The sequence below is a fragment of the Humulus lupulus genome, chromosome 2 (assembly GCF_963169125.1).
Source record: "Humulus lupulus chromosome 2, drHumLupu1.1, whole genome shotgun sequence".
Classification (NCBI taxonomy): domain Eukaryota; kingdom Viridiplantae; phylum Streptophyta; class Magnoliopsida; order Rosales; family Cannabaceae; genus Humulus; species Humulus lupulus.
This window is the reverse complement of record NC_084794.1, coordinates 255,856,314-255,928,090: the sequence shown is the minus strand read 5'-3', so window position 1 is coordinate 255,928,090 and position 71,777 is coordinate 255,856,314. Positions and strand designations below refer to the sequence as shown.

The window sequence follows — 71,777 nt, the reverse complement described above, 5'->3', positions numbered from 1 at the left end:
ATGTGTATCGATGATGAATGGAGTCAAGGGGCCGAGCGTTATCGATTCGAGGATGTAGTCTCCTTTTATGTTTTTTATGGTTTTACATGTATTTTCCGCATTATTATGTAATGTCTTTTATTTTAAATCTTATTTTGTTTTAAAGACAATGGGATCCCAAAATCCTTCTTAGTATTCTGTTTCTTTGTAAATAACTCTTATTTTCAAGTTACTCAATAAATTATGGTATTTTCGTAAAATGTAAGTTTTTTATGTATAGTTTCGATAATGGTCCAATTAGTCTAGATTAGTGGGTCATTACAGAAAACTACACCCGGTTTGTGTTTGTGATGGGACTAAGAGCTCCCTTTATCTGTATGATGTCATAGATGGTGTTATGCCATGGGACATGTGGTAAACGGCCTAAGGGTGTCGTAAATTATACTTGCGCACAGGGCGCGGCTCGGCCACTAGTAGCCGAGGACAGCTTAATATTCACTGAGCTCGGTTTAAGCGGGTCAGAGTCAGTGGGATAAATAGAGGGTGCGGCCTAAGGGAATTAACCCTAGTTATCATATGAGGATTGATTATTGATATGAATTGATATACTTGGTATGATGAACACTTGATTATCATGAATGCTTAAACGGTTGAGTACATGCTTATGCGATATAAGTTATCTGATTGTCTATTGAATGATTGTGCTCTGTTATTGTGTTTTCTTGCTAGGCCTTGGCTCACGAGTGCTTCGTGGTGCAGGTAAAGGCAAAGGCAAGTTGGACCAATCCTGAGATGGAGGGCTGCGGGGCTGAATGTACATAGTCAGCTGTTCGGCCGCCACGGCCGAGGAGTGGAACAGGATGGGATATGCTTAACTGTCTGTTTTGCCCTAGTATGGCTAATTACTATATTTAAATCTTGAATCTTTTGTAAACAGTCTTTAACTTATTACTTTTGGGATCCCATGTAAAAAGAAAATGATTATTTATAAGAAATTCAGCTTTTGAGACCAAAATCTTTTAACCCTAGTTCGACTATAGTTTCAGTAACACGTTTTGAATTAAATGACTTGATTAGTAAGTCTTGCACCTTTATAAACACACAGTGTAACGGTCTTGGATATCTAGGGCGCTACACTAGGACTGTGTTCTACCATGGAAGAGGGTTTAATCTTGAGCTTGAGGTAAGAATTCAACCATGGAAACTCTAGTTTTTACTCTATTTTTCATTGATTTTCAGTTGGGATTTTTGGATTGGATAGTTGAGAATTCATTGAAGTTTTTGGCAAAGTTTACAATGGGTTTTTGGGTTCATTTGTGAGTTTGGTTGAGGTTTGGAATCAATTCTTGAAGATTTGAAATTGGAGAAGTCGAAGGGGAAAACCGGGGCTAAATCACCCTGCTTCTAGCGCTACAGTGCCCAAGGGTGGGCGCTACAACGTTGTCCAGGGCATGTCAGGCCTGCTTGTATGCCATAGCGCCAGGGGGCAGTGCTATAGTGCTACCCTATTTTTCGAGGGTACTATTTTGGGTACTTTTGAGGGTTTTTGGCTCGGGGTTTCAATTCCTAAGGCCTGGGATCGAATCTACTAGCTGTATAAGTGCGATTCGAGGTCCCAAGAGTGAGGTTTAGATTATGAACCTTTTATTATTGATTTTATTGATGGAGTTCCATATTTGGTTATGACTAGGTGACCACTAAGGGACTTAAGGGCTGAGCGTTCTCAAGGGTTGTTTTTTATTATTCCACTCTCGAACCAGAGGTAAGAAAACCGCACCCTGTATGTGACATGCATGGTTATTGATGAGGCATGTTGAGTGCTCTAAATGTGGACATTGATTGCATATTAAATGCTTAGCAATCTTGCTTACTTGTGAGTGGCACTGACTTATTAGTCAGAATCGGCAATATTGTCAGTATTGATTGTGAAGCTGTGACTCATTAATCAAGTTCGGCAGTAGTACTGAGCATTGGTCGTATGGTATTGGCTTATGAGTCAAGAATGGTATTAGTGTGTTTAACGCAAGCCGAAAAGATTAGATCTAATCGACATAATCATTATCGTCATAAGCATGAAATTCTTGACCGACCTTAAGTTCGCTGAAAACAAAAGCGCTTGTCTAGTCCAAAGGCTAGTTACTTAGAGCCAGGGCCAAAAGGCTCAGGTGACTGCATCGTCACATGGCTAAGGGTGCGGAGCCCAAATTCATGACTTACTCATCAATCACTTATCTTATTCAAGTTCGTGACTTACTCATCAGTTACTTATCTGATTAGGGCTACACGCCCCAGCATGATTATTAGAATCTCGATATTATCTGATTAGTGCTACACGCCTCAACATGATTATTAGAATCTCGATATTATCTGATTAGGGCTACAATCCCAGTATGATTATCATAATCATTCATTGATATTATATACATGTAGTAATGAGTTTTCTTGCTATGCCTTGGCTCACGGGTGCTATGTGGTACAGGTAAAGGGAAAGAAAAGCTCACCCAGCCTTGAGTGGAGAGCTTAGGTGGCGATGTGTATATATGCAGCCGCTTGACCAGCACGGCCAAGGTGTTTCTCAGGGGAATTAGGGGTTAACCCTATTTTTGCTGCATAGGTCAGCGGGTTGTAATTTTTACACCATAATGACCATTTTGGATTATAAATAACTTGTAAACATTTTCATGGGCCCATGTACAGTTTTATGTTTTAAATAAAATATATCATTTCCTTTTTATCAAGATTTTTCACCATAGCCTATTAATAACACCTGGATGCACATTTATAACCAAATGACTCGGTTAGTGAGTTAAGCACGGTTTAAAGTTCACAGTAACGGTCTTGGAGTAGCCAGGGCGTTAGACACTGGGCCAAGTCGCGGCCTGTCCCTTCCTTTAGTGCTAGGGAGGGGTTCTTCAAGGGTTTAGGCTCAGAGTTTCATTTCCTAAGGCTCGGAATCGAATCTACTAACTTTTTTAGTACCATTTGAGGCCCTGAGAGCGAGGTTTTAGATTATGAACCTTTTATTATTTATTTTATTGATGGGATTTCATATTGGTTATGACTAGGTGACCTCTAAGGGACTTAAGGACCGATCGTTCTCAAAGGTCGTTCTTTTATTATTTCAAGCTCAAACCAGAGGTAAGAAAACTACACCCGGTATGTGATATGCATGGTTATTGATGAAGCATGTTGAGTGCTCTATATATGGACATTGATTGCATAGTAAATGCACAACAGCTTTTCTTATCTGTGTATGGCATTGACTTATTAGTCAGAGAACGAAAATGGTGTTTAGAATTGATCGTGAAGCTGTGACTTATCAGTCAAGTTCATCGGTGATATGAGCATTGGTCGTATGGTATTGGCTTAAGAGTCAAGAACGACATTAATGTGTTTAACACAGGCCAAAATTATCAGATCTAATCACCATGAGCATGAAATGCTTGACCGATCCTAAGTTCAATGAAAACTAAAAATGCTTGTCTAGTCCAAAGGCTAGTTACGTAGAGTCAGGGCCAAAAGGCTCAGGTGACTGAACGTCACATGGCTTAGGGTGCAGAGCCCTAGAAATAGACTTATTAGTCATCTATTCAGAGTACGACATAATAGTCACTTATCTGATTAGGGTGCAGAGCCCAAAGTGTGACTCACTATCTGATTAGGGCTACAAGCCCCAGAATGATTACCAGAATCATTTATTGATATTACATACATGCAGTAATAAGTTTTCTTGTTGAGCCTTGGCTCACAGGTGCTATGTGGTGCAGGGGAAAGAAAAGCTCACTCATCCTTGAGTGGAGAGCTTAGGTGGCGATGTGTACATATGCGGCTGCTTGACCACCACGGCCAAGGTGTTTCTCAAAGGAACTAGGGGTTAACCCTATTTTTGCCGCTTAGGTTGGCGGGTTGTAATTTTTACACTGTAATGACCATTTTTTATTGTAAATAACTTTGTAAACACTTTTATGGGCCCATGTACAATTTTATGTTTTAAATAAAATATATCCCTTCCTTTTTTCGAGATTGTAGCGTCCCAAATTTGCTAGTAAGGCTTGGGGCCTTGAATAGTGTGCCTGGAGGGTAATAAGTGATTTATTATATGAATATGTGAATTTGATGAGTGTGTGATTAGAATTGCATGTTTAGGTGAATTAAATATGCATGTAGGCCCCGTGTGGTTATTAGGGGAATTTTGTAATTTTAGCCTGCCGAGGGCCATAAATGTAATATTTGTGTATTGTGATTGACACCACATGTTAGTGGTGATATATTTGTGATGCAGGATCCGAGACAGTCCTAGGGAGCAGTTTAGCTGGAAAGTCACAATGGGGTCTAATACCCGGCTCGGGAGGAGCCTAGGGGTATTTTGGGTATATAATATGTGTTTGGAATTTATGGAGTAATGGGTAGTAATTTAGTAATCATTTGGACATGTTGGGGTTAACGGGGATTTATAGAAATACTCGAAGACTTAACGGGATATGGGTAAAATGACGGAAATGCCCTTGAGGTTAGTATAAGAATTTTCTTAGGAGAATGGGCAAAATGGTAATTTGGCCTTAAGAGTAGATAGACCCTGCTGAGGAGAAGTCATTCACATTACTCTCACTTAGGCATATATCTGAATTTTCTTTTTGAAAACTCTAGAGGAAAACAGAAGCTAGGAAAAGAAGGGGAGAAGAGCTGATCTTCTTTGGGATCAAGGGAGGAATTCAAGGCTTGAGTTCGAGAGGCTAGTAGCTTAGAACTCAGGGGATTAATTCAAAGACTTATTCAAGTTCAAGGTAATCTTTTAAACCTGTTGATCAACTGAATTCTGCAGGTTTTGGTTGTTATAACTTAGGCATGCATGGATTGGTTTCCAATATTGGTTTTGAATGTTTGATGGGTGTAAGGATTAGTTTATGAGCTTGTTAGGATGTTTAGGCTGTATGAGTATGAATTCTGGGCTTAATTATGAGGTTGGGTCAAGTTTGGGGTGTGAAATATGGGTTTAAGCTTGGGGAAAAACTTGAGGAAAAGGTTGGCTTTCTAGGTGTGGGGGTCGAGCCGCGGACCGTGTGTGCATGAGGCATGGGGAGGCCTCTGTTCTTGAGGCACACCACGGCATGGGGCATGGAATGCCACGGCCCGTGTCTCCTTCCATGGAGGTATTTTGCCTCTGTTGTGAGGCATGTCGCGACCCTAATTCAATGCTTGGGCTATTTTGTAGGTTTTTGACTTGGGAACCCAATTGTTAGGGCTCGAGATGGATCTTATCACCCAGATTGGTAGAAACCAAGGTTCCAGAGACTAGAATTTCAATCCAAAGTTATTTAATGAATTAGAACTTGATGGATGAATATTGTTGACACATTGTGACTAGGTTTTCAGCAAGGCTCGGACTAGGGGACTGTGCTCAGGACATCGGTGCTCGGAAAGCTCGGGACAGAGGTAAGAAAACGGTTGTACCCACAGAGCAGGGCATGGCCCTATAGTTTGTATTGCAGGGCATGACCCTATGTGATTGTGATGCAGGGCATAACCCCATTAATTATGTTTATGTATGTTTAAGTATTTGTTAAATTATGCTATGTGTGTATATTTGTGAATGCATGGCAAGGGCCGGGAATGGTGAAGACCGACAACGGCGAGGGCCGGGAACAGCAAAGGCCGAGTATGGCAAGGGGCCGGGAGCAGGGTTAAGCACGTGGAGTGCGAGTTGACAGGGTGAGACCCCTATAGGATACCTGGGATATCCTCACGGTGTAGACCGCAAACACAGGGCCTGGTAAAGCGCCTGGGACGGCATGGTCGATATGTGTTTAGCCTGTTGGCGATTTTACTATATGATGAATGATAGATATGCATATGTTGATTGCTTGTGTAGGGTTTTCTTGCTGGGCCTCTGCTCACAGGTGCTCTATGGTGCAGGTAAGGGCAAGGGGAAGGTCGACAAACCATGAGTACGAAGAACGTGAAGCGATGTGTACATGTTTGGCCTGCGTGGCTGCCACGACCAGGGGTATTTTTGGGAGATGTTTTGTATTGGTCCGAATTTTTTCGTTTAGTCGACTTTAATCATATTTTTTAGTTGTAAATATTTCCAAACAGTATTTTGGGATCCCAAATATTTAACGCTTATAATTTTCAGTGAATAACTACATTTTCAAGTTATATGACTTTTATTACAGTTTAGCTACACTTTTAATCTACAACCTCGGTTAGCGAGTTAATTGCACGTTTTAAACTCACTTAGTAACGGCTCTAAGGAAGTAGGGCGTTACAGAGATTTTTCACCTTAGCCTATTAATAACACCTAGATGCACATTTATAACCAAATGACTCGTTTAGCGAATTAAGCACTGTTTAAAGTCCACAATAACGGTATTGGAGTAACCAGGGCGTTACAACTTGGTATCAGAGCATGCCAAGTGTGGACGCCCAAATTCCACCAAGCCAAAATATGAGAGTCACGAGAGGTCCTCGAACCCCGCGCACGGAGCCCCTGTGGCCTCGCTCGGCCCCCGCGCACGGAGCCCCCGTCGCCTCGCTCGGCCCCCGCGCATGGAGCCCCGTCGCCTCGCTCGGCCCCCGCGCATGGCCCCATGGCCACGCTCGGCCCCCGCGCACGGAGCCCCCGTGGCCTCGCTCGGCCCCCGCGCACGGAGCCCCCGTGGCCTCGCTCGACCCTTGCGCACGGAGCCCCCGTGGCCTCGCTCGGCCCTTGCGCACGGAGCCCCCGTGGCCTCGCTCGGCCCTTGCGCACGGAGCCCCCGTGGCCTCGCTCGGCCCTTGCGCACGGAGTCCCCGTGGCCTCGCTCGGCCCCCGCGCATGGAGCCCCATGGCCTCGCTCGGCCCCCGCGCGCGCAACACCCCCTGGCTTCGCTCGGCTGCTAAGCCCGTTCCACCGTCTCGCATTAGCCACCTCGCGTCTAAGGGCCTCGCCATAGGCCGAGGTAACCAAGTGGCCTTGCCCAGGCAAGGCCTTGTTTGGCCTTACGAGGGGATAGGGGCCTCCTGAACAACTAGGGAGCCGCACCGTCAAGGGAGCCACAAACAGGGCGTCTCGTCATGCGTCCTTAGACATCAGACATGGGGCACATACCTATCGCCAAGATTTGTGAGTGACCTTGGGAGACTTCAGGCATCTCGCACCAAGGACCCAAGATCTCCGCCTCACACCGAGGGTCCCATTCCTTGCACCTTAGGACCCCTATGCTTAGAAGGTCCCGTACGGGTCGAATGAAGACATATTTGTACGACCTAGTATTGAGTACGGATATCAGTACTAGTAAGATTGCTGGGGGAAGAGCCATGGTCCGTACGTCTACGGCCATAGGACAGAGCCGACACCACGACCTCCTGCGCCACTACGTCTGCCACCACGCATCAGAAATGGGTACAGACAAGTAGTGGAGATATCGTACTGACACCTGCTCTAGTACGGGATGTACGATCACCACCTCTGGAGCCACTCCCCTAATGCAGTATGTATGTACCTCCTGGTCCCCTGGACCACTATGTACCTAAGTCCATTAGAGCCAACTATAAAAGGGATTCTAAGACCACCAAGAAAGGGGTTGGAAATTTTACTGTAGCTAAGCCTAAAGTGTGAATTAAAGATTGATTTCTCCATTATCGTTACACCATTGTTCTTGAGTTATTGTTCAAGTTTTTACAGCTTTCCAATTAGCGATCTTGATTTGATAATTTTTCCAACTTAACTTCGTTGATGAGTTCTCACCGTCAACACCAAGGTTTAGGGTTCCTATAGACTAGTTGGGCATGTACACTCGCCACTAAAGACAAGCTCAACTCATGGTTTGGTAACTATTTATGTGGTCATGTGTTTAACTACTTAAACAGAATATAACTGCTTTACCTGTCTACATGAGATACATTAATAAGGTTGGGCCTTGACTACTGCATCATAAGCAAGAACGTGCTTATTAGTATTGATATTGCTAGAACATGCTTATTTGCATTGTTAATTGATGATGGTTATTGCTAAATGTTGAATGTTATTGTTGACCACGATTTTGGCCAACGGCGAGTAGACACAAAAACGACAGTAAACTTTGAATAGAATATGAATGACACAAATAATTTTATAGTGGTTCAGCCCCAATTTGTTGGTAATAGCCTAATCCACTTGGAGTTGTGATATATGTAGCCTACACTTAAGAACAGATAAACCTGAGCCAACTGAGTTTCTTAAGTGTAAGTAGAAAAATACAGAGTTTCTCTCTCTATAGAATACAAGCCTTCTCTCTCTAAGCTCTCTCAGAAAATGCCCCAAGAATTCCCCAAGTAACGATCCCAAAGTCTCAAAACTATAGAGTTTTTCCAGTCCAAAAAAGATCAGATCCCCCAAATGATGCCATGAGCTCTTTATTTATAGGCTCATGGATCGTACATGAAAAATATCCCATTTTGACGGGGTCTTTGGTTGTTTCAACCAACTTTAATAAATAAATAATAAACAAATTTAAATTACAACAACATAGCTATTACTTCAGGATATTTGAGAGATTCGCACGGTAGTTGCGAGCGATTCGGGTTGAAGTCATTACTGAGGTTCTGTAAAGAAGTCACTGGACAGTTAACTCCTGTGATTCTGACACATCCGGTCGGCTAATCCTTCAATTTGACATAGCTGGTTGGATGAAACCCATTTCTAAGATGACTAGTCGGATGAACCCATTCCTAAGATGACTGGTCGGATGAACCCATTTATGAGATGACTAATCAGATGAACTACGTGTCCGGTCGGGTGAGTCTCTCTCCGAGATGACCGGTCAGCCAATCTGTGCGTCTGGTCGGGTGAGACTTCTCCCTGACTAGACAAATATATTCTTCGATGTAGCTGGTCGGCCAAAACACATTACTGGTCAGATAACACTATTCTCTAATGTGACTAGTCGGGCACAACATCTTACTGAAGAGACTGGTTGGATAAAACAACTTCCTGGTCGGGTAGAATTCCTCACTGGTCGGTCAAAAGCCTTACCTGGTCAGGCAAATCACTTCCTGACCAGGTAAATTTATTTCCTGACCAGTAATATCACAACCTCGTAGGTCAACTTCCAACCTTTGCCCTTCCCTTGGCCAACACATTTATTGACCATTAATGTGTCACTTGATGATCTGCTTGACGATCATGCACTGCCACTTGTCACTTCTGATTACCACATCATCGAATTGAAATTTTGGGGATAACATTTGCCCCCCAAGTTTATCATACGATTTACTCGTATGATAAACTTTTTCTCTAGCTAAATGTTATTGAGGTCATCCAAAAGCTTCCACCCAGTCAGTAACTTTCACAAATAATAAAAGTCCGAGCAGTTAAATCTCCAAAAATTGAATAGCCAATTAGAAATTCAGAGAATATCCTAGCAGTTGCCTCCACGTGGTGATTCACCAGTAACTTTAATATTCTTTATGTCCCAAAATTCTAGATTTTCTATATTCTATTTCATATTCGAATTCATGGGTTTGTATGACTTGAAGTTTTCTTGAAACTTTTTGAAACTATTGAAATTCCCTTTTTGATCTTGTTGGTGTACTCCATGAATAAGAAAATGTGTTTGTGCCCCACGTTTTTGAGTGAATTTGTGCTTGCCGAGTGATAATATTTTTTCTTAAAACAAAATTATTGTTCGAATTTGTTTGTGTGATCGATCGGATTCTTTGGCTGCTTGAAACACGTGTGAGCTGCTTGGAATTGTGCTTGTGGCAGATTAGGTTCGCCTTGGCTACTCAGAACACGTGCCTAACTGGTCGGGTAGGCCCTAACTCCTAGGACACTTGCTAGCCGACTGGACCAAGCATTACTCGAGTGTCGTGATTCCTCGGACACTTGCTCCTCGGATCGGGTTCGCCTTGGAATGTGTCGTGTGACTATTTTTTTTTCTTTCTGAATTGTATTAAATTATCACTACTGCTCTCATACATTTTTATCTGGGCAGTAAAATGTTTTCACTGCTCAGAAATTTTTTCACTGGGCAGTAAATATTTTTACTTTGCACTCATTTTATGTTTGGTTTACTCACCTCCCCATATTTTTTGTAAATGAATATTTTCGACTAAAGGGGAGGTGACAACCAAACAGACTCTGATTCCTCATCTCCTGCTTCAAGTGATACCCTTCCGAGTAGCGATTCTTATTCCAAATCTCCAAGCAAACAAACTCTAGAAGACCGTCTTTGTCATCTCAAGAAAATCCTTACGCGATCAGCTTTATACTTCTTTCATGAAGATCAGTTCCTTAAGCAGCAACGTCGGCATCAACTGATGAGGGTGAAAAAATCCAATCGACTCCCTCAGGAACAAGATCCCGAAGTAGCTCGTAGAGCAACACAAAATATGGTGGAACGAGTCCCCTTTCTGGGAGAAAATTTATTAGAAGAAGTTGAGACTGAAGCCTCTTCAAAGACTTTTCTCCAAGCTCGAAAAACTAGTAAACCCAAGAGAAAGGTTACCCAGACTTTTGCCACCGAAATCCAACAAACTACTACACTTAAACTGAGGAAATAAGAAGATCGCGTGCCTTCATGGTTTGTATCCAAGGCTTCTAAGCTAAACTCCAAAGTGTTCGATAAACATATTCAAACTTTGGGACTTGAAGGAGTGAATGCGGTGCGCCCGCACCCATACCAGAGAGCCAATAATCCTGGTGGTGCCTATTGTGCGTGGTCTAGGTATCACATTTATGCAAGAGCCACTATCCATTTGCATCCTTTCTTTAGGTCAATAGCGGATTACTTTAATGTTTCTCCATTCCAGATTGCTCCAAATTGGATACAAGCCCTATCTGCCTTATACATTCTCTACCACTTCCAGGGTTGGAACCCACCTACCCCTCATGAGGTAGATTATTTGTTCCATCTTAGGACTAACCCCAGCCACAAGAATATAGGTTTTTTCCACCCATTTCATAGGCAAAAAGGGGTTAAGTATCTTCATGGCATTTCTCATAAATCGAATCCTGGAAAGTATTATACGGAATACTTTCTTACTCCAGACATCAAAGCCAACAACCTGGCTTTTACGCACGCATGCCCTTTTAATCAACCTCTCCCAACCAGGGAAATGCATTCCCGGGCAGAGGATCTCGCTAACATGACCATTGAGGAGAAGGATTTTAAGCATTTGGTCACCTTGGATAATCTTCAATTGGTTGGATTGTTACAGAACAACCAAGATATTTTAGTGGGCAACACAACTAATGAAGCAGATACGACTAATCAGTCTAATGCCGATACCAAAGTAGTGACTGGCCAGTTTTCTCCTGACCCATCTCCTCAACCACGCCGACCAGGTGGTCTCATCATCAGAGAGCCTCTTCTTGAAAATTCTCACCAGCCTACCTTCCCTATTAGGCTTGGGAAAGGAAAAAGCATCGAGCTCCTTAGAAAAGACAGCTCATCGTCGGAAGCAAGGACGACATTTTTGAAGAAATTCTGAATTCAGGTTTTGCTAACAGTAACCATAATTACATTTTGAGAATGATTGTGATGAAAGTTTGTATAGCCATGTGGTCACAGTAAAACTTTTCATTCACTTATATTTATTTCTCGTTTTCACTGACCAGACTTTTTCTTTACTTTTTTGCAAATCCAGACATGTTTAAACAGTTCAACACTACCTCTGCCCAAAAAAGGAAAATTGATGAAGGGAGCCTGAATCCTCCATGTAAGGTCATGAGGACTACACAGCCGAACTAGGGGAGACCATCCGATCAGTTAGTCACTATCCCACACTTGACTCCTCCATCTATTCCTTCTTATGCCAGCCTACAAACTACTCGATTAGTCTGCTTAAGCAAGCCCATTCGCATTGTTGGTGAGTACGACAAAGAGTTACTAGACCATACTCTCCACCATTCAACGACAATTCAGACCTTCGAGACTCTACCTCGGCAAAGCGTTGAAGTTCTCCTTCAGAAAGGCCTTGCTCAAATTATGAGTGTAAGCATCTTATCAGAAACACTCACTTTCTTATTGATTGTTCTTATTCTGAATACTTTTCCGGTTATTTACTCTCGGGACTCATCGCTGTTAGTCATGCTCAACACTGAGCAATCAACTATAAGGAGCTGGTCAAGGTCTTGAATGGTTAATTGGTGGAAGCCCAGGCAAAGATTGAAAGTATGACTAAGTCTTAGAAAGATCTCCAAGAAAAGATTGAGCAGGCTGAGAAAATAATTGTCGACCGGGACAGATCTTTGAGGGAGTTAGCTGATGAAAATAACAAGCAGATCCAGGCCAACAAGACATTGACTAACCAGCTAGAGAAAATGACTCATGAGAATGAAGAGTTGAAACAAGACAAAGAAACTGATTTGTCTCGTTATGAAGAGATCTGCTTCAACTACTTCTATCAGTTATGGAAGCTAAACAAACCTCTTAACCTTGACTTTCTTTCTGAAGAAGCAAAGGCCGAGGAGCTCGCTAGATGTGAAGCCAAGGCTGCCGAGGAGGTAGCTCTCCAAGCTGGCACTGTGCCTGCCTCTCCTACTCTATCCTTCTGACCAGAGGAGGTTCCAGACATTAACGACGGTGTTGACCAACCAGGGACTAGTTTACCCGACCAATAAACACTCTTAGCCGACCAGAGAGCTTCCTATTCAGCCACGGAGTTTCCTACTCGACCAGTGATGCATGCTCAGCTGACCAGGGAAGTTGTATCTACTCTCCCGACTAGGGAAACTTTGCACCTGACCAGCAAAACTTTGTTCCTGGCAGTAGTTTACTCTTTTTTCTTATACTTTTGTGAAGACAATTGCTGCTTAGAAGCTTTGATATTTTTCTCTAACGGCCGAGCTGTTGACATTTATACATTACTTTTCTTTGCTAACTTGAAACATTCTAAGTCTTTTTAGACTTAAAACATTATAAGTTTTTTTTGTGAATAGTAAAGTCACTCTGATGTATGCCTTATATTTTCGCATGAGTACTTAGTTTTCTAACTTAGAAATTCTAGACATTTCTTAAGTCCCTACTAAGTATATTTTCTCACACTCTTATTGCTCTAATATTTTATGAGCATAATGTTTATTTTCACACGAATATCTGCTTCTAACTTGAAATTTTGAAAAATTCCAAGTTACTTAAGCTTTGTCGAACAAGTTAGCTTAATGGCCTTTTTTAACTTCAAAAATTTACAAGTCAGCCTAAAAACAAATATCTTAACTCGTGCTCTTATTTCCTGTGTTAAATTATATACCAATATACCCCATGTGCCCCCCAAGTGATCTAGGGTTGAAAGATCCTTGGTCACTTGCTACTTGATTGAATCTGTTCGAGCAGTTAATTACTCATAAAACACATAGAATATATGGAAAATATTCGAGAAGTTGAACACTGCTTGAATGTACCGACTAGTAGAACACTGTCTGATTTTACCGGCCAGTTGAACACTGTTCGAAAAATTAACACACATGCATATTTGTAGCAAGAATCGACCACGCTGCACATAGTCTCTTTTATTACTCGTAAATTAAAAAAGGACAAAACGTGTCTAATAACGAGTCTTAAACAACAAAAATTGTTCAAAAATAAATGACTGACAGCAAACAACCAGCTCATAAACCAAACTTAAATAACAAGTTAAACAACTTGAAATTAAACTACCACTCTGAAAGCGGTATTTAGTGATAATATATCATCAGACGCTCGTCATTCCAGTGGTTCCTGATCAGGCTCCATTTAGCAAATAAAGTTTGTAAGTGCTGGGAGGCAAAACTTTCTTGATCTGATAAAGTCTTTCCCAATTTAGTCCTAGCACTCTAGCTGTTGGGTCTTTGATGAACACCTTTCTCAGGACCAAATCACTAACCTGGAACTTTCGATCTTTCACCCTGGAATTGTAGCAATATAAATTATATACCAGTATACTTATGTGCTCCAAAGTGATCGATGGTTAACTACTCATGAAACATATAGATTATGTGGAGAAATTCTGAGCATTTAAACATTACCCAATTACTGTCAGTATGTCCAACCAAGTGAGTACTAGCCAGTTGAACAATGCTCAGTTTTTACTAACCAGTTGACAACTTTTCAAATTCATTGACCAGTTGAACACTACCCAGTTTACCGACCAGTTGAACACTGTTTGATCAACCGACCAGTTGAACACTGCTCGATTTGACTGACCAGTTGACTTTTACGAGAATATACTGACCAATGCAACTGATGATGTTTCAGCATTTTGACCTCCTGGTTGGGCATTTCCGTTTAATGCACTGCCGTCAAGTATTTCTACTTGATCGCCAGGGCGGGTAAGATCTTGCCCTTTGACCTGGGCGGTCTTCCTCTTGTTGCTAACGACGTCTCTCAAGTCCTTCCGGCTAGCATGTCCTCCTATCCGGTCGAACACTGTACTCTTCGATTTTTCGGAGGGCTTACTACGCGGGACCTGCTCTCTCCCACTACGCTGCTGGCCGGGATGTAGCGGCGGTTTTTCAGGGCGAACTGGGCGATCTTCTCCTCCTTCTTGTTGGTCGTTGCCCTTTTTTTCCTTTGACCGATCGGTTTGATGACTATCAGCCTCATCTCGACCATATCCATCTTTGTATTGGGGAGTTTCCTTATCCCGAGGAGCTCTGGTCTGGTTATTCCCGAGCGGGATTCTCTTACTACCCAACCGGTGACTTCCTGATTAGGAAGTTTTTGACCAGTTGCTTCTCATAGGAGTTCTAGAATTCTCTCTTTGCGTTGACCCAATTCTATAGCGGGTGCCATCATCTGTCTGACTAATCTGATTACTTCGACTCTGATCAGGTCCTTGAGAGTTCGTCTTCCTAGCAGGGGACTTCCAATGAGCATTGTTGTTTCGTGCTCCCTGGGCAGCAGTTCGTGTTGCGGCTTGGGTATTGGCTTGGGCCAATTGGGTAGCCACTTCTAGAGCAAGTGCTGCCTCGCGATGTCTTCTGTCGGCTTCCTCCTGCCGTCGTCTAATATCTTCGCTTCTGGCATCCATATCTCGCTTTTGCTGCTCGAACGCAGCCATCTGCCTGACCATTTCTTCAGCAAAAAGACTCATGTCGGGCATTGAATTGCATCATATCTTCTTCTTGAAAAAATCCCATGGTTTCCTGGAGTGGTTCTGTAATGACCCAAATTTGCTAATAAGGCTTAGGGCCTTGATTAGCGTGCCTGGAGGGCAATAAGTGAATTATTGTTATAATATGTGAATTTATGTGAATATGTGATTAGAGATGCATGTTTAGTTGAATTAAATATGCATGTGGGACCCATTTGGATATTAGGGCCATGTTTCTAATTTTAGCCCATTGAGGGTATAAATGTGATAAATGAGATAAATGTGATATACTTGTGATATATCTGTGTAGCACGATCCGAGACAGTCCTTGGGAGCTGTTAGCCAGAAAGTCACAACGGGGTTAAGAATCCGACTCGGGGCGAGTCGAGGGGTATTTCAGGTATTAGATGTTTTATGGGGTTATCGGGTTATGGAAATAAATATTTGGAGATATATTTGAGGTTAGAATATTTAGGAGGGAATATTGGGGAAATTTACCATTTTTTCCTCGGGGACGTTTTTGGCACCCCGAACCTTGAGGTAACCTTAAAGAGCTAAGTTAAATAAAACGGAAATCAAGAAACACTTAGAAACTTGGAGAAACCGACCTAAGCCTCTTCTTATTTTTCTCTCTTTTTCTCTAAACCATACTAAGGGAAACTTTGAGGAGATTAAGCTAGGAAACTCAGGATTCAAGGCTGGAGCATTGGGGGATTGAAGCTTGGAACTAAGAAGGTTAGCTCAGAGATTTAATTAAGCAAAAGTAAGCCTTTAACTAGATGAATTATGTTGGTTTGCTGCTGATATTTTAGTGTTGCATGTGAGTAAAGTGGTGGATTGCTCTTGATTGTTTGGGTGAGTTTTTGGGGTTAGTTTTTGTTGGGTTTTGTTGCTGGAATCACTCTGGAAATGTTGTGATGGTTGAATGGGATTGTTGGGTTGATTTTGGGATAAATTGGCTAGGTTTTCGTGGCAAAAATGGAGGATTTTTCTGGGTTCGAAGGGTTGGGCCGCAGCATTGTTCTTGCTGAGTCGCAGCCCTCTGAAGCACATTGGTGGCCAGGAAGGAGAGCGGGCCGCGGCATGCCCTAGCTAGGGCCGCGGCGCGCCTACCCTGATTTGGGGTTGCTCTCTATTTTGGGGGCGGGTCGCGGCTCTTAGTGCAATTTTGAGCTTTAAAGTGTGTTTAGGCTTGGGAACTCAAAGGTTAAGGATCGGGATGGATTTTATCACCCAGGTTGATAGAATTCAAGGTCCCGGAGATTAGAATTATGGCTCGAAGTTATTTAATGGATTAGAACTTGATGGATGAATATTTTTAATGTGTTGCGCCTAGGGTTTCGACGAGGCTCGGATTAGGGGACTGTGCTCGGGACATCGGTGCTTGGAAAGCTCGGGACACAGGTAAGGAAACTACTGTTCCCGTAGAGCTTGTATGCAGGGCAGGGCCCTATATGATTGTGTTGCAGGGCGTAGCCCTTAGATTGAGTTTATTCATGTTTGGTATTTGCTTTATTATGCTATGTATGCATATGTATGAATGTTTAGCAAGAGCCAGGAATGGCGCAGGCCGAAGTCGGCAAGGCCGGGAACGGCAAGGGGTCGGGAACGGTGTTAAGCACGTGGAGTGCAAGGTCGAGTGCGGTAAGGGGCCGAGAGCAGCGTTTAGATCGCGGAGTGTGAGTTGCCAAGGCGAGACCCTAAAGGATACCTAGGATATCCTCACGGCGTGGACCGCGAACCCAAGGCCTGGTAAAGCGCCTGGGATGGCATGGTCGTATAAGTATAGCCTATTGAAGGCCTGTTTATATGCTAAGTGTTTGATATGCATATGTTATATGCTTGTGAGGGTTTTCTTGCTGGGATTTGGCTCACGGGTGCTCTGTGGTGTAGGTAAGGGCAAGGGAAAAGTCGACCAACCCTGAGTACGGAGAGCGTGAAGCGGCGCGTACATGTTTGGCCTGCCTGGCTGCCACGGCCAGGGGTACTTGGGAGATGATTGTACTAAACTTAGATTTTGTCGTCTAGTCGACTCTGCTCGTATTTATGTGTTGTAAACATTTCTAAATAGTATTTTGGGATCCCAAATGTTAAACGCTTTATGATTTTCAGTAAATGGAATTATTTTCAAAGTTTATGACCCTGTTTATGGTTTAATTACACGTTTGTCTTAAAACCTTGATTAGCGAGTTAAATGCACGTTTTAAACTCACTTAGTAATGGCTCTAAGGAAGTAGGGCATTACAACTTGGTATTAGAGTGCGCCAAGGTTTATGGTTTCTGGAGATTGACCGAACATGTACGCTCGCTGTCAGTGACAAGCTTGACTCGGGGTTGGTTGGTATGATTGAAAAATACAGAGTTTCTCTCTCTACAGAATACAAGCCTTCTCTCTCTAAGCTCTCTCAGAAAATGCCATAAGAATTCCCCAAGTAACGGTCCCAAAGTCTCAAAACTAGAGAGTTTTTCCAGTCCAAAAAAGAGCACATCCCCCCAATGATGCCATGAGCTCTTTATTTATAGGCTCATGGATCGTACATGACAAATATCTTGTTTTGACGGGGTATTTGGTTGTTTCAACCAACTTTAATTAATAAATAATAAACAAATTTAAATTACAACAATATAGATATTACTTCAGGATATTTGAGAGATTCGCGCGGTAGTTGCGAGCGATTCGGGTTGAAGTCATTATTGAGGTTCTATAAAGAAGTCAATGGGCAGTTAACTCCTGAGATTCTGACACATCCGATTGGGTACTCCTTCAATTTGACATAGCTGGTCGGATGAAACCCATTTCTAAGATGACTAGTCGAATGAACCCAATCCTGAGATGGCTGGTCGGATGAACCCATTTCTGAGATGACTAATCGGATGAACTACGTGTCCGGTCGGGTGAGTCCCTCTCCGAGATGATCGGTCAGCCAATTTGTGCGTCTGGTCGGGTGAGACTTCTCCCTAACCAGACAAATATATTCTCCGATGTAGTTGGTTGGCAAAAATACATTACTGGTTGGATAACACTATTCTCTGATGTGACTGGTCGGGCACAACATCTTACTGAAGTGATTGGTTGGACAAAACAACTTCCTGGTCGGGTAGAATTCCTCACTGGTCGGTCAAAAGCCTTACCTAGTCGAGCAAATCACTTCCTGAGCAGGTAATTTATTTCTTGACCAGTAAGATCACAACCTCGTAGGTCAACTTCCAACCTTTGCCCTTCCCTTGGTCAACACATTTATTGACCATTAATGTGCCGCTTGATGATCTGCTTGACGATCATGCACTGCCACTTGTCACTTCTGATTGTCACGTCATCGAACTGAAATTTTGGGGATAACAGTTATAATCATGAATCAACATGTTTATCTGTATGATTTTGGAACATGGATGAATATCTACTTGATCTTGGACCGTGAGGCGGCAGAAGGTTTAGTTATCACTGCCTAACTGGCCGCATTGATTGTTTCAGCACAGTATAAGCTATAAGTATGATTTCAAGGCAAACAGATTCATCAGCTGGCCAGGAAGATCAGGACCATAATGATAGACAGGGTCAAGAGAATGACCAGAGTCGAATTCCTCAGCCAGCTCATGATAACTGGCAGCAGCTGTTTGTTGATTTATAGGCAAGAGTTATGTGGCAGGAAGAAGAAATCTGCCTCCTGAGACAACAACAGGTTCCTGCAGGAAACGTTTTACCTGAGGCACCACCTGCAGCGGTGCCAACAGTTGAGCAGCTGCCAGAGGCTGGAAGCAAATAGGAACTTCTTTATGAAAGGTTTAAAAAATAGCAACCTCCAGTTTTTTAGGGTAGTGCAGATCCAGCTAAGGCAGAGCAGTGGATGAGCATGGTTACCACCATCCTTGACTTTATGAGGGTGTCTGGTAATGAGAGGGTGGCTTATGCCACATACATGTTTTGGGAGGATGCCTGAATTTGGTGGGAAGTGATATCCCAGACCAGAAATGTTAATGCCCTGAGTTGGGAAGAGTTTCAGACTATGTTCAATGAGAAGTACTATAATGATGCCATCAGGGCTGCAAAGGCTGAAGAGTTCAGCGCATTACGTCAGGGGAGTTTGTCAGTGACTGAATATGCTCTGAAGCTTGACAGATTGGCAAAGTTTTCCATGGAGCTGGTCCCCACTAATGGGACCAGGAGGGAGAGGTTTCTTCAGGGGCTACAGCCTAGAATAGCCCGTGATGTTCGTATCACCAATGTGGCTGGAGTTACTATTTATGCACAGGTAGTTGAGAAGGCGCTCACAGCTGAGAGCACAAAGAACAATATATGGTGGGACAATGCAGCCAGAAGAGAGTTTAGGAGGACAGGACCTCCATCTATGGGTTCAGGTAGGGGCAGAGGCCCTAATGATCAGAAAAGAAAGGCTCCTGATACCTTCCCAGCTCCAAGTCCTGATAGGCGACCACGTGGTATTTCAATGGGCCGCCAGGGTAGTAGTGAGGCCTAGAGGACTTATCCAGAGTGCCCTAGGTGCAAGAGATGCCATTTGGGGGAGTGTAGGGCAAAGGCTTGCTTCCTATGTGGGGCAGTGCCCAAAATCAAGGAAGGAAGAACCCAGGAATGCGGACATCTTGACCCCAGCTCAAGTGTTCGCATTGACTCAGGTAGAAGCTGAGGCTTCACCCTTAGTAGTTACAAGTCGGTTTTTTAGTATTGGAACCCCTTGTACTGTTTTGATTTATTTCGGTGCTACACATTCTTTTGTTGCTAGTAGAGTATGTGGCTAAGTGCTTGACATGTCAACAGGTCAAGGCTGAGCATCAGAGGCCGGCAGGGTTATTGCAGCCTCTAAACATTCCAAAGGAAATGGGAAGACATCACGATGGATTTCGTGGTGGGTTTACTCATGACTGTAGGTCAACATGATTCAATATGGGTTATTGTGGATCGCTATACCAAGTCAGCTCACTTTCTTCCAGTGAGGACTACTTATACAGTTGACCAGTACACAGATCTCTATGTGAGAGAGATCGTGCGCCTCCATGGAGCACCGAGGTCGATCGTGTCAAATCGGGACCCCACTTTCACTTCCAAGTTCTGGGGAAGTTTGCAGAAGGCCATGGGAACACAGTTAAAGTTCAGTACTGCTTATCATCCTCCGATAGATGGACAATCTGAGAGGACAATTCAGATATTAGAAGACATGCTGCGAGCATGTGTGTTGGATTTTGGTGGATGCTGGAGTAAGTATCTACCTTTGATAGAGTTTCCCTACAACAACAGTTATCAGTCTACCATTAGGGTGGCACCTTATGAGATTTTGTATGGTAGGAGATGTAGATCTCCCATTCATTGGGATGAGACAGGAGAAAGGAGATACTTGGGTCTGAGGCAGTTCATAGGACTAATGAGGCCATTGAGAAGATTAGAGCTCGGATGCTTGCTTCTCAAAGTAGACAGAAAAGTTATGCAGATCCCAAACGTAGGAACGTAGAGTTCCAGGTAGGAGATTATGTTTTCCTTGGAGTCTCGCCATGGAAAGGGTTGAGAAGATTTGGGAAGAAGGGCAAGCCAAGCCCTAGATTTGTAGGTCCATTTGAGATCCTGGAGAGGATTGGTCAGGTGGCCTATAGGTTGGCCTTACCACCGGCATTGTCAGTTGTGCATAACGCATTTCATGTTTCGACTCTTCCGAGGTATGTATCAGATGTGACTAATGTTTTGAGTTATGAAGATCTGGAGCTTGAGGCAAATCTCTCCTATGAGGAACAGCCAGTGCAGATACTAGACAGAAAGAACAAGGTCCTAAGGAATAAAACTATACCTTTGGTTAAGGTATTATGGAGGAATAGCAAGGTCGAGGAAGCAACCTGGGAGCTCGAGTCAGATATGCAGAGTCAGTATCTCGAGTTGTTCAGGTAAATTTCGAGGACGAAATTTCTGTAAGGAGGGGATAGTTGTAATGTCTCAAATTCCCTAATGTGGTTTAAGCTTGGATTAGGGGGCCAGGAAGGTCATAATTGATTTATTATGCAATTATGTGATTAAATGCATTATTATGTGGAATATATGATGATAATCGTATATCTGTATATTTATGTGCATGTTTATGATTTATGGATGTGACCACCTAATAATGTGGATATGTTCGAGCTATTCAGCATGAGACGATCCTAGAACGCAAGTTAGTAGTTTGGTCATAATATGATTAATTTCCAAACTCGGGGTAAATCTGGGGTAATTTGATGCTAATACATTACCGAGAATGAATGGGTAATGGGATATGATTTAATTATTATTTGAGAATATTGGGAATAACGAGAATTGGAGGACGTTAATTATGATTAGCGGGATAAGCGGGAAATGACTGTTTTGCCCTTGGGTGGCTGTATAGGAATTAAATGGGCTTAGGGGAATTTTGGTCTTTTGACCATGGGATATACTTAAGGTTAATGGCTGGTTGTAGAAGGAATTAGACAGCAAAAATAGGGCTATTTTCCTATCTCTCTCGATCATCTCTTCTTCTTCTTCTTGGCTTGAATTTTGAAGCAAGATTGAGGGTTCAAGTTTGGGAATCAAAGCTTGAGGTTTTAGGCTAGTGATCAGCCATTGGAGGGGATTCAAACCTGTGTTTAAGGTAAGATTTCTGCCATAGCTTTCTGGTTTGCTCTGTTTTTGAGTTAGTTCTTGAGCTTGAGAGTTTTGATCTTAGAAGTGGTTATTTGATGTGGTTTTAAATGTTATAAAGCTTAGGTTTTGTTGATTGAATGATGGATATGTTGTGGTAATTCTTGGCTGTGATTTCGGGATTTAATTGGTGAAGATTTTGGCTGGTTTGAATTGAGAAAATGGGCAGGGGAGCTAGGTTCGCTAGGTCAAGTTGCGACCAAGTTCATGCAAGTCGCGACTTGGACCCAAGCCAGAGCCTCCCCTGGGCTCTGTTAGACAGGCGTGCCGCGACTCACTAGGCCAAGTCGCGGCCCGCCACTAGTACCCCAAACAGATGCTCTCTGTCTTGGGGGGGCGCCGCGACCCACTGGGCCAAGTCGCGGCCTTCCCCTTCCTTTTGTGCCAGGGAGGGGTTCTTCAAGGGTTTAGGCTTGAGGTTTCATTTCCTAAGGCTCGGGATCAAATCTACTAACCGTTTTAGTACGATTCAAGGCCCCTGGAGCAAGGTTTTAGATTATGAACCTTTTATTATTTATTTTTATTGATGGCATTTCATATTGGTTATGACTAGGTGATCGCTAAGGGACTTAAGGACCGATCAATCTCAAAGGTCGTTCTTTTATTATTTCACACTCGAACCAGAGGTAAGAAAACTGTACCCAGTATGTGACATGCATGGTTATTGATGAAGCATGTTGAGTGCTCTATATATGGACATTGATTGCATAGTAAATGCATAGCAACTTTGTTTATCTGTGTATGGCTGATTAGTGCTAAAAAATATCATTTTATTAGTTTTAAAGTTTAAAATTAATTAAGTTTTAATTAATATTTTCATGGATTTATTTCCATATGTTTTATATTTGAAAATATTAATTTTTATTTAATTTGTGTTTAATTTTCAGGAAATAAAATGTATTTTTGACACAAACAAAAAGAAAGAAGAAAGAAAGAAATATAATTGAAAAGAATGATGATAAAGTGGTATTTTTGACAAGACTAGGCCCAAAATGGAGCCCAAACCCAAGTTTCAGCTGAGCCCACGTGTCCTTCCAGCCTTCAGCCGAGCCGCGCCATGCCGAAGCCAAGCCACTGACACACCTGACGAGCTGTCTGCCACCTGCCATGATCTGACAGCTGCCACCAGTCAACCTGCACGACTGACGCGCCTGACGCACCTGTCCCCCACGTTGCAACACGCTAGCTGCCGAGCCAATCTGCTTCCGCCACGTGGCCTTTTTGTCTCCCACAGCTCAACAACATTTTCCCCACTTCCATCAGTTTTTATGCCACTTTCCCACTATTTTGTACACGATTTTACACATTTTTTAGTCTTATTTACACTATAAATAGAGGACCAAATGGAGTAAAAAAAGGTATCAGATTGTGGAAGGAATTGTTGGAGAGAAAAACACTTATTTCTTAATTTTCCTATTTTTCTTTTACATTTCTTTGAGTGAAAACAATGCCTATTTTAGGCTAAATTCTCTTGTGGAAAGGCTAGAGTAAAGTTCATGTTTCACATTTTATTTTTAATATATTGATTCCTTATTTTGTTCTTCATTTCTATATCTTTGTTACAATTAAATTTATTTTCTTCTAATTTTTATTCTAAATTTATTAGTGTCTTTTACATAAGTCTAGTCATGCTCTTCTTATGTAATTTAGGCTCTTAATTTAATTCAAGATATTTGTTATATTATATGCTTTTTACTGCATTCTGTCATTGGTATTTTGTCGCTCTAAGGTATATAATATGATAGGTTTTTAAAATTAGAAGTTAGTATAATTTAATTAAAGAACATATTTTAAAGTGGGCTTTATTATATATTTTTTCCAACTATAATTAATGGTGTAGAATTATAGTTGAGTATAATGAATCAATTTTATTAAAATATATATATGTTTGCATGAATGAAACTTATGCCTTCCATATTTTCTTTCTGATTCTAATTCCTCGATTTTGTTTATTTAATGTTTATCTTCTTTTTCAAAGTTACATTATTTCAAAATTTATTATTTCTGACTTACTAATCTTTCTTTTTACTTGTATTTTACTTCTCTGTGGATACGACATAGCCCAATTACTACTGCGACCGCTTAAGAGTTATTGGGCGATATCAATGGCATTGACTTATTAGTTAGAGAACGGCAATTGTAACGCCCTAAACTCTAGGGACCATTACGGTGTACCTTATAAACAGTGCTAAACTCGCTAATCGAATCATTTGGCCAAAATCATGTAACTAAGTATGATTAGCAGTTTAGGGATTAAAAATTTCGGTTAAGATATAACATTTCATTATAATGTTTATTGTATACATTGGGATCCAAAAAATATAATTTAAAGGTCTATTACAAGAAAATATTTACAACCAGCCGATCTAAGCAGCAAAATAGGGTTTAACCCTAGTTCCTCTTTCAACCCTCGGCCGTGGCGGTCGAGTAGCCGCATATGTACACATCACCACCTAAGCTCTCCAACTCAAGGATGGTCTAGCTTTCTTTTACTTTACCTGCACCACATATCACCCATGAGCCGAAGCCCAACAAGAAAACTTAATATGCACATGATCAGTAATAACATGTCATCAAATCATAAGGCCCATGCCTAGCAAATATAGCCCTATTCATGCAGGCAAATAAGTTCACATAATGATGAGTATCCAGGATAAGGAATCCTGCCCTCCTGAGTGGATGACTATCAAGTCAATCCTAATTAGATAAGTGATTTAACACTGGTGGTTCCGGTAACCATACTGGGCTTATAGCTCTGAATAGAAGAGTGACAGTTGTAAAAATCACTAAGGTGGGTTCCGCTCTCTTTATAAATAAGTGACCCTTTCACTAGCTTAAACATGATAGGTATTTGATGAAATAGTCACCAACATAAACCTATCGAGTGACCACAGGGTCACTAACATGGGATTCCGCTCCCTTAGCCATATGACAAAACAGTCACCTAGGCCTTTGGCCCTGGCTCTGAGTAACTAGTCTTAGACTAGACAAGCACTTATAATTTTCATCGACCTTCGGGTCGGTCTAGCATTAATGCTCCTAGAGTCATTCAACGTTGATATCGATTAGATCTAATCTTTTATCGGCTCTGCGTTCATAATGCTTATGCCGTTTCTGACTCTTAGGTCAGTAAAACGCGACCAGTGTTCAACCCATTGTGAACTTGACTAGTAAGTCACAGCTTCAAAGACGGATCTTACACCATTGCCGATTCTGACTAGTAAGTCAATGCCATACACAAGTAAGCAATGCTACCAGGCATATACCATATGTCAAATATCCAAGTACAGGGCATTCAGCATGCTTACTTAACAATTTCTAGCACAATCAGGATCATGCATAAACACAAAGTCTCAAGCTCTGATCAATCTCATATTTACTATTCACAGCATGCCCTAACCACATGTTTCTCGTGCATCACATTTAAACACTCGACATGCCTCAATAATAACCATGCATGTCATATACAGGGTGCAGTTTTCTAACCTCTGGTTCGAGCGAGAATTAGAACAAGAACGACCCTTGAGAACGATCGACCTTTTAATCCTTTAGCGGTCACCTAGTCATAACCAAATATAACATCCATTAATGAAAATCAACAATAATAGGATCTTGACCCAAACCCCATTCTCGGGACCCCGAAATGTACCCACACGGTGAGTAGATTCAATCCCGGGCCTTAGGGATTGAAACCCCGAGCCAAAAATCCTTAAAAACACACAAAACGGGATTCTGGTGAAACAGGGTAGCGCCCCAGCGCTACCCACTATCACCCCAGCACTCTTCACAGAACCAAAACCGCCCCCAAGCATCCCTGGGTAGCGCTGTAGCGCCCCCTTGTGGGTGCTATAACGCTACACCCAGCCTGAAGATGCCCAGAAACTTCTCCCTTCAAATCCACCATTTCCAACCCAAACCAAAAGCTTCCCAACATCATTTAAACCCCCAATTGAACTCAAATATCATCTACATACAACCTAGGCATCATAACCCAAGCATCCCTTGCCAAAACTCTCATTGAATTCTCAACTTTCCAACTTAAAAACCAAACTGAAACTCCAATGAAAACAGAGCAAGAACAAGAGATTCTATGGCTAAAAACTCACCTCAATCTCAACAACACACCCTCTTCAATGGTGGAACACAACCCTAGCTTGGGAAAGCTTGATTCCTCAAAAAGGCTTGAAAATCCAAAGAGAAATAGGAGAGAAATGACCATCGGGAGAGAAGAGAAGTGAGGCTCTGTTTTTCTACAGCTTTCTAAACTTAAAGGGCTGATATAAATCCTTAAGGGTGAAAAGACCTAAATGCCCTCATGCCTAAATAAAAGCCTTAACAGCCACCAAGGGCAAAATCGTCCTTTCCTGCCTATCTCATTAATTATAATTAATGCCCTCCAATTCCCGTTATTCTCCAAAATTCTCAAACACCAATAATCCATATCCCGTTACCCTTTAACTCCCGGCAATGCTCTAATCATTAAAATCACCCCGAGACTCACCCCGAGCCCCGAACTTAATCCCGTTATGACTAAACCGCTACTTTGCACTCAAGATCGTCTCATGCCGAATGGCTCGAACAAATCCACATTGTAATGTGGCCTTATCAATTAATCACAAACATGCACCAAAATACACAATTATGCCCTCAACAGGCCAAATTACCAAAATACCCTTATAATAAAATGTGGACTCATATGCATGCATTTATCATCATATAATAATATAATTCACATAAACATGCATATAATCATTTAATAACATAATAAACCAATTATGGCCCTCCCAGCCTCCTAATCAAGGTCATAAACCTTATTAGGAAATTTGGGGCATTACAGCAATGGTGTTTAGTATTGATCGTGAAGTTGTGACTTATCAGTCAAGTTCAGCGGTGATATGAGCACTGATCGTATGGTATTGGCTTAAGAGTCAAGAATGGCATTAATGTGTTTAACACAGGCGAAAATGATTAGATCTAATCACCGTGATCATGAAATGCTTGACCGACCCTAAGTTTGATGAAAACTAAAAGCGCTTGTCTAGTCTAAAGGCTAGTTATGTAGAGTCAGGGCCAAAAGGCTCATGTGACTGAACATCACATGGCTTAGGGTGCAGAGCCCTAGAGATAGACTTATTAGTCATCTATCCAAAGCTAGACTTATTCGTCATCTATTCAGAGTATGACTTAATAGTCACTTATCTTATTAGGGTGCGAAGCCCAAAGTGTGACTCACTATCTGAGTAAGGCTGCAAGCCCCAGAATGATTACCAGAATCATTTATTGATATTACATACATGCAGTAATAAGTTTTCTTGCTAAGCCTTGGCTCACGGGTGTTATGTGGTGCAGGTAAAGGGAAAGAAAAGCTCACCCAGCCTTGAGTGGAGAGCTTAGGTGGCGATGTGTACTTATGCGGCCGCTTAACCACCACGACCAAGGTGTTTCTCAGAGGAACTAGGGGTTAACCCTATTTGTATTGCTTAGGTTGTCGGGTTGTAATTTTTACAATATAATGACCATTTTGGATTGTGAATAACTTTGTAAACACTTTTATGGGCCCATGTACAGTTTTATGTTTTAAATAAAATATATCCCTTCCTTTTGATCGAAATTTTTATCCTTAGCCTATTAATAACATCTAGATGCACATTTATAACCAAGTGACTCGTTTAGCGATTTAAGCACTGTTTAAAGTCCACAGTAATGGTCTTGGAGTAACCAGGGCGTTACATTTATAAATCAACTTTTTGGGTCCAAAATATTTATTTGGAGTATATAAGAGCAACCAAGAAGTTTGGGAGCATTTGGAGGTGTTTTGAGACAAGTCTTGGAGTACCAAAACAGAGTCGTCGGTGATACGTCGCCCCTTAGAAGGCGACGCGTTGCCAAAAGCTTGAAACCTAGGTTGAGACGGACTAGGTGATGCATCACCTGGTCATAGGCAATACATCGCCTGGGCTGTTACGAAAATTTCGTACAGTTACATAAATAACCTCCAAAACTTAAATTTAAATGCTCTAATCTCATTGGTTGAGCCTAATGAGGGTCATATACTATTTAAGGAGTTTATATGAGTTAATTGGTGAATTGATCACTCACCTCTCTCTCTCTCTCTCTCCAAAAGAAGAACTCTCTCTCTCTCTCTAGCTCCAAGATTACTAGTTTTCTCCAAGATCTTCATCAAGAAAGTTTGGCTTATATGAAGGATCAAGGCTTGTGCATCCCAGCATCATTCCATTGTTGTAGCTTCAAGCATTTCCTTAGAGAAGGCTAGGAATAGAGATTTTTGGACAACAAATCCTCATTTGTTTCAAGCCTTGCAACTTGTGTTTCACATAAAATCATAGCTTGTGATTTTATGTTCCTAAGGTTTGTTCTTCAAGGAAGGTCCACTCTAAACTCTTATCTCATTGTGTTTATGTAATCTATGTTTAACTATTCTCAAAGGTTGATTACTTGTATCTTTTGTCTTGAGTTGCATCACAAACCAAAGGTTATCTATAGCCTAATCCCCAAAAGCCTGATCCATAGAACTCTCCTCAAGAGCTGCAAAAGCTTCAACACTCAAGTGATGATGAATCAGTTTGAGGGTCCGAGTACAAATAGCCCCAGTGGAAGCTTTAAGGCATTCGGTTACAACTAGAGAAGTGTTGGGATCTATTGTTGAAGCAACAAGAGAGTTGCTCGAGGGTGGAGTATTCGGGCGAGTCAGAGGGGAATCTAGTTTGTTGTGGGAGGAACTGCTGGAGTAGGCAAATCTTGCCTGGGCTACTTCGCTGCCGGTTGGTCCTTGCTCGACCCCGCATCAGTAGTCTTCCAATTTTTGGAAGACTTCTTGTTCAAGGCCAAGGTGTAAAGATCAAAGGACTCAGAGTCTGACATGGCAGCAATCAATAACAAATATGTTAGAAAAATTCAACAAAGGTATAAAAGAAAAATGAGCAGAATAGTTATAAAGTAAATATGGTACCCATATCTACACTGCTGCTCGAGAATCAACTTAAAAAAGAAGAGTTTTCGACCAAGAAAGATCTTCCTGGAAAGCATTAAGAATTTCTACCTCTGCTTCCTTTTCGAGCATGTCAGAAACGGAATACGGTGAATTAAAAATTCTACATCTACACTTAGCTACTGGTCAAGTAATACTATTTTTTTAAGTCATTACTTGGAAGGTATGTTGGGATTAGTGTCATTTAAAGCATATGTATTGAACAATATTTTATGAAATAAATAATTGAAATGAATTTTTTGCATATATTGATTGTTTATTATTATTATTATTATAATAATATTATATGAATATCAGAAAATTCTCAAGTTCGGACTGCAATCTTGTATTGGTACGGGAGGATTAAGATTGTAGGGAACGAATTTAAATAGTTCGCAGTAAAATAAAGTTATATGAAATCTTTGGATTAAATACTGTAAGTATGATTCACTAGTATTATGAATACATGTAATGTAGATCTGAATTACTGATGTAGTAGGACATCTTAGTGGATGTACTTTGTATAAAGTGGTATACATGAATGGGACCTGATATGTTATTAATACTTAAAAATACATTTTACTTTATAAGTATTAATTAAACATATCAATGAGATCATCATATACAAATTGATCTTAATCCTGAAGTTATTATTAACTTATGTTTATGTCATATGAGCTCTTTGATTCACTCATTATGGTTTGTCAAAATGATTAGGCTGAAAACTTTTGTTTTGGGAACTCATTGATGTAAATGGTTGGGGACATAATATACAGATATGGAATCTATACCTTTCCGAGAGGAATTGTATAATGGTTCTCTTGAGGGTTAGCTTTTTGGAGCTGAAAGGTTATGGAGCTCAAATTCATAAATCAGTTTATGAATTAACCTTCACTAGTAAAGTTAACGGTACTTAAGGAAACAAAATATAATTAAAGAGGTTCAATGGTAATTAATTCCTACTTTAATTATGAACCACTAATAGAGGATTAAATTGTATGTAATGATTAAATCAATGAACGCTTTTTATACTTAAAAGTACTCAAATAATAAATGTCTATAATTACAAGAGTACAGTCTCATATTTTTAGAGGAATAATATTGAGATTAATAAATTAACGTTATTATATTAAAGAGTTTTAATTAATAATCTTAATTTATTAGAGCTTGAAATTATAGTTCCATAGGTCCTCGATATGGCTCTATCAACACTATTCAAGGTAAGAGTTGAAATTGGGAAAAATCAAGGAAAAAACATATTTGGAAGAAATTTGTTCTTCAAGGTCAAATGTGCAATTGAGACGAATTAATTAATTAATATATTAATTTTTGAAATTAATTAATATAATTTTCGAAAATAATTTTTTAAATAAAATGGGCATTTTCAAAAATGACATTTTAAATAATTAAGATAATTAATTTTGAATTAATTAGTTTTATTTATTTAAATAATATGAAAATATATTTCTGATAATTCAAATTGGATTTGAATTTCATATGATATTTATTCTTGGATTAATCTGATAAGATAAATTATCAGGTTTAGATATTTTTTAATAAATAATAATTAAACAAAAGTGGTTGGAACACATCCTTGAAATCGGGGATGTGTTACACGCTATAGTTGGCGTGTAACAGAGATCCAAGAATGGATCTTGATACTTCTTTTATTTATTTATTTAATAATTTCTTTATAATTTGTATTTTGTATTTTGAATTTTGAATTTAATTAATACTTTTATAAATCTATCAGAAAGAAATTGTTTCAACATACGCTTAAGTGAGAGAATATTCTAGAATGAAAATTCTAAGCTTTTCACAAAGAGAGAAAAAATATATCGTCATATTTTTCCTATCACTGAAAATTGTTTCAGACCTAATATTCCAAGATCTCATGAGTTGAGTACATCCTATGAATTAGAAAATTTCCCACCACTACTCTACGTGCCCACACATGTCTTGAGGAAAGGTCATCTTCGTCGTCAGAAGGTGGTCATCTTCGTTGTCAGAAGAAGAGAAGGAAAGGTCCAAGGGATCCTCGACCAGCACTTGCTTTCCTTTTCCTTTAGCTTCAGGTGCTGCTGAGGCCTTGGCATGAGGAGCATCGTCTTGCCCCCTTATGCTTATTCCCCATGTTTTTCTCCTCGTAGGAGTAGGGGTCGACTGGGGCTACTCATTCTGCCCCATTTCTTCACTGGCTTCTTGCACGGTGACTCTTCCACCAGTGGCACTTTTCATGGCGGCATCTTTGTTGGTGTGGTGGGGCTAGAGGAAGCCGACCAGCTTAAGGTTGGCATCATTTACTAGCAGCATGCAATTCTTTTCATCATGAGTGAGGTTATCTAGTAACTCTGCTCGAGTGAGCATGCCCTTAGTAGGAAAAGGTCATTCTCATGGGCCTACAAAACAAAGTAAGAATAGTTCAGTATCAACCTTGAAAAGAGAAGAAAAAAAAAAAAGGAGAGCTCATTACCTCCTCGTTGAAAGGATAGATTTTCTGCGGCCAGATTAGTTGTCAGAAAGTACTCCTTGAAGTATACACCCACATTGCTCCTAAATGTGGGCTCGGTCAGGAACACTTTGGTCGTGTCCCTGTGGCAGAAATAGAAAAATCTAGTACCATTCTGGCCTAGATTGGATATGAGGTCAAACAAATAATGGATTTCATGGGGAGTTGGAGGCTCCCATTGGTGGTGGTGGTATATGATATATAATGTTGAAAGCATAATTGGGCGTGATCTGAAATGGAGCAATGCCAAAGTACTTTGATATGCTCCTGAAATACCCATGAAGTGGCAAGGTAGCGCGCTAGCCCGAGGAGTGACCATGTTAATTCCCCGACTGTCGTACCTTTCGAGGTAGCCTTCAAGAGCACTACTCAAAAGAGTGCTCGCTGGAACTACGTGCCAGGTTATGTTTTTGTTCTTTCGAGGTTTAAGCTTTGTCCAGAGTCGAAGTGTATTAGTAATCTCCACGACTTGTTCAGCCCTTGCAAGTTGCTCGTTCTACCCTTGCTGGTGATTATTATTCCCACTGGTCACTTTCCTTGCAACTTGCAGGTCTTGGGATGTCCTTTGGCAGGTTGTTTGCTTTACTCTAGCCATATCTGGAGAACAGAAAGTAACGGTTAAAACTTCTTCAACTATTGAAATCCCGTTCGTTTCCCTCCCACTGGTCGGGATTCCAACCAGGAGAGTATCAACAGAGTCAGAATGGACAACATAAGTCCAGTCCTTTGGAAGGAATTTCCTTATTCCTTGGTGCAATTCATGAACCTTAAGGCGATGCTCCTCATCGGGGAAAAATAGAAAATGACACTGATGGGATTGCTCCCTAGGTTGAAATGAAGGTTCATGAGTATCATAGTTGAGATCAATATATGGTCGATTACGATCCACATCATCGACCAGCGTTCGGAGTAAATCAGGGTCTATTGAATAATCACTTCCCCAGTGATCGCGTGCATACATCTGGTAAAAATAAAAGGGGAAGTGGGTTATTCGACCAGTATATGTGTGCCTAAAAGAAGTGTGTTGCTCAAATAAACATGATTGTTATTCGACCAGGTTTAAAAAATGGATCCAAAAGGTAGTCAAAAAGATTTTTCTTAGACCTTTCCACTTACCTTTTGCAGGGAAAATTCCCACCATATTTTCCAAAAATTAAAAGTTGAAATTTTATCTGATTCTATGGATTTTCCTAGCATCAAGAACACAATCAAACGTACTTGAAGCCTTGAGTTCATTTTCCTCCCAAGAAAATCAACTATTTTTCAATGAAAACTCTATGTTCTTACAGTTTACTCAAGAACACTAAAGACCCGATTGGAAAAATTCAAAATCATCACAGAATTGGCTAAGATAAAGGTAAGGAAGTACAAGTGAGTGATCCAAAAACTTACTTGAATGATGATCTTGAAGAAAAACTTGATGAGAATCGAATTGGAAAACCAGAGATTGGGGTGCAAAAGCTTCGGGTTTGAGAGGGTTTGAGAGGAAAGAGAAACTTTGGAAAGATTGAAGAAGATAAAGGAAGTGGAATAGGCAAGGTCCATGGCCCTCTAAGGGACTCTATAAATAGAGATCTCTCACGGTCATTATGGCATCATACACACTTTACATACAAAATCTATCTCGAATTGTATTCTCTCTCAGGCTTAGGAAACTCAGTTTAATCATGTTTTTCTAATCTTGAGTTTGAGACCTCTATTGATTAATAAGAGTGCAAGTGGGCGTAGGTCATTATCATTTTTGGGACCGAACCACTATAAATATTATGTGTCATTTTACTTGAATTCAACTCATTTATTATTTACTGTCGTTCAAATTGACTTATTGTCGTTGACCAAAACACTAGTCGACATAATGTACTAGGTACTGACGGAAGCCAACAAAAGTGGACATTGGGTATTTTTCCCAAAAAAAAAAATTGGGTACTAATTAACAAGTTTTTTAAAACACTGGGTACTTTTGTCGCTAATTCCCTTCCTAAAATTAAAGAATAATTTTATTTAATGAAAATAGTAAATAAATATTTTATAAATTATATTTACGTTTTTTAATAAAAAAAATTCTCTTTAATAGTTTTTCACTTATTGATTTTTCTTTTAACTACTTTCAATCAATTTTTTTATTAAATAAACTATTTTTAACATTTTTAAATTGGTTTATGTTATTTTTGTATATTTTTATATAATTTTAATGATTTTTATAACTTAAAATATATTTGTATTAATTTTATGGTAGTAAAAGTGCATCGTTTTAATAATTTTGGGTATATTTTTCATCAAAAAAAGTTTGGGTATGTAAATGTTACATTATAAGAACTTTGAATATTTTTTCCGTAAAAAAAATTTGGGTATTTAAATGCTACATACAATAAACATTGAGTATTTTTGCAATAAATATCCTAAGAGCAACTCCAATAGAATGTTAAATTGGTGATGAATTCTAAAATATAGCTCACTTTACAAAAAAAGTTGCTCCAATAATTTGTCAAAAGCTATGCCAAATTTGGAACATGTTAAAAGTTGTGTCAAATGTGAGACACAATATAGTATGATACATATTTTGCATCACCATAAATGTTATATATTTTTATTTACATTTATATTATTTTATTATTATTTTTATCTATCAGCATTAAATGCCAGACTTTTTACTTTATTATTTTATTATTATTTTTAACTATCAATAATAAAATATAAAGAATAATTATTAATTTTTGTATATTTTTAATAAATATCAAATGAACATTAGCAAAAAATTTATATTTTATCAATTTTTACAGTATAATGCTAAAAATTATACCAAATATATCATATATATATATATATATATTAATTTTTTTTTTCGCCAAATATAACATACTATTAACGTATGTCATTGGAGATGGTCTAAAAGTAATATATTGGAGGGAGAAAAAAGTCAAAGGTAAAGTTATAATAGTTGAGAGAAGCAACTAAACTAAAACTGGCGCTTTTTCTTAGTGGAACCATTACCAAAGGAAGTCCTAAGCTCACATTAAAACTCCCACTCTCTCTCTCTCTCTCTCTCTCTCTCTCTCTGCTTCCACTCTCCCCACCTTCCACCCAACCCAACTCTTTTATTTATTTTCCAAATATATGCATATATAAACAAAGTTTCATGCTATTTTACATAAATTTTATACCCAATATTCTCTTTCTTTTCCCAACTTTCTCTCTTCTTCTCTGATTTTTTTAGGGTTCTCTTGGTTGGTTTTTGAGGAGGACTACAATTTGAAGTCAGTCATCGACTTAGAGGTACTTTATTTCCTTGCTTTGTGTTGAAAGATCATTGTTTTTTATCATGTTATTTTTATTATGGGAGTTTAAAACACACAGGAGGCGAGATTGCCTTTTTTATTTTAAAGAGTTTGTTCTTGGATTTTTATTTTTTTTTGTTGCTTCTTTTCAGTGTTTTTAAAACCCTGAAGTTTGATTGAATTGATGATAAATTGGTTGTGTTTTACTTGGGCGACTATGTATATGCTACAAAGTAGGTATGTGGATGTGGAAAAGAGGTCAAAACCCAGAGTATAGTTATGGGTTTGATGGTGTTGTTTATCTAAGATGACTCAATGAGTTGGTGAGCATAGAGCTATGAGTTGACCCGGTTAGTTTATGGCAACACCTAAGAAAGTTGTGAGAGTACAAGTTATGTATTGCATAATTTATAAGCCACTCTTCTGTTCTTGGTAGTTTCTAGTTATTGATTTGTTTAAGGCTGCGTTTAGTTTAGGCTATATAACTTGCTGGCTGGGTTTGAAAGTTTCCTAGTCTTTTTCTAGATTTTTATTAAATAGTTGGTTTTTCTTTTTCATTAGCACTGTATTTTAAGGTCTCGTGATTTATGATATAAGGTAGATCTTTAAACTTAATTCCCATACTTCTGCAGAAGATGAGAGCGATAGACCAGTATGATTTAGTTGAGTTGTCTAAGAATTGGGAATATTATGCTTCCCTTTGATGACCCTTCTGATTTTTTATCTGCCTAACATATCGTGGATTAAAAAATACTTATTTAAATTGATTACAGTCAACACCAGGGTTCAGTTTTCTCTCTTTTTGCTAGTACTTTACAATTTAGATTTGAAAGTGTTCTGTTTCTTTCTCTTTTTCTTTTTTATCAGTAGAAGAGGGTTGGCATAAGGGAACCCTTTAAACCAGCTTAATAGTCATGGATCAACAAGGGCATGGGCATGGGCAGCGCACAGCGATGACGGTTGGCGGTGGTAGTCAAGCATCGTATGGCGTAAACCCATATCAATCCAACAAAATGATGGGGCCATCTTCGGGTGGATCAGTTGGATTACTGCAGAGTCCTACTCAATCAGCAGGCCCCTCTGCCTCACCTCAGCTTGCCCAACACCAACTTGCTTATCAGCACATCCATCAGCAGCAACAAGAGCAACTGCAGCAACAACTCCGGTCTTTCTGGGCAAATCAGTATCAAGAGATCGAGCAATCTAGCGATTTCAAGAACCATAGTCTGCCTTTGGCCAGGATCAAGAAGATTATGAAGGCTGATGAGGATGTTAGGATGATATCAGCTGAAGCTCCAGTCATATTTGCCAGGGCTTGCGAGATGTTCATTCTAGAGTTAACACTGCGTTCTTGGAATCACACGGAGGAGAACAAGAGGCGAACGCTACAAAAGAATGACATTGCAGCTGCAATTACAAGGACTGATATATTCGACTTTTTGGTTGATATCGTCCCAAGGGAGGATCTGAAAGATGAAGTGCTTGCTTCGGTTCCTAGAGGGAGCCTTCCTGTTGCTGGTCCAGCTGATGGGGTCCCTTACTACTATGCTGCTCCCCAGGTTGCTCCACCTGGGATGATGGTTGGAAAGCCTGTGATGGATCAAGCTGTGTATGGACAACAGACTCGCCCTTACATGAACCAGCCAACATGGCCGCATCAACAGCAACCCCCCAATGATTCTTGAGTGGAACAGGGTTTGGCTTGGAGTATACAGCTGATAAGAGTTGTGAATTTTCACTATATATCATAGTTGCAGGGTCAACAGTCAATAGTGATTTGTCTTGAATACAATACAAATTAAACACTTCAATTCTCAGTGAGAGATTACATAGTGCTTGTTCTTATTGATGATACATGATAAAAATCCTTGAAAGGTGCTTGGTACTACTGTAGATAGTTATGTCTATCTTCACTTCACTTCACTTTAGATGTAAGATTAGAGCTTTCTCTATTTATGTCAATTCTTTTTCCGCATAATTTGTTTAATCTTACTTGTGATATGATTGATATGCTTTGCTAACGTTATTGCAGCCAAACACCTTCTCACATGTAGTTTAGTGAATAGGGTTTACCATTAAGTCCCATAATCTGTCATCAATAATAAATATATGTGATTTTCTTTGGCTTGCACTAGAAGAATAATTTGTTCTCCATAATGGCCACGTCACTTTGTTTGAAATCTTGGGATTGGTGGAGGTGAAAGAGATGGCTTTCCTCTCTACTTTCTAGTGTCGGCAGAAGATGCCTTCATGTGGCCTAAAAAGATTGTGTAGAAGGAGAAGAAACTAGTAATAATAATTTAAGATCAACACTGTGACATCGTATCTTTATTGGGAGTACAATAATACGAGGTCTCAACTCTCTAGTGTCTCTAGAATGTCGGCTTGAACATTTATAATGGGAAATTTCAGTTTCTATGCTCGGTAGAGGGTCAGGTAATTAAAATAAATGCTAGAAATATTAAAAATTTAAAAATAATGTCATATTTTGAAATTTTATTCAAAATACTTTTACCATTTTTCTCTTTACTTCTCTCGCTCGGTTCACTCTCTCTCACCTCATAGTACCACCACACTAAATACTGCATTTCGAATGCATTTCGAACAGATTTGAGTATGATTTTTGAGTTTTTTTTTTTTTGCGATTTTTTTCAAATCTAAAACTCTGAAATTTGCAGAAAATCGACATTGCTCAATGCCAACTCAATAGAGCCTTCAAAATTAAGATTTTCATAAAGAAAAAAAACAACTTTGCTCGATGGCAGTTCTATGGTGCTCGATGCTAGCTCAATAGTGATCGATGTAATTTTTGCATGAAACATAATTTTTCACTCGGATGTCCGTTTGGGGTAATTTTTTATTTGATTTTGGATATTTTTTTCAAAATCTACAAGTTTGATATGCTCATATACACATTTGTGAAGTTTAAAACTTGAAAACATATCAAAACATATCTTAAATATGAGGTATGTTTGTATTTTTTTCGAGTGTTACACTTCACAAATGTGAATATGCATTCAAACGTGTAGATCTTAAAAAAATACAAAAAAAAATACTCCAAACGCATACCGAGTGAAAAATTATGTCTTTAGCAAGAATCACATCGAGCATCATCAAACTATTATCGAACAAAGTCATTTTTTTCATGAAAATTTTGATTTTGAAGGTCCATCGAGCTGGCATCGAGCAATGTCGATTTTCTACAGATTTCAGAGTTTTAAATCTAAAATAAAATTGCAAAGAAAACTAAAAAAACATACACAAATCTGTTCGAAATGCAGTATTTTATGTCTTAAGTGAAATAAACATCACTATATTTGAGAAACAACTAATTACCCTTAAATTTCTACTCCAATAATTATCAAAATGTTTATCTCTACAAAGTGACCAAAATTATGGAAGTTTTTCTAGTATTGATGGTGCTGTCAGTAGTGTTGGCAGTGCCGTGAGATGAGAGAGACTGAACTAAAAAGGAAGAGAGAAGTGAGGAGGAAAAATAACAAGTGTTTTGAGTAGAGTGATATTTTGAGTAGAGTACAAAAAATGACATTATTTTTAAATATTTAATATGCCTAACATTTTTTTAATTAGTTTCCTATATGCATGTCATGCATAGAAACTGAAATTTCCCTATATATTTTAGGAGCTTTGTTGCTACATATGTAGACCCAACTGAAAATTTAATTAAACTCTCTATTAATATGTGGTGCTGACACCAATACTATGCCCTTTGGTATTTTCTATTCGAAACTTAAACAAATGGACGTACTTTTTACTGTAGAAAAAAGTGTTGTTGTAGCCGATAGCAATAAACCAACCATCGTTGGCCCTTTACAACCAAACTTTATGTGGCATTTATTAGTGAGCTTCTTTTACTTTTTTACAAGATAAACCCAACAGATTAGGTCATTATGTAGGACAAGAAAAGTTGTTACTTGTGGCTAGCATTTCAGCACTCAAACAGTATCAACTAACTGGACTGATTTCATCCAAACTGCAATGAAAAAAGTAAAGAAGCTTTAGGGTGAGTTCTTCTCAACGAGCATGAGCGAAAAATCATTTTTTAAATAAGGAGAGCCCTTACCTTCTTCCTAAGTACTCAATGATATCGGTAGTCAAGGTTGATCTTTTCTTGTCATTAAACGCATGTGAAGCAGCCTTCCTCAACAAAGTGGATGCAGCAATGCATCCTAATATTGTGGGATTCCTTGGACTGCGGCGTAATGTAAACACAAACACGTAACAATGTAAGTCTCAATTTGTTGGGAAAGATTAGCATAGAACAAAGATTGGAGCAAAACTTGAACAGTTAACCTGATGCTTGTATTCCAACTTGATGTTGAGACTAATTCTCGAGCCCAAGATGTGAATACAGCCACACTGAAATGATCGAAAGGAGAGGGAAATGACCATCACTCATGTTAAAGAAAAAAGTAATGTATTCATTAGAAAGCTGTCCTAAAAATGAAAACCAATCACTTGCCTTCCAGAAAGTATATCACCCTGCCCCCCACAGCGTCGAGGAGAACCATAGATGCTAACTGATGTGACTGCATAAAGAGTTTATATCAGCAAGAGCTCGAATTAGACAACAATGGGAAATAGTGACGTTGAAAAACCAAAACTAGTCGATTATGAATGGTTACTAACATAATACACAACCCAAATGCTAATACTTACATGTCTATCTATATCCATGGATGAAATAAATTTTATACAAAGCAATATCTTCTCAGGGACATGTAATCAATGAAAGGAATAAAAAGATGCATCGTTTACAAACCTGTCTCACCATCTGTAATGAGGTCACATTTTCCCTTCCTGAGGATAGTTACACCACCAATCCTGATCAAGAATGGCTTCAAACTTCAGTAAGTTCTATACAACAACTAGCATGCAACCAATACTTTAATTTGAATAGTATACAACATATCATAAGAGTGATTTGTAGTGCATAAAGAAATGTTGCAAGAACATTTGAGTGCATCTCAAGAGTATAACAGTTGAAATTATAAAACTACAAATAAGTACTAATGAAGTGTCCAGACTATGATCCGACCCAGAGAGAAGCTTGATGAAGAAACTTACTGTTTGGCAAGAGATAGTAATTGCCCAACAGCATCATCATCATTTACTTCACATCTTAATACTTTTTGTACAAGACGCTTATATTCATTTACATTTGGGGTCAAGACAGCCAAGGGATAACCACTAACAAGATCCAAACAATTTGTAACAAGAAAAAGTCCATCCTGTGAAAGACCTTGCATCAGTATAACCAATCCAAAGGTAGATGCCCTAGTAAAATCCACTCACAGAAAGTGCATATCTGGAATCGTGTAAACTCGTTTGGTTACATACCCCATCTACCACAATTGGGACATTAGATTGTCTTGCATGCTTCATGATTTCGCTAACACAGTCCTGAACATGCCATTGAACTATTAGAATCATTTAGGATAAAATTATAACAAATTCTGATGAAATTTGATAAAGGCCGAGTGACAATATATAAATATGTATATAAATTTAAATTAAAAAAATTGTGAAACAGAGAGGTGTCAGCTTTAGTCAGTCAGACACTAACTAAAACCTAAGAGTAAGGTTAATATCAGGATTCAAGACTCTTAAGAACCAAGGAAAGCATTCATTTTAAACTGTTTGATAAATATATTAAATGGAACATAGGTCAACACAAAATTTATGTATAAAAATTTAAGCCAACTAATCATTATATCTCATCTTAGCTAGTAACCTTAGTAAAACTGCAACATTTACAGCAAAGATAGTATCATAATTTTGGAAACCAAAAAAGCATAGGAGTATGCAACCAGTCAGACCACCACTCATACTCTTTACAAATCAAACCCAACACCGGAAAAAATTCAATCTACCACCTTCCCAATTACTTTTGCATAAGCTAGGTAAAATTTATAATGATGTGTGTGCTCTCTTATTAATAGCCATGCCTTCTACTTGGGTTAAAAAGAAAGAAAAACAGAAATCAGCATCTCAAAAAACAAAGCACACACTATAAGGCATTCATGTAACCAAAATAATATATAATAGCGTCCTGTAGTATTTGAACGAGATGATTATGCAAACTTCAAGTCATTAATGAAAACCAGATAGTAGATAACCTAACATCCATCCCATCAAGTGATTGCGTCAAGGAATGCTTACCAGAAGAAAGGGATCCCTCCCAAGCCCTGGACCAACAACAAGGCAATCAAATCTCTCCATCCACTTATCAACTTCAGCAAGGACTTTATCCAAAATGGATCTTTTGTCTTCATCCCTGAAAACATCATTTGTAAAAATCAGACCAATTGATAATATAATGAAGATTATTTGCAGAAAATGAGGAGAAAAGAGAGAGAGAATCACCTGACACTGTAAGACTCTTTTAAAATTGGATGTACAATTATCTCAGGACTGTAGCTTTTTATAACAGGGGCAGCATCTTTTGTACAGAAAACATGAGACAAATCCGCTCCCTAGTAAAAATAGATGTTTCCATACAACTAAAAGGTCATGTATAGATGAAACAACACATATCCTTGTTTTTCCTTTCAATTTCACTATAAGCGTTAAAAGAGAAATGAAATCAATAGTAAAGAAAAAGTAAAGAGGGGGCACTAACAATTTTCAACGCAGAAATAGCAGCAAAGTATGGAGCACCAGTGTATTCACGACAACCACCAATGACAGCTATCTTTCCTGAGAAACACAGAGAATCCCACGACACATTAGCATAATGAACCACCTTTACAATGGACAAGAACATATAAAAAAAGTCCTAGCCCCAGTAAATAGCACTTAAATGGACAAGCATTTTTTTATTTTCAATTGATGTATTAACAACATAATAGCAGTTCACGAATTGATATAGTTGAGTAGTTTGACAAGTATTCAGTAAAGCACAAATATGTGCTACTTAACACACATTCATACAAATTCTTATATATATGTCCATATATGTGGGTTTATATACAGAAAATTATATACCTACTAATGAGCTTACCTGCCTGCCCCTTATGCTTACTGGGATCAAGAGTAGGAGTAATTGATCTCAAAATGTTCTCTGCATCAGCTTCGAAATTGGGTTCACCCATAGCTTTCACTTCTTGCAATTTTTTCTGATAACCTTGAAGACACCTTATTAAAAACGTTTGCCTTCTGAAAACAGCTGGGGAAGCCAACATACAGTTTGTTGCACTGAACCCAGAATTCACCCCAAGTTTCATTAACATGAATGAGCAAACAGCACTGCTAAGCATACTTTCTCTAACTGAACCCAGACACTAAAAATACTGCAAATTAACACATTGCTCAACCGAAACAAAAACAAAACCTGCAAAAACTAATGTGAAAACTACCCAAATACCAATTGATAAGCAGGAAGGAATCCAGTTCCCAGTTGATCAAATTTTTTAACAATTTTTTTTTACCTTTATATGGGCAGAACAATAATCAACAAGCTACCGGCTCACTGGAATGATTCACCGAAATTTGGTGACTTTCTTTCATTTGGGACTGGCTTGCTCTAGAAGAGGTGTCTCACTATATGTTTTGTAGAGTTTGTTTTTTCTTTTGAAAAAAATGACTTTGATTTGGGATCCACCGTTGGATGGTCAAAGTGGGAATATTACGATATTACCACAGAAAAACGTCGTCGTTTATGCCTATACTTTCCTTTGTATATATCGCTCGCTAGGTACGCTGGGGGAGTTGAGCGAAAAAAGAAAAAAAAAATGAGAGAGAGAACGAAGGTGAATGCAATGAGATCGGGGGTGGTGGTGATTGGAGCCTTGGCATTCGGGTACTTGACCCTGCAACTTGGTTTCAAGCCCTTCCTTGAGAAAGCTCAAGTTACCCTCGACCAGTGTGAACCCACTTCTTCATCTCCTTCCTTAGAACCCCAGTCAACCTCGAGCTCTGAATATTAGAAACAAGACCCAACAACGAGCTAATCACAGCCCTCTAAAGTTTTTTTTTCCTTTTTTTTTTATTGGGTGTTTTTGTTTTTGATTGAATTGAAGTAAAGGTAGTAAGGTCAACATTTATATATTCCCTCTTGGTGCCCTGAAAGTGAAGGTATGTGATTTTTTATGTGTTGTATTTTCTGTTGTGATAGGATTGAAATTTATGTGTAAGAAAGATAGTTACCTAAGAATCTGAGTAGTGGGTTTTCATGATCTGAATCCATTAAGATGAAATCTACCAATATGTTCTTCATCGAATGAAAAGTTGAAGTCATGCATGTCGTTTTCTAGTCATGTATGTCGTTTCTTAGTCTAGTCATCATTATCATATGTTATAATGGCTTAAGAAAGTAAAATTGGCAAAATTATGTTCTTCCATTTTGGCAAATTCCTCTACTTTCAAGAAATGTTAGGAACAGCAAACTTTCAATACTATTTTCAAAGCCATTTATTATATATATTTATATATATATATCTACATAAATATAACTACTTTTTTTTTTTAAATCTACATAAATATAACTATTTATTAGTTTCTTTCCATCCTAATTTGTTGAAAGATCAATAAAAGCTATTTAAACTATGTTGGTAGCTCAAATGGTGAGGCATTTGGTTTGCTCTCTCAGATTTCGAGTCCCTTTTGGGCACAGCAATTGTTATTGTTTCAAATAAATAAAAGCTATGATGAAATTTGTAACCTTGAGGTCAAAGAAACGGACTTTATGTGGTGTATTTCAGATTTGGGATTATAGTTTTGTGGAACTGGAGTTAAGAATAAGCATATCATTTTGATGAAATAGTAAAGAATTTTAGCAATGTGTCGCTGTTTTTCCTAAACCAGAAAATGTGTTGTAGATGAGTCGGCCAGAAAATCAGGAAGACAGCGAGGAAGAAGATTGGATGATAAACTGGGATCGCAGACGAAGAACAGCTGCAGTTCAAGTTCTTTGTAGCGTCGTCTATGCCTTAAAATTGCACCACTTGTATCATAGTAAGCACAATGTAAATAAGCCTCCAAGAAATTTGAAAGGGATAAAACGAAATGCGCCAAGGGATGATGTATGCAGGAGAGAGTTTGAAAGGATAAGAGAAGCAATTCACAGTGTAGCAGAGGCAATAAGGGAAGCAAATACTATTGCTAAAAGGAGTCAAGCACGAGTTCATTCAGAGGAAGAAGTTTTTGCAGAGTTGGTGAATCTTGGTGTTGATAAAAGGTTAAGATATAGAGCATACACCTTTCTCACTCAAAATGCATCAAGGGTTAGAGCATTCTTCGGTTGCCCGGTTGAAGAGCGCAAGAAATTTCTGCTACAACTGATGCATGGACCGCACAATCTTTGACAAGGACGCTTAGTGTTTGATAGATTATGATGAAACAAACCCTTGCTATATGGTAATACTTTTAATTTTTTTCCGTTTTAAGTCTTTCTGCTGTGATTTCTATCTCTAAATTGTGCTACTGCTGAGGGGTGTTGTATTGCAAAGTTCAGTCGTAAACTTCCAAGTTCATTTTCATCTGATTCGATATAGTTTCAATTAAAGCTTTCAATTGATAGACATTCTTTAAGATTGAATCTATCATATAGTAGTAGTTCTCTTTTCTCTTTCATAAGTTTTCAATGTGCTTTTTGATGACTCTGCTTGCACACACTAGAAAATGATAATAAGAATGAAACCCCAGAGTACTGAACATGAATTCAAGGACCCCTTAGGAGTTTCAGTTCTATTTGAATTCTCACTACTTTGTGTTGCTTCAAGGAAGAGAATAAAAAGGAAGGAAGATAATGGAATTGTAGTGATTGTTGCCATTTTTATTTACAATATTATCGTGTAATAAGTGTATTTGGCAGATCTCCATTATCTCTTGAAAAAATGATGTACTACGTTTGGTAGAGCTCCATGATCTGTTATTATAAAACATTTTGTACACACTTGGCCAATAATTTAAAAACAATCATTCTTAGTATTGTCTAATGTGGGACAATGTAATGATGTTCAGTTCAGCTGGAATGAGAGCCTTATATTTCCCTATTAGACATATGTATATAATAGTGCTTCAGCTGGTCACTTATGACTTTTGATGTACGGCATTCTTCTTTGTCCTCTCCAAATCTTTTACCCATTGACTCTCCTTGCACTACAAGTTAGAGTGACAAGAACCTCATCCTTTATCATGATTGATTTGCACTATCTATTAGTGTATGAAAATGTATTGTTCTATAATTGGCTCCTTTCATTGCCAATGTCATTGCACCACCACTTTATTAGTGAAGTTATTGAACTAGTGATCTTAATTCTTGCACATGGTGATGTTAGCTGGTGAATTGTTTCCATGAAGTTTCTGGTTTATTGGTTAAATGCTTTTTCTTGTTAGAAAACTGCATAACTCTTCATTAGTACAAATTATTTATATATAATTATATAAACACATAAACATAATGGTCTTGGTTAGGGGGAAAGAAAATAAAAAAAAATTAAAAAAAGAGATCATGAGCTTGGCGGGTACGTTATGTAATGCTATTCATATCTCTTGATTCTGTCTCAGACAATTACCATGTGAATATCAACACCTGGCCTAGAGATATGTTAGAATTATTACTAAGTTATTTATTTATTTATTTTTAAGCTGGGGTTGGAAGCTTACGATAAAAAAGCCAGATTCACGTGAACCTGGTTGTGTTAATAAATTAAATTTAGTATATGTAGTTCAGAACATGATTTGAGTTGACTAACAACTCAAATGTCAATCCACTTTGTTTAACCCAAATCAGATTTAACATGATAGTATTATATATATACATATATATTTTCAAGACATGCTAACGAATTCGTTTAAAACTCCTTGTATTTAAGAAGGTGTTATAAGTAAATACAAAAGGCCATACATATTTTGGGATCTAAAGTTTATTGTATCTATAGCTTTATACTAACTTTTTTTTGCTTTCTAAAATATGTATAATTTATTATTGAGCTAATGGGTATGTTACAAATGACATAAAGGGAAAAAATACCCTAAAAAATTAGTCAATAAAATTTTAATCTCAACTTAGACTAAAAAAACTAAAGAGTTTTATCTCAATTAAATTTTACCAAAAAAGTAAGAGCTTCTACAGTGACACCTATATAGTAAACTAATGAAGATAAGTAATAGTAAACTTTGTACCTAACTTGTATATGTGGTGTTATTTAATGAATTTTCTAATTTCTTTCTTTATTATTATTGATCTTTTGCATTCATACTCAAGAAAACATATAACAAGTCATCTTTCTATATAGTATATGCTTTTCTTGATCTTGACATAGTAAACTTGTCTAATAAATATAGATATAGTGTAGAATAAAAACTAAAACACCAAGTCAATGTGGATTAAAAGAAAATGAATGAGTTTATATTGATAAGAATAATTTACATTTATAATGTACCACAAATAATACGGTTCAATGTCTAATCTACAAAAATGAATCATACGTGTCATCAAAAATTAATCTTATCAAGAAAATAAAAATAGACTAATCTAATCAATGGGTCATTTCAATTGACTGATTCCAATAACAAATGTATGAAATTATATTTGATGTTGTATCCGATAATTATGGTGTAAATCTACATGAAGAACTAGTATATCACATGATTGATTATCGTCTATTGTTGAGTGTGATAGTCATACAAGTCAAGAATAGAAGAAAAAGAAAACCCTCTTTGAGCTTAGCTTCTTTCTTTATCATTTTTTTTTCAATTATTATATTTTTCCCTACACTTTGAAAAAATCTAGGAATTATCTATTTTATCCGATCTTGATCTAATGGCTAATAATTTCTAAAAGACAATATTGTTTTGATTGCATCATGACCCATCCAGCAGTGTGGGCCATGTGATTCAAAAATAAATTTTACACAAAAAAAAATAATAATAATACTTTTCATCAAATTTATTTTATTGGGTAACGAATAGAAAAAATATATATAATTAATAGAAGGGTATTTGAGGAAGAATGATTCAGAACTGCTTTACAGCGGTAGTGTTGTCGAGACTATCGTTTACACGAGAAAAGATAAACCACTTTCATCATTACGCGCGTGAATTACACGATCCAGTTAAATGTCCAATAAAGCCAAAGCTGGACAAGTAGGCGATGACCACGTTATGAACAAGAGAGTGGCTTAGTATCTCATAACCGTTGCCCAATTCTGTTCTCCGATTCGGGTCACAACACCACCCACGTTTGTCCGAGTTAAAAAACTCGTTTCAACTCAGTAAAAGTTCAGTTCTTTTAAAAACAGGTTTTTTTTTTTCTCCCACTCAAACTCAAAATTTTAAGGCACCATATCTTTTTTCTTCTTTTTATGTCGTTTATCAATAGTAAAAGCCACATAGCCACAGGTGTTTTTGATCATTATTCTTTCCTCTCACTAAACCAACATCTCTCTTTTAAGTCTTTATAAGGTGATCAAAGAGAGAGAAAAGTATATTTATTATTATTAGTTCCGCCATGAATGCTGCTTTGCTTCCTCCATACCCATCTGGGCTCTACTTTTTTAAAACTTGGGCATTCATGACTTTACGAAACTGACCTACCAAGCAAAGCAGAACAGAAAAGGAAATAATAGTTTGGCCATGAATGGTAGTCGTAGTTACTAGTTGTAGTAGTAAGATATCCAAAGCTCTCTCTTCTTTTTAATACCATATAGATTTTAACTTCTTTTGTCACCAAAAACTTTGATTTTGTATTGTTTTTTGTTTTATTTTCACCTGGAGATAAAAACAAGGAACGCCCAGATTACAAAATCTGATCTTTCGAAGCTTTCCAATGTCTGTGAACCCATCAAAGCTAGACCTTGAAACCATGTCATTCTCTGAGGCTTTTAAAAAATTCAAACGGTTTAGACTGTTTGAGCCATCTTTGGGAGTTCTGGGATTCTTTTTTGTCACTGTCTGTGTGGTTTTCTGCTTCTTTTACTTGGATTCAAGAAGCTTCTCTAAAGGGTATCAATTCTCTGGCCAGTCAGAGCGGTTCATGTGGTTGCAAACAAGAGGGTCCGTTGAAGAAAATCATAGAGTTGAGTTTCTTGAAGAAAAAGGTGACTCTTGTAATGTGTTCGATGGAGATTGGGTTTGGGATGAATCCTATCCTTTGTATGATTCCAAAGATTGTCCCTTTTTGGATGAAGGCTTCCGTTGCTCTGAGAATGGTCGTCCTGATTTGTTTTACACCAAATGGAGATGGCAACCCAGAAATTGCAACTTGCCAAGGTTTCCTTTCTTTTTCTTTCTTCTTCATTCAAAATTATTATTTATTGTTATTGTTTTTCATGCCTCTACTAAACTAGTTAGGAAGAATAGAGAAACAAAAACATTGTTAATTGTGTTGAACGTTGAAATATTAGTGAAACTCTCCATGATCAAACTCAAATGGTTGAAGTCTCCAAAGTGGACTGGTGAGTTTAATAACTCCACTACGTTCACACAAAACAAAATATTTGGGTTGTTACTGGAGTTATTGGGTGATAAAATAATACTGAATATAAAACATAAACTTTGAAAATTGTCTTTGTCTGTTGCTGGCTGAATTTTCCTTGCATAACCAAAAGGGTAAGCTTTCTGGGCTTTTAGTTGCTACTGATGCATTTATTAACATTTTCGTATATCTATATCGATTGGTGAAAGATTATTTATTACTTTTAGATGATTTCCGAGAAAGTGATAACCAATTTTTGTTTCCATAGATGTCAAAATCTGTTTCTAGTGAGTATGCTTCTAGTTTAGTTTATCTTTGGTGTTGTCTTATTCTGGAAATGGATATGCAAATTAATGGTTTATATTTGGCTAGACGTTCTAGTGTAATGTTAGTCACCTGTTTCGGCTTTGTCCTTTATTTTCTCACTTTATGCCCGTGAAGTTGGATGTTGACATGGGAAATTATTGATCTTAAAAATAAAAAATAAAAGTCCTCTTTCTTTTTTTATTTTTTATCGTGAACATAAAAATGATGTTGTTCTCTTCTATCATTTTCTTTCTTGTTTCTCGGGCTTTGGTATTTTTTGTAATTTTGTGTTATCCGACAATTCTATCTTTCTCATGTCTGTATTGAAGATTCTTTCATCTCTACCAAGAATTACAACGGTTGTTTTTTGTAGTAAGCTTTTGAAAATGATAATTTAGATAATTCTTGTAAAAGTTTGAAAAATGATATGTTGGTTACTGATATGTTGGCTACTGATAAAAAACAGATTTGATGCCAAGTTAATGTTGGAAAAATTACGAAATAAACGGCTAGTTTTTGTTGGCGATTCCATCGGAAGAAACCAATGGGAGTCACTCCTTTGCTTGCTTTCTTCTGCAGTACCTGATAAGAGCTCGATCTATGAAGTGAATGGCAGCCCAATTACAAAGCACAAGGGATTCTTGGTGTTCAAGTTTAAGACTTTTAACTGCACCATAGAGTACTATAGGGCTCCATTTCTTGTACTGCAGAGCCGCCCGCCTTCTGGTTCTCAAGAAAAGATTAAGACAACTCTGAAATTGGATCAAATGGATTGGACATCTTCTAACTGGAGAAATGCAGATGTTTTGATCTTCAACACAGGGCATTGGTGGAATTATGGGAAGACCATTAGAGGGTAACTTCTAAAACTCTTTGAATACTTTATCTTTGATCATTTGCATTTGCTTTGAGCACTTTAGAATGTGGCTAATCTCATATATGGTCAATTTTGTACATGATAATATATCATGAAAACTTCTGACTAACTTGCTTTCATTTTATATGCTTCTGCTTTGATTGTCTTGTCCATAGATGATTTTTGTAAATTTTGGTGAAAGGTAACTAAAAACTCCATAACATTTTGGTCAGGGGGTGCTACTTCCAAGAAGGGGAAGAAGTGAAGATGGAAATGACTGTAGAAGAAGCGTACCAAAGGTCCATAGAGACTGTGGTGCAGTGGATTGAGAATAAAGTAAACTCGAGCAAAACCCAAGTCTTCTTTCGTACATATGCACCTGTTCATTTTAGGTTTGTTCCCTTCCCTAATGTCTTTCTAGTAAGAAACAATTAGAACAGTTTGTTTTACTGTTTCTGGGGATTTTATAAGCACCAATTATAGTAGCTAAACTTGCTTAGATAATAATGCAGAGGTGGGGATTGGAAGAATGGAGGAAACTGTCACTTGGAGACACTACCAGAGCTAGGATCCTCATTGGTGCCATCTGAAAGTTGGGTTCAGTTCCAGATACCCAACACAGTCTTATCAGCCCACTCAAACGTATTAGAGGCAATGAAAATCAAGATACTGAATGTAACTCGAATGACATCAAGGAGAAAAGACGGGCATTCGTCTTTGTACTATCTTAGTCCGGATATGGGCCCGGTGTCTCTCCATCGCCAGGACTGCAGCCACTGGTGTCTTCCTGGAGTCCCTGATGCATGGAATGAACTACTCTATGCCTTGTTCTTGAAGCGTGAGACTCCTCCTGGTTCATGGAACTCAACAGCAATGAAGGGTGAAATTTAAGATTGGAAAAAGCTTCTCATTTATTGTACAGCAAACAAGATTGGAACTCAACATTCAAGATGTCTTGGAAAGAAAAAAGGGGGAAATACGAAGTAAATGATAGATAAAGATTTTTGTCAAGAGCTGTTCATTATCAGTGGTGAAGTACCTCTCAGATTTTGGTGCCAAAGGTAGTTAGACCAACATGTTCATAGAAATTGATATACAAAATTTTAGAAAGCTGGGGAGATGGGCAAGCCAGGGTTTTTTATATAAATTATGATACTGTAGAGAAGAGTTTTTCAGAAATGGGGTCATTTTGTTATTACTAGTTAGTTTGATTCTATTGGAGGGAAAGATATGTAATTAGCAAAGTTGTATTTGAACGTTTCATTCAATTTTAACGAAGAAGTTAAAAATAGTGCCTCGGAGTAATCACAATTTTCTATTTCCTGTAACGGCATGGAATGTAATTTATTTTTGTATAAGACCAACTTTCAGCTAATAGAATATTATTTATAACCTAAGCCGATTAATTCAATTTCAGCTATAATCTTAGCCATTTTAATTCAATTTTAGCTATAATCGACTACATTATAAGTCGGGCCATAAACGCAAACCATTGGCCCAAATATTTTAACTAAACTTGGAGAGGGGCCGCGCGAACGCAGGCCCCCACTATCACAAATTATGACGTTGGCTCTCCCACTTGGGGAGACCATAGGTGGGCACCCCTCCTAAGTGCAATGGAGGTCACCAACCTAGGCCATGGGCCTCCTTGATCACCCATAGACCCCGTCCAGGTAAGTATGTTGCCCCATGCCACTCACTACACTTTTATAGCCTTTTCCTGCTTCGACATTGTACTCGTAACCAATGTGGGACTAAATCCTAAACTCTATAATAATACTAATGTGACTAAACTCTATACTTGTCGATTCATATTTCCTTACATATGCTTTTACACTAGTTAAATATTAGTTTTAAGTAAGTAACCTACCATTCTAAAATTTTCTTCTGTTTCAACTAAATATTTCAAAATAAAGTTGATACAAACTATAAGATAACTTTGGAAGGTTTGTTTACTTACACTTATATTTTTACATCGAAAAGGCTTTCATATTGACAAGATGTGGCTCATAAAATGTTGCTGTTATAATTATTTTATCATGTAGAGAACTTTTTATTTTAATTCACGTCAGTTTAAAGTGCTTAAAAATATTGAATATGAAGTGTTTGATGATAATCGCAAAAGAAACTAATTGTTTTTTAAGACTTTTCATCTTGTATGTTTGCTTTGAATTTATGAGCATAGTTTAATTAGTTATCGACCTATATCTAATTATTCAAACACTATATTGCGATTAAATTTTCATATGAAACATATGCTTCATAGCCTCAAACTAAATTAGTACAATATTGATTATAGAGACTTTCGTGATTAGATAAATTCTTCATGATTAATTTCTTTTTAATCTTCATTTTGTGTTGTGGTATTATGTAGCAGATCTCGAAAAATTTGCAAAATCGGTCAAGCATATTCTTGCTAAAGTCAGTACCCAAGCCCACCAAACTTTATTCTATATTGTCAAGAACCGAGTAATGATATGTGCATCCAAAATATATACTCAAATATTACATACAGTGACATGACATTATTTTTTAAAATAGTGAATCTCAATTTTGATAAATGTGATTGGCTAAGCTAAAACTGTCAAATTATTGTGTGTAATATTTAAGTGCACATATATTACTCATCAATAACCATGCTCAACTTCTCCTTCTTAGACCTTGTGTCATGGCATTTTTTCCCCATATTTCTAAACTCTTTAATAAAAGATAAATCCTTATATTCTCTAACTTTTATCCACGACCACATCCTCAATCATATGGCATTCCTTGGCGAGCACAACCCAACAAACCCAATATATACATGTAGTGAGATGACTCGTGAATCATCAAAGAGGGAAAGGAGTTGTTGTACTTATTTGTTGAGCTAGATAAAATAAACACATGAACTGTCGAAGACATTGGTCGAGCCAACAAAGTGAGTAGCTCAGGTCGATTACACGGAGACCAACTCGGGTGATCATGACCATACACCTCGAAGATTAGAAAAATTATCCATTTGAAGAAAGCGGTATTAATGGAAGGTCATTAAGGTTCCTTAGTTGTCTTAGCTCTCAGATTTCCTGACAGCTAGGTAATCACCATGAGAAAGGGGTAAATCCAATTTCCACCCTTGTTTATGCCACATAAATAATGTGTATTAAAGTCAAGTATCATTGATTCAATCACCCCAAATCGAGGAAGAGGCTCCGTTCAATAGAATTTTGATTTGTATATATGACTATTTACATATAGTCTATATGCTCAAAAGACCACCATTTTTTAACTCTCAACATAAATATTGTCTTTTTGTAATCTCAATTTTTCCAAGAAAACTCAGCGAACACTTCTTTGATTCTTGGAAACATAAATAAATAAAATTGACTAGTAGACATAGTATCGACTCATCATTTGAACCACTTAAAAACTTTTGGTTGTCATTTTACTTGTCGTTTGTTCTTTTCCTTGTAGTTGGTAAAAGATGTGACCATCATACACATAAGATTGAATTTAGATTTCGAAATTTTTAATTAGAAAAATCAAATTTTTTTATTGTAACGCTTTTAATTTTTTTAAATTGAATTTTAAATACCAAAATATATAATAACGTTAATTAATTTATAATATCAATGTTTATTTTGATCTTATTTCAAAATATTTTGATTAAATTTAAGTACAATGAATCTTTTTTAACCATAAGACAAAAGAAAATATTCAAAAAATAAGATGTAAACCTATAACATGATATTTTTTTAGGAAAAAAAAAGTGACTATATCACGATAACAAAGTTGGAGGATTTAATCATATCAAGCTTATTGTCTAGTAAAAAAACATGCAAAGTTAATTCAATGAATGTTATAAAAAAATTACTAATATGAAATAATGATATCCCAAAAGACTAGACAATAAAACTTAAAACCATAAAGAAAACATTAGATTCCGGAGAACTTGAGCCCAAATGAGTCCAACAATAAGAGAAATGATAGTAAATGGCCCAAAATATTGTCATCAAGAAGCTAATATTCTCTTTTTTAAAATTGTAGAGAAATGACCATTTTACATTATTGATTATCTAAATTGTCATTTTCTATCATTTTATTTATTTAGGAGCGTATGTGTAACGTCATACTTCCTTAGAGTCGTTACTAAGTGAGTTAAAAACGTGTCATTAGCTCGCTAATCGAGGTTTTAGGTTAAAAGTGTAGCTAAACTGTAATAAAAGTCACTTAAAGGCATTTGATATGAAAATGTAGTCATTCATTGAAATTGTAAAGAGTTATACATTTGTGATTCCAAAATATTGTTCATAAAATATTTTACGTCTCAAAATACATTTAAGGTCGACCTAAGCGACAAATCAACTATTACAGTACATTGTCCCAAAAATAACCCTAGCCGGGCGGGCAGGCAGGCTGAACATGTACTAGTTGCTCCACGCTCTCCATACTCATGGTTGGTCGACATTTCCTTTGCCATTACCTGCACCATAGAGCACTCGTGAGCCAAAGCCCAGCAAGAAAACTCAACACAAAACAGATAACATATGCATATACACCAACAGCATATAACAAAACAGCCAACAGGCTAAACACATAGTGGCCATACCGTCCCAGGTGCTTTACCAGGCCCTGGGTTCGCGGTCTTCACCGAGAGGATGACTCCTGCATCCTTGGAGGGTCTCATCCTAACAGCTTGCACTCCGCGTGCTCAACCCCGTTCTCGGCCCCTTGCCGTACTCGGCTTCCTGCCGTTCTCGGCCTTCGCCGTTCCCAGGCTTTGTAGTTCTCGGCCTTTGTCGTTCACTCACAAATATACATCGCATAACAAAATAACAACATGTAATTAAACATATACTAAACTTAGACATTAGGGCTATGCCCTGCACTTCAGTCAATAAGGTCACGCCCCGCAATACAAACAATAAGGCTATGCCCCTCAATACAAGCAATAGTGCCACGCCCTGCTCTATGGTTACAATAGTTTTCTTACCTTTAATCCGGGTGCTAGCAGTCAGGCAAGCAACCACGACCTCCGAGAACGATCCTCTCCTGAGTCCCAGCGGTAACCTAGTCACACACCACAAGTAACGTCCTCGTTACTACCCGATTTTATAATTAATCCCCAGAACCAATCTCGTGCTCTCGGGATCTCCCATTCCCCCCACACGGGGTGGTGAAAACGTCCCCGGAGCCCCCTGGGCAGCCTAAGCCCTAAAAACATAAAATTCAAGGCCCTGAAAATGGCCTAGCGCCGCGGCACACAGCAGGGGCTCCCTGTCCTGAATCATCCCAGCGCCGCGGCATAGAAGAACAAGGTCGTGGTATCCTACGCGAACCAAGAAAACTAGGTTTTTCCACCATTTTTCCCCGAGCCAAAACTCACCCAAACCATGCCCCGAGTGTACCCAAGTCCCAAAGGGCCCCAAAACTCCAAATAACACCACATACATAATATATATGCATCAAAACCCAATCCAATCTCACACCTAAACTCAATTTCAATCAATGGTTTACAATTCAACAGAAACTTAAACCAAACCAGAAACTTTTCAAAAACCTAAAGGAATCCTTACCTTTAGATCATATTTCGACCCTAGGATGCCGCCAATGCCACTCCAAGCTTCAATCCTCAAGCTTAAGTTCCTCAAAACTTATCCCAAAACCCAAATTCAGAAATCAAAAGTCCAAAACTCTTAAGAACATCAAGTAATACACAAAACCAGAATATGAAGCTCTTACTTATTCTTGGGTTTCGAATTTCCTAAGGCTTGGTAGCTGTAAATCCTCCTCCACAACTTGAATCTACTCCCAATTCCTCAAACCACCAAAATCCTTAAGCTTGATCTTGCCCTTTTCTCCCTAGAACGTGTATAGTTTTCCTTCAGCCAAGAGTTATCTACCAAATGCCCAAAAGACCATTCTACCCCTCCTTCTAACACACTTCTTTCCTGAACCTCAAGGGCAACCTAGTCTTTTCACTATTTGCAGAAATACCACCTTTTACTTATTATTTTAGTAACAACATTAATTCTCAAGTTACTAGTAGTTACCAGTTTCACAACTAAACACCAATTTCGTGACTCTCTGCTGACACCACTGGACAGAATCTTCTCATGCCGGAAACACCACACAAAGTGCAAAATCACACCCTCAACGGGTTCAAATTACAAATATGCCCATAATAGCCAAATAGGGCCCACATACATATTTAATTCACCTAAACATGCATTTCTAATCACATAATCATTAAATTCACATATTAACGTAATTAAATCAATTATTGCCCGTCAGGCACACTAATCAAGGCCCTAAGCCTTATTAGCAAATTTGGGACGCTACAACTATCCCCTCCTTATACAAATTTCGTCATCGAAATTACCTGAATAGCTCGGGATACCGATCCCGCATATCTATCTCAAGTTCCCAAGTTGCCTCTTCCACTTTGTTGTTTCTCCACAACACTTTTACTAAGGCAATAAAACCTGAATCAGAATCGGCTTTTCTTTATACGATAAACCCTGATCCAGCTCTAAGTTCTCATAACTCAGCACGTGCGTAGAATCTGATACATATTTCCAGAGCATGGATTCATGAAACACATTGTGAGCCTCTGATAGAGATGGAGGCATCGCCAATCTGTAAGCTACCTCTCCAACCCGTTCCAAAATCTCAAAGGGGCCAACAAACCTAAGGCTCAGCTGTAATGCCCCAAAATCCCTAATGAGGTTTAATGGTTGGATTAGAAGGTCGGTAGGGCCATAATTGATTTATTATGCCATTAAATGATTATATGCATGGTTATGTGCATTATATTATTATATGATGATAAATGCGTGCATGTGGGTCCATATTTCATTATAAGGGCATTTTGGTAATTTGGCCCTCAACGGGCCTAATTGTATATTTTCATGCATGTTCGTGAATTATTGATGAGGCCACATTATTATGTGGATATGTTTGAGCTATTCGGCATGAGACAATCTTTGAATACTAGTTAGCGGTTTGGTCATAACAGGATTAATTTTGGGGCTCTGGGTGAGTCTCGGGGTAATTTGATGATTAGTACATTACCGGGAATTAAAGGGTAATGGGATATGACTTATTAACATTTGAGAATATTTTGAATAACGGGAATTGGAGGACGTTAATTAAGATTAACAAGATAGGCAGGAAAAGACGGTTTTACCCTTGGTAGCCTTAAGAGGGGATTTAATGACCTAGGGGTATTTTTTGTCTTTTGACCTAAGGTTATATGTATCAAGTAGAAGGTTTTGGATTAAACTTAACTAAAACAGAGCATTGTTTCTTCTTCTCCTGATCATCATTTATCCTTCTTCTTCCTTTGGATTTTTGAAGCCCCAATTGAGGAATCAAGCTAGGGAACCAAGCCTTGAGGGTCTAGGGTTGTGTTCTACCATTGAAGAGGGTGTAATTTTGAGCTTAAGGTAAGATTTTAACCATAGAAACTCTGGTTTATACTCTGTTTTCTCTTGATTTTCAATTGGGATTTATGATTTGGATAGTGAGAATTCAATAGAGTTTTTGGCAAAGATTGATTAGGTTTTGATGCCTAGGACTTGTATGTTTGGTTTTTGGGTTCATTTGTGAGTTTGGTTGAAGTTTAGAAACCGGTTTCGAAGGTTGGAAAGTGGAGAAGTCAAAGGGGGGAAATTAGGGCTGAATCACCTTGGTTTTAGTGCTACAGCGCCCAGGTATGACCGCTACAGCACTGTCCAGGGCAATGCATTTCTGCTTGTAGCACCTAGGCGCTAGGGGGGCAGCGCTACCATGTTTTTCCAGGGTTCTATTTTGGGCACTATTGAGGGTTTTTGGCTCGGGGTTTCAATTCCTAAGGCTCGAGATCAAATCTACTAACCGTTTTGGTATGATTTGAGGTCTCGGGGGTGAGGTTTAGATCAAGAACCTTTTATTGTTGATTTTCATCGATGGAAGTTATATTTGGTTATAACTAGGTGACCGCTAAGGAATTAAAGGATCGATTGTTCTCAAGGGTCGTTCTTTTATTATTTCTCGCTCGAACCAGTGGTAAGAAAACGACACCCAGTATGTGACATGCATGGTTATTTATGAGGCATGTTGAGTGTTATATATGTGGACATTGATTGCATATTAAATGCTTAGCAATCTTGCTTATCTGTGAATGGCATTGACCTATGAGTCAGGTTTTGGCAATGGTGTCAGTACTGACTGTGAAGCTGTGACTCATTAGTCAAGTTCTGTAGTAGAACTGAGCATTGGTCGTATGGTATTGGCTTATGAGTCAAGAACGGTATTAGCGTGTTTAAAGCAAGTCGAAAAAGATTAGATCTAATCGACATAAGCATGATCGTCATAAGCATGAAATGCTTGACCGACCTTAAGTTCGATGAAAACAAAAGCGCTTGACTAGTCTAAAGGCTAGTTACTGTAACGCCCCAACTCCTGGGACCGTTACGGTGTGCCTTGTAAATAGTGCTAAACTCGCTAATCGAGACATTTGGCCAAAATCGTGATCTAAGTATGATTAGCGGTTTAGGGATTAAACATTTTGGTTAAGATATAACGTTTCACTAGAACGTTTAACATATACATTGGGATCCCGAAAATACAATTCAGAGTTTATTACAGAAAATAGTTACAACAGGCCGTTCTAAGCGGCAAAATAGGGTTCAACCCTAGTTCCACTTTAAACCTCGACCGTGGCGGTCGAGCAGCCGCATATGTACACGTCATCACCTAAGCTCTCCAACTCAAGGGTGGTCCAGCTTCCTCTTGCCTTTACCTGCACCACATAGCACCCGTGAGCCGAAGCCCAGCAAGAAAACATAACACTTTTCATAAACATTATCAAATGATTATCATTATAATCACACTGAATATAAAGCTTTCAAACCAATGGGTGCACATCACATGATTCTAGCGGGAGAGTGGCTGTTAAGTAAGCCACCAGCCTCCAAGCTCTGTTTCGTAGCGGGAGAGTGGCCGTTAAGTAAGCCACCAGCCTCCAAGCTCTGTCTTTTAGCGAGAGAGTGGCTGATAGGTAAGCCACTGGCCTTCAGGCTCTGTTTTCTAGCAAGAGAGTGGCTGATAGGTAAGCCACTGGCCTTCAAGCTCTGTTTTCTAACAAGAGAGTGGCTGATAGGTAAGTCACTGGCCTTCAAGCTCTGTTTATTCATCGACCCTCAGGGTCGGTCAGGCATTAATGCTCCTTGAGTCATTCAATGCTAGTAATCGATTAGATCTAATCTCTGTTGGCTTGCGTGATTCACGCTAAGGCCGTTCTGACAAGTAAGTCAGCGCTTCCTGACCTGTGTCCAGTAACACTGCCGAGCCTGACAAATAAGTCACAGCCTCATAGCTGATACTAACACTTTTGTCGATTCTGTATTCAGTCCATGCACAAGTAAGCAATGCTATCAATATGTATCATATGCCAGTTATCCAAGAATAGGGCATTCAGCATGCTTACTAAACAGTTTCTAGCACAGTCATGATCATGCACAAACTCAGAGACTCAAGCTCTGACCAATCTCATATTCATCGTTCATGGCATGCCCTATCACATGTTTCTCATACATTACATGCATCACACTTAATTATCCAGCATGCCTCAACAACAGACATATGCAAAAGGGCAAGGTTTGCCAAGCATTCATTATGCTAACAATGTTTACATTTAAACGTCCAACATGCATCAATCATAGCCATGCATGTCATACTCAATAGCCAATCAACATGCATCATAATAGCCATGCATGTCATGCTCAATAATCAACCAACATGCATCCATAATAGCCATGCATGTCACATATACACAGGGTGCAGTTTTCTTACCTCAGATTCGAGCTAGTACCAATATAAGAACGATCCTTGAGAGCGATCAACCTTTAAGTCCTTAGCGGTCACCTAATCATAACCATATATGGAGCACCATTAATAACATGATAATCAAAGGTTCCACACCAATATCTAGCCCCCAAGAGATCAATCCAAACTAATCCAAGTAGTAGGGACACTCCCGAGGCCCATAACTAAGTTCCCGGGGTCAAAACGAGCAAACGGGGCGAAAACAGGGCAAGGGCTGCGGCCCTAGCACCTTGGGCCGCGGCCCCCAGGGTTCTCTGAGGCAAGGGCCGCGGCGCCCAGCAAGGCTCACTTCCTGACACCTGCTTCTTTGAACTAGGGCCGCGGCGCACAAGAACAGGGCCGCGGCCCCCAACCCTGGGCCATTCCCAAACGCGTTTTAAACACTCCAAATCCTCCAAAAACATACCCAAACATTCTCCAATCATCAAATCAAAGTTCCCAAGCTTCCCAATACTCCAAAACCCTTAAAACCCAAAGCTCAAACCGACCAAAAACTCAACAATTAACAAAGTCTAATTCTAAGCTTTAAAACTTTAAAGACTTAAAACTTAAAACTTAGATTACCTTCGATTGGGTTGTTTCTCGTCAAATCCTTCGGTTAAGAAGCTTTTAATATTTCCTAGGATCGCTACGCCTCGACCCTCGCTTGATTCTGACTCCTTGAACTCAAGATTCTCTCAAAAAGGCTTAAACGGTAAAACAGACTGTTTTGAGAGAGAACGAGAAGTTTCTAACGTATGTTCTTATCTGTCAAGCTACTTCAAGCTTAAGTAACCTCAAATAAAACCTAGTGCTTGGGGTCCCGAAAACACCCCCGGGGACACTATAGTCAAAAGTTCCAGAATTTCACCCTGATCTCAAATATTCCCAATCTATCACCAAATAAACATTTCTATTACCCCAAAATTGACCCCGTTATGATAAAACCGCTAACTCATTATATATGACCGTCTCATGCCGCATAGCTCGAATATATCTCCATAATAATGAGATCTCATTCACATATTACAATATGCACCCAATTTACAAATATGCCCTCAGCAGGCCAAATTACCAAAATGCCCTTATCATTTTAAATACTCCCATACGCATGCATTTATCATCATATAATAATATAATTCACATTAACATACATATATTCATTTTATAACATATTAAATCAATTATGGCCCTCCCGGCCCCCTAATCAAGGTCCTAAACCTTATTAGGAAATTTGGGGCATTACAGTTACTTAGAGCCAGGGCCAGAAGGCCCAGGTGACTGCATCGTCACATGGCTAAGGGTGCGAAGCCCAAGTTCGTGACTTACTCATCAGTCACTTATCTGATTCAAGTTTGTGATTCCATAGTCACTCATCTGGTTTAAGTTCATGACTTACTCATCAGTCACTTATCTGATTTAAGTTTGTGACTCCATAGTCACTCATCTGGTTTAAGTTCGTGACTTACTCATTAGTCACCATCTGATTAGGGCTACACGCCCCAACATGATTATTAGAATCTCGATACCATCTGATTAGGACTACACGCCCCAGCATGATTATTAAAATCTCAATATTATCTTATTAGGGCTACAAGCCCAATATGATTATCATAATCATCATTTGATATTGTATACATGTAGTAATGAGTTTTCTTGTTGAGCCTTGGCTCACGGGTGCTATGTGGTGCAGGTAAAGGGAAAGAAAAGCTCACCCAGCCTTGAGTGGAGAGCTTAGGTGGCGATGTGTACATATGCGGCCGCTTGACCACCACAGCCAAGGTGTTTCTCAAAGGAACTAGGGGTTAACCCTAATTTTGCCGCTTAGGTCGGCAGGTTGTAATTTTTACATTGTAATGACCATTTTGAATTATAAATAACTTGTAAACGCTTTTACGGGCCCATGTACAGTTTTATGTTTTAAATAAGACATGTCATTTCCTTTTGATCGAGATTTTTTCACCTTAGCCTATTAATAACACCTAGATGCACGTTTATAACCAAATGACTCGTTTAGCGAGTTAAAGACGGTTTAAAAATCACAGTAACGGTCTTGGAGTAACCAGGGCGTTGCATCAACTTGCCCCGTACACCAAACCATTTCACTCCTCTCAAGGGAGAAACTCTGAGAAACACTTGGTCACCGACTTGAAACTCTACGCTCCTGCGTCTCAAGTCCGAGTAACTCTTTTGCCGACTCTGGGAGGCGAGCATTCGAGCTCTAATCTTTTCAATCGCCTTATTGGTCCTCTGAACAACCTCAGGACCTAGATATCTCCTCTCACCCCTCTTATCCCAATTGATGGGTGATCTACACTTCCTTCCATACAACATCTCATACGGAGTCGCTCCGATCGTTCCCTGATAACTATTATTATACGAAAATTCAATCAAAGGGAGATACTTACTCTAAGATCCCCCAAAATCTAGCACACAGGCTCGCAACATATCCTCCAGTATCTGAATCGTCCTTTTAAACTGTCCATCCGTCTGAGAATGATAAGCGGTACTAAACCACAACTGTGTACCCATAGCCTTCTGCAGGCTCTCCCAAAACTTGGAGGTGAAGGTGGGGTCCCTGTCAGATATTATCGACCTCGGAGCCCCATGTAGTCGTACAATTTCCTTCACATACAATTCAGCATACTGCTCCACAGTATAAGTTATCTTAACAAACAAAAAGTGGGCGGACTTAGTATACCTGTCCTCAATCACCCATACTGAATCATGTTGTCCACGGTCTTCGGTAACCTAACCACGAAGTCCATGGTGATATCCTCCCATTTCCACTTCGGAATTCCTAGTGGCTGCAACAGCCCTGCTGGCCTCTGATGTTCAACTTTTACTTGCTGATAAGTCAAACACTTGGCCACATAATCCACCATATCCATCTTCATTCCTGGCCACCAATACAGAGTCCTCAAATCTTGGTACATCTTCGTCGTACCCGTATGTAAGGAATAGAGAGTGGTATGAGACTCATCCAGAATCTCTCACCGAATACCAAAATCCATCGAAACGCAAATCCGGCCTTTGTATTTTAGTAATCCCATCTCTGAAATAGAGAAGTCTTTATCCACTCTAGCTAAGATGCCCTCTTTGTGCTCTCTCAACTGGGGATCCTCCCCCTGTGCCTCCTTAATCCCCTCAAGGAGTGTAGACTGAATAGTGATGTTGGCTAACCAACCAACCACCAACTCTATACCCGCTCTAGTCATCTCTTCAGCTAACTTATCTGATATCTGCTTTGAACTAAACATTTGTCATGGGCCCTTCCGACTCAGCGCGTCAGCCACTACATTGGGCTTCCCAGGATGATATAGAATATCACAATCATAATATTTCACCAATTCCAGCCAACGTCTCTGGCGCATATTCAGATCCTTCTGAGTAAAGAAGTATTTCAAACTCTAATGGTCGGTGTATATTTCGCACTTCTCGCCATATAAAAAATGTCTCCAAACCTTAAGTGCAAATACCATCGCTGTCAATTCTAGATCATGTGTGAGATATCTCTGCTCATACTCCTTCAGCTGTCTCGATGTGTAGGCTATCACATTTCCGTCTTGCATCAGTACACATCCCAAACCCTATCTGGAAGCATCACAATAGACTACAAACTTCTCATTGTCTGATGGCAGACTCAATACTGGAGCGGTGATCAGTCGCCGCTTCAATTCCTTGAAACTGTTCTCAGACTTGTCTGTCCATACATACTTAGTCTTCTTACGCGTCAATTCGGCCAATGGTGTGGCTATTCTGGAAAATCCCTCGACGAATCGCTGATAGTACCATGCCAATCCCATAAATCTCCTAACTTCTGGTACACTGCTCGCCCTAGGCCAATCTCTCATTGCCTCAATCTTACTTGGGTCAACCAGAATCCCCTCCTTACTGACAATATGACCTAGAAATGTTACTTGCAGTAGCCAAAACTCACACTTGCTGAACGTAGCATATAACCTATGCTCCCTCAACTGTTGTAACACCAGGCGTAAATGCTGCTATTGTTCTGTCTCTGACTGAGAGTACACCAATATGTCATCAATAAACACAATCACAAACTTGTCCAAATAGTCCTTGAAGACCCTATTCATCAAGTCCATAAAGGTTGTTGGGGCGTTGGTTAATCCAAATGACATAACCAGAAATTCATAGTGTCCATACCTCGTGTGGAAAGCGGTCTTTGGTATGTCCTCTTCTTTAATCCTTAACTGGTGGTAGCCTGACCGAAGGTCAATCTTAGAGAACATTGTCTTCCCATGTAGCTGATCAAACAAATCTTCGATCCAAAGTAGTGGTGTAACGCCCTGGATAGCCAAGACCGTTACACTGTGTGTTTATAAAGGTGTTAAACTTGCTAATCAAGTCATTTAATTAAAAAAAAACGTGTTACTAAAACTATAGTAGACTAGGGTTAAAAGATTTTGGTCTCAAAAGCCGCATTTCTTATAAATAAACATTTTCTGTTTACACGGGATCCCAAAAATAACAAGATTAAACCATTTACAAAGATTCAAGATTTAAATACAATAATTAGCCACTCTAAGGCAAAACAGACTGTTAGGCATTCCTTGTCCTGATCCACCCCTCGGCCATGGCGGCCGAACAGCTGACTATGTACGTTCAGCCCCGCAGCTCTCCATCTCAGGATTGGTCCAACTTGTCTTTGCCTTTACCTGCACCACGTAGCACCCGTGAGCCAAGGCCCAGCAAGAAAACACAATAACAGAGCATAAACAACCAATAGACAATCCAACATCTCATATCTCATAAACATGTTCTCAGTAGTCTAAGCATCCATGATAATCAAGAATTCAGCATACCAAATATATCATTTCACATCAACAATCAATTCACAAATGATAACCAGGGTTAGTGCCCTTAGGCCGCAACCTCTGTTTATCCCACTGACTCCGGCCTGCTTAAACCGAGCTCAGCGAATATTAAGCTGTCCTCGGCTACCAGTGGCCAAGCCGCGCCCTGTGCGCAAATATTGCATACAGCACCCTTAGGTCGCTTGTCACATGTCCTATGGCATAATACCATCTTTGACATTATACAGATATCGGGAGCACTTAGTCCCACCACAAACGTATAACCGGGTGCAGTTTTCTTACCTTTAAATTCGCTAGCTTCGTTCGCTTTGATCCTTGAGCACGATCCCCCTTGAGCCCTAGCGCACACCTAGTCACAAGCATAGATCAAAATCATCACCAACCTCAAGTCCAAAACCTAACCTTGGGTCCCATCCCGAGCCCTCGGGTAGCCCCAATTCCACCAAACGGGGTGGTGGAACCGAACCCCCGGGCAAAAACCCTTGAAAATAACTCAAAAACCCCTTTCTGGAAACAGGGTAGCGCTACAGCGCTCTAAGGAGGGCGCTACAGCGCTACAAACAGAGCCCAAAATCATCCCAGGGTATATGGCCTAGTGCTACAACGCCCAAAGGCTAGCGCTGTAGCGCTAGTCACAAAACAACAAATGTTGTTTTTCCCTCCTTCGATTTTCCCCGAGCCAAACCTTACCAAAACTTCTCCAAACTTCAACCAAACTTAGAATCAAGCTTACTAACATGTCTAACTCATCCCAACCATACCAAAATTAAACACATGCACCCCTAAATATAGAATTCACCATGGCTGGACCCAAAACTCAGAAACTCAATAAAACCACAGAAATCACAAAGCTTAAGCATGAGTTCCTTACCTCTGATGGATGAGCTTAGCCTAGGTTGTGTCCCACTCTTGCTTAGCCTTTTCCTCCTCAAATCTTCAGCCTCAACTCCCTAGGATTCCCATCAAAATCCATAACAATATTAAGAGCTAGAAACTAAAAACTACCTTAAACCTTACCTCAAAAGAATGGATTGCTCTTGCTAAATCCTTGCCAATTCTTCAAGCCAGACCAAGGACTCTAGCCTTAAGCTTTAACTCTGGCTTTCCCTGAGTTTCTGCTCCAAAAGACCTCAAGAATTGATGGAGAAGAGCCTAAACCGATAGTGAGAAAAATAGGCTTCTAATTCTCTTTCTTTCCTTCTTTTTCTTTCTTTTTCTTTTCTTTCAGACTCTAGACTTTTCCCACTAAGGCATAAAGCAATAGTAATCCTTATCCCAGTTTTTAACTCAAGTGACCAAGATACCCTCCCTTTTATCCCTAAGCCTTTAAATCAACCTAGGGGCATTTTGGTCATTTCACCCAATTCCCCAATTCCTCGAGTGACTCTAATATTTATCGCTTACTTCCCGACACCTAACTAATCACCACTTATATTCCTCAATGTCAAAATTGACCCCAATATACTCTCCAAATTCCCAGAAATACCCTCAGGTTCGCCCCGAGCCAGGTATAAATCCCCGCCGTGACTTTTTCGCTAACTCGCTCACTAGGATCGTCTCGAGTCACAGATTACAAATATATCCACATAATAATGTGGTCTCAACAATTTATCACATATATATACAGTTATGCCCTCAACGGGCCCAAAATTATGATTATGCCCTTCTAACCTAATCAGGGCCTACAGGCATACTAATACACAGTCATGCATCTCAGATATTCAAATAGTCATATAACATACTTTTAATCATTAAATCACATATATTCCAATTATGCCCTCCTGTCACACTAATCAAGGCCCTTAAGCCTTATTAGTAAATTTGGGTCGTTACAAGTGGGTACTTGTTCTTAATGGTCAACTTGCTCAGTTCTCTATAGTCAATACACATCCTTAAGGATCCATCATTCTTCTTGACGAACAACACTGGAGCACCCCATGGCGAGAAACTCAGTCTAATAAATCTTAAATCTAGTAACTCTTGCAACTGGATCTTTAGTTCCTTCAACTCTGCCGGAGCCATTCTATAAGGTGTCCTAGATACTGGCTTCGCCCTTGGCGCCACTTCTATGACGAACCCAATCTCCCGGTGTGGTGGAAACCCTGGAAAATATGCGGGGAACAAATCTAGAAACTCCCATACCAGTCTGGTCTCACTCGGTCCAACCGACGCAACTCTAGCGGTATCCACAATTTTTGCTAGGAATCTTATGCAACCTTCCTGCATTAGGTCTCCAGCCTTCAGTGCTGAAATCATAGGTACTCGTGGTCCACTCACTGTCCCCATGAATACAAATGGTACCTCCCCTTCCGGTTCAAAGGTCACCATCCTGCGCTTACAGTCAATCGTCGCCCTATACTTCGATAACCAATCCATTCCCAAGATCATATCGAAGTCATCCATCGCTAGCTCAATCAGATCCACAGACAACTCCCTACTGTCTATCTCTACTGGTAATGCTCTAATCCATCTCCTACATACTACCAGTTCCCCAGTCAGCAACAAAGTCTAAAATCCCCTACCATACAAATCAATAGGTCTACATAGCTGATCTATCACTCTAGCATAAACAAATGAATGAGTAGCCCCTGAATCAACCAATGCAGTAAAAGAAGAAACAACACTAGAAATCTGACCTGTCACGACCGAGGGGCTAGCCTTAGCCTCAGTCTGGGTTAAAGTAAATACTCTGGCAGGAGCGAGACTGTCACTCTGTTTCGGCTCTTCCTTCCTAGCTTGCGGGAAATCCTTCCTTAAATGATTAATGCTTCCACAAGTAAAACAGCCCCTAATCCTGCACTCACCATGATGTCATCATCTGCACCGAGGACACACTGGGAAACTCCTCCAGTTGTCTCCCCCACCCAGACGACCACTGAAAGCACCCCGTGCTATCCTATCTGGACCAAGAGGAACAAAAGAATTTGGGGCCTTTCTCTTTTGTTCGCTGGGGCCACTACCCTAACTAGACATAGTAAAAGGAGGCACCATCATCCGAGCATTGCGCCTAGCAGCGCCCTCTCTCCATATTTGATCCTCGGCCCCCTCAGCTGTAAGGGCATTGTCTAATACTTGTGCATAAGTGGTAGTCCCCGGATCCAAGGTTATCTTGACGTCACGGACGATCATGAAATTCAATCCCCGCACAAACCGATCTCTTCGTGCCGTGTCAGTTGGCACCAAATTTGGAGCGAACTTCGCTAGCCAGTCAAACTTCAGAGCATACTCAGTAACTGTCATTCAATTCTGAGTCAGGTTGGTAAACTCATCGACCTTCGCAACTTGGACTGCGACATTGTAATACTTCTCATTAAAAATGTTTCTAAACTCTTCCCAGGTCATAATTGCAACATTCCTCCTCTGCGATACAACATCCCACCAGATGCGGGCGTCTTCTCTCAACATGTAGCTGGCACAAGCTACTCTCTCATTCCCATCCACCCTCAAGAAATCCAAGATGGAAGAAATCATGTTCATCCACTGCTCTACCCGCAGTGGGTCTGTTCCACCCTCGAAGGTGGGAGGATGTTGCTTCCTGAACCTCTCATACAAAGGTTCCCACCTGTTTAATGCCCAAAATGTGACTACCACTAAGCGGTAGTTGTAGTAAAATCGGGCGGTCAATCCATAAGGAGGTAACTTAAAACCAAAGGATTAGTAGAAAATAACACAAAAAGTTAGTAACATGAAATAAATAAAAAATGGAAATGAGAAGAGATTTGAGATTTTGGTATTGTCTTTTTGATGAAATGATAAAATGAGATAAGTGAAATAAAAGCAAGGGTAATCAAGAGTTTGAGAAATAGAAAGGTTTCAAGAATCATCCATATACTTGTTTACTTACTTGGTTACTTGATTTACAAAAATGCACAAGTAAATAGTTCACATCCCAACATTTACTTGTAAAATCTAACATTAAAGTCCATATTCTTTTATAACAAAAGTCCATCTGCGAGGCGCAAGAAAGCTCACCAAAAGCCGGTTTCGATAGACAAGGAGAATGTTGAATCAGGGACTGAGAATTTGGGTGAAGAAGAATTAGCTATCGATGGTGATATCCCTTCGAGTGAGATGGAGGAAATATTCAAGGATTAAATGGCTGACTTCCCTGAGATCGGAGGTTCGATTTCTAAAGATCTGAATGGGATTGCGACTGGGGTTTGCGAATCGGGATTGAAATGGAGTGAGCAGGAAGAATGCTGCAATGAGTTTCTAAATCAGGCCAAATAAAAGTGGTCCTCATTTAAAGATTTGTTACCGAATCAAGGAGGTGCCCGTCTGCAATTTGAAGAGCCTTTAGTTCAAAATGGTCATCGTGTTGCTCAGGTGGATTTGGAGGAAATTGCTGCTGAAGCAGCTATTTGGAACTCAGCTGTGGTTTGTATGGTTCTAGGAGCTAATCCCCCTTTTGCAGTTTTTGAAGGTTTCATAAAAACAATGTAGGGTAAACTAGGTATCGAGAGGATTGCGAGGTTAAATGCAGGCCATACTCTTGTTAAATTCAGAGATGAAGTTACTAGAGACCTGATGTTAGAGAATGGGGTTCTGCACATTGATAGGAAGCCTGTCATTGTGAGACCATGGACCACTGAATTAGATCACATGAGGTTAGTCAAATCTGTTCCTGTTTGGGTTAGATTACCTGGTTTGAGTTTGCAATATTGGGGTTCCAAATGTTTGAGTGCTTTGGTGAGTGCCATTGGGAAACCGATTCTTGTGGACAAGGTTACTAAGGACAGGTCTATGATGCAATTTGCTCGGGTCTTAGTGGAGATTGATATAGCAGATGAAATTCCTAAGTCTATTCAGTTTTTGAATGAAAGAGGGCAGTTAATGGAGCAATTTATTGAGTTTGAATGGCTGCCAACACAATGTAAGAACTGTAAGGTGTTTGGCCATACTGAGGCATTATGTAACAGAAAAAAGGGGGAGGTTTGGAGACCCAAAGAACAGAGAAGTGAAGGCGAAAGTCTGGGCAAAAAGTCTGAGGTGCATATTGGTTCAACTAGTTCAGCGTCAATGAAGGAATCTGGTTTCATGGCTCCACAGGGGGATGGTGTTATGAAGAATACAAGTGTTCAGGCTCGAAATGATGAGGATGATATGCTAATAGATCAACGGTCCAAGTTAGCTTAGTCCGATGGGGAAAAAAATTATGAAGTCAGGGATACAAACATGGAGGAAGACTGGATCACACCTAAGAAAATGGGTGGGGGGAAGAGATTGGCTACTAAGGCTAAGCATAAATTGCAAAATATGTATAGTGTGTTACAGGATAGACAATTGGAGGGTTCGAAATTGACTGATTCTGCAGGACAAAAATCAAATGGGGGAATTCCAAATTCTTAGATGGAATGTTCGAGGAATGAATAAGTGGGATAAACAAAGATCCCTTAGTGCTTTTTGTAGGCTTAATAAAATTGGGCTGGGTGCTTTCCTTGAGACCAAATTAAGGGGAGCTAAGTTGGAAGAGTCGATGAGTAGCTATTTTGATAATTAGACTTATTATAAAGGGTATAAGAGTGAGGGTAGAATCTTACTGTTTTGGAAGAATAATCTTTTGACTGTGGAAGTTTTGCAAGAAAGTGACCAATATGTTCATACTTTTGTTAAGGAGTTAAGGTCAGGTAGAGAGTATTGTGTGACATTTGTTTATGGTAGGAACACAATTCTGGAAAGAGTTCAGTTGTGGCAAGACCTCTCTTGCCTTAGTTTTCCAGCTAAACCTTGGTTATTGGCAGGGGATTTTAACTCAGTTTTTGAAGTTGATGACAGAATTGGGGGTCGTACTGTGTCTGCAGCTGAGTTGATAGATGCGCAAAGGTGGAAATCTTTAGGTTTGGTGGATGATCTTAGGTCTATGGGATCTCATTATACTTGGACTAATAATCAAAATGATGGGGCTAGAATATACTCCAAGTTAGATCGCATTTTTAAGAATGAAGATTGGGTGGATATGTTTCCTGATTCGGTAGCTGTAGTTAATTGGGATATTTTTTCTGATCATTGTTTCTGTATCATTAAGACTTTGACTGAGGTGAATTCTGGTGTTAAGCCGTTTAGATACTTTAACATGTGGGATGATCATGAAGGGTTTAAAGCTACTGTTTTGTAGAGTTGGACCAAACCAGTAGAGGCTCAAGGGCTTAACAGAATCATGGTGAAGCTGAGGAGATTAAGGCCTGTTCTGAGACATTTTAATAAGTTTGTGATTGGTAATATTGACCATAAGTTTCAGGTTGCTAAAGACAGATATAATCTTGCTCAGTTACAGCTTCAGCAGGATTTACACTCGGCTGTGTTCCAAGTTGAGGAACATAATGCCTTGAGTAACCTGGTTCAGACTTCTCGACTCTATGACAGCTTTCTTAGACAGAGGAGTAAAGTAAATTGGCTAAGATTGGGGGATGATAATACAGCTTTTTTTCAAGCTTATTTGAAAAAGCGTAAGGAGGTTAATCGTATCACTTCATTTGTCACTGAAAATTGTCAGATTATTGATAAATATGAGGAAGTTGTGGATCATTTCTTAAGTAATTTTCGAAGTGTGTTGGGCAGTCAGAGTAAGGCTTCGGGGGCTATTCACAATGAGTGTTTCAGGCATGGCAATATTCTTTCATTAGAGCAGCAGCTGGACTTAATAAGGCCATTTACTAAGAAGGATGTTAAGAATGCTATGTTTAGCATTGGTTCAATTAAGAGTCCGGGTCCGGATGGTTATGGTGCGGTTTTTTTTAAAGCATGTGGAATGAGATTGGTGATGATATTTCAGATGCTATTTTGAGTTTTTTTTTTCAGTTGGGTAAACTTCCTAAAGGTTTTAATAATGCTATGTTGTCATTGATTCCTAAAGTTGAGAACCCGACTAAGGCGATGGATTACAGGCCCATAGCTTGTTGTAATACTTTGTATAAATGTATTTCCAAGCTGATCTGTAGTAGATTGAATGTGGTCCTTCCTTGGTTAATTCACCAAAATCAAGGAGCTTTTGTTAAGGATAGACTTTTAGCTCATAATATCCTTATTTTTCAGGATATTCTTAAAGGGTATAAGAGGAAGAATATCTCTCTTAGATGTGTGATGAAAGTGGATTTGAGTAAGGCCTATGATTCCATAGATTGGCATTGTCTTGAAGATATTCTTGCTGCATTCTGTATTCCGGCTCAGTTTATTAATTGGATTAAGATTTGTTTAAAGGATTCGGATTACTCTATCTTGATGAATGGGAGAGTGCAAGGTTATTTTTTTTAAACAAGGGGACCCGATGTCTCCTTTGTTGTTTGTTCTTGTGATGGAGTATTTTACTAGACTTCTCATTCAAGCCTCTCAGAATAAGGAGTTTCGGTTCCATCCTAGATGTAAAAAGCTTAATTTGGTTAGCCTGTGCTTTGCGGATGATTTGGTGCTGTTTTGCAAGGGCACGAATACTTCAGTTCAGGTTATTCAAGAGTGTTTTAATTCCTTTAGTAGAGTTTCTGGTTCGACAGCTAATGTGGAGAAATCTCGAGTTTACTTTGGGGGTCTGAATGAGACTGAAACCAGGGAAATTCTGAAGGATATTCGGTTCTCTGAAGGTGAGTTTCCTCTCAAATATTTAGGGGTTCCGTTGAGACCTACTAAGTGGAAAGCAGGAGATTGTGCTGTTATAATAAAGATGATTCAGCTGAAGTTACATCATTGGTCAAATAGATACTTATATTTTGCTGGAAAAGCTCAACTTATCCAATCTGTTTTAATGGGGTTGAGAGCTTTTTGGATGAGTATTTTCCTTCTCCCAAAGAGTGTAATCTCTGAGATTGATCATTTGTGTAGGAAATTCCTTTGGGGTGCCAGCAAAGGTAATGAAACAGGAGTAAACTTCATTTCACAGGCTAGGATCATGTATGCCTTCCGAAACATCTTGGGGGTATTGGGTTTAAAGAAGGAGCCAAATGGAATATGGTTCTTTTAGCTAAATATTTGTGGGCGATTTCCTCTAAACAGGATATTCTGTGGGTGAAGTGGATTGATGCTATTTATCTCAAAGGTCAGAGTATTTGGGATTATAAGCTTCAGTCTGATGTTAGTTGGT

The 71,777-nt window shown here is 39.1% G+C and overlaps 4 protein-coding genes and 1 non-coding gene across 10 annotated transcripts; 3 read left to right on the top strand and 2 right to left on the bottom strand.

Annotated features, from left to right (window-relative positions):
- Positions 1-34,154: 34,154 nt before the first annotated feature.
- On the top strand, positions 34,155-36,328 carry LOC133819248 (nuclear transcription factor Y subunit C-3-like). 3 transcript variants are annotated; one of them, XM_062252451.1, is made up of 3 exons: positions 34,155-34,438; positions 34,593-34,677; positions 35,308-36,328. In XM_062252451.1, exon 3 carries the CDS (start codon positions 35,355-35,357, stop codon positions 36,123-36,125), a length of 771 nt encoding a protein of 256 aa, XP_062108435.1. In that variant the 5' UTR covers positions 34,155-34,438; positions 34,593-34,677; positions 35,308-35,354; the 3' UTR covers positions 36,126-36,328. The 3 variants fall into 3 exon arrangements, with proteins under 3 accessions (XP_062108435.1, XP_062108434.1, XP_062108433.1); XM_062252450.1 differs by lacking the exon at positions 34,593-34,677 and having other exon boundaries at positions 35,311-36,328; XM_062252449.1 differs by lacking the exon at positions 34,593-34,677 and having other exon boundaries at positions 34,156-34,438.
- A 1,775-nt stretch (positions 36,329-38,103) lies between these two features.
- Positions 38,104-42,332, bottom strand: LOC133819246 (ATP-dependent (S)-NAD(P)H-hydrate dehydratase). 4 transcript variants are annotated; one of them, XM_062252445.1, is made up of 12 exons: positions 41,892-42,332; positions 41,465-41,753; positions 41,084-41,160; positions 40,828-40,937; positions 40,624-40,738; positions 39,802-39,864; positions 39,529-39,692; positions 39,224-39,285; positions 38,924-38,990; positions 38,755-38,820; positions 38,525-38,653; positions 38,104-38,434 (listed from the first exon to the last, which is right to left on the bottom strand). In XM_062252445.1, the coding sequence occupies exons 2-12, from the start codon at positions 41,718-41,720 to the stop codon at positions 38,407-38,409; spliced, it is 1,137 nt and encodes a 378-aa protein (XP_062108429.1). In that variant the 5' UTR covers positions 41,721-41,753; positions 41,892-42,332; the 3' UTR covers positions 38,104-38,406. The 4 variants fall into 4 exon arrangements, with proteins under 4 accessions (XP_062108429.1, XP_062108428.1, XP_062108430.1 ...); XM_062252444.1 differs by having other exon boundaries at positions 41,465-41,744; XM_062252446.1 differs by having other exon boundaries at positions 41,465-41,731.
- A 52-nt stretch (positions 42,333-42,384) lies between these two features.
- Positions 42,385-43,992, top strand: LOC133819247 (uncharacterized). Its single transcript, XM_062252448.1, has 2 exons — positions 42,385-42,537; positions 43,281-43,992. The coding sequence occupies exon 2, from the start codon at positions 43,281-43,283 to the stop codon at positions 43,764-43,766; it is 486 nt and encodes a 161-aa protein (XP_062108432.1). The 5' UTR covers positions 42,385-42,537; the 3' UTR covers positions 43,767-43,992.
- Positions 43,993-46,743: 2,751 nt separating this feature from the next.
- On the top strand, positions 46,744-50,336 carry LOC133819245 (protein trichome birefringence-like 10). The gene is made up of 4 exons (XM_062252443.1): positions 46,744-47,676; positions 48,654-49,043; positions 49,277-49,435; positions 49,556-50,336. Exons 1-4 carry the CDS (start codon positions 47,234-47,236, stop codon positions 49,932-49,934), a joined length of 1,371 nt encoding a protein of 456 aa, XP_062108427.1. The 5' UTR covers positions 46,744-47,233; the 3' UTR covers positions 49,935-50,336.
- A 227-nt stretch (positions 50,337-50,563) lies between these two features.
- Positions 50,564-50,724, bottom strand: LOC133820398 (U1 spliceosomal RNA). The gene has a single exon (XR_009886809.1). It is a non-coding gene; the product is annotated as a U1 spliceosomal RNA (small nuclear RNA).
- Positions 50,725-71,777: the final 21,053 nt, after the last annotated feature.

Bases quoted from the DNA above. Each gene is read 5' to 3' on its own strand.
- LOC133819246 (XM_062252445.1), bottom strand. From the start codon at position 41,720: ATGCTTAGCAGTGCTGTTTGCTCATTCATGTTAATGAAACTTGGGGTG. The intron at 38,991-39,223 runs GTTTGTAAACGA...CTCTTTATGCAG, and splicing joins CATTACAGATGGTGAGACAG to TCACATCAGTTAGCATCTAT. The intron at 38,654-38,754 runs GTTAACTGTTCA...ATTACGCCGCAG, and splicing joins AGTTGGAATACAAGCATCAG to TCCAAGGAATCCCACAATAT.
- LOC133819245 (XM_062252443.1), top strand. From the start codon at position 47,234: ATGTCTGTGAACCCATCAAAGCTAGACCTTGAAACCATGTCATTCTCT. The intron at 47,677-48,653 runs GTTTCCTTTCTT...GATAAAAAACAG, and splicing joins AGAAATTGCAACTTGCCAAG to ATTTGATGCCAAGTTAATGT. The intron at 49,436-49,555 runs GTTTGTTCCCTT...ATAATAATGCAG, and splicing joins TATGCACCTGTTCATTTTAG to AGGTGGGGATTGGAAGAATG.
- LOC133819247 (XM_062252448.1), top strand. From the start codon at position 43,281: ATGAGTCGGCCAGAAAATCAGGAAGACAGCGAGGAAGAAGATTGGATG.
- LOC133819248 (XM_062252450.1), top strand. From the start codon at position 35,355: ATGGATCAACAAGGGCATGGGCATGGGCAGCGCACAGCGATGACGGTT.